Source organism: Mus musculus, chromosome 15, assembly GCF_000001635.26.
Source record: "Mus musculus strain C57BL/6J chromosome 15, GRCm38.p6 C57BL/6J".
NCBI classification, from domain to species: domain Eukaryota; kingdom Metazoa; phylum Chordata; class Mammalia; order Rodentia; family Muridae; genus Mus; species Mus musculus.
In genome coordinates, this window is record NC_000081.6 from 14211047 (window position 1) to 14283135 (window position 72089).

A 72089-nucleotide genomic window follows, 5' to 3' on the forward strand; every position below is an offset into this window, starting at 1 on the left:
AGAGCTTAAGTATAGAATCTCAAAGGCCACTCCAAGAGTGACACATTTCTTCCAACAAAACCACACCTATTCCCAAAAGGACAAACCTCCTAATAGTGTCACTCTCTGTGGACCAAGCATTCAAACACATGAGTTTATAGGGGCCAAACCTACTTATACCACTATACCTACATAGTTTGGGATTAAAGGTATGCACTAAAGGCATATCTATAATCTAGCCAGAGTTGCGCTGTTAGTTTTCCTCTGGCATAGATGAGATTATAATAGAAGAAGTTTGTGTAAAATTTGTTTTTCTATTTTGAAGAATAAAATTTTGCAAATAAAAACATCTGTCTGATCTACACCAACTCCCACCTTACAGAACACACACTGTTATCTTGGTATGAGTCTGTGCACATATTGTGTTATAATTGAGATTCATAAACCTTAAAGTTCCATTAAGAAAGTATATATTAAAAGAAATTAATTGTTTAAGTGCTTCCTAACCATTTGAGATTTCTCAGTTGAGAATTCTTTGTTTAGCTCTATACCCCATTTTTAAACAGGGTATTTTTTTTGTTTTCAGGAGTCTAACTTTTTGAGTTCTTTGTATATTTTAGACATTAGCTCTCTATTGATGTAAGGTTTGTAAAGATCTTTTCCCAAACCGTGGGTTGCACTTTTGTCCTATTGACAGTGTCCTTTGTCTTACAAAATCTTTTCAGTTTTATGAGGTCCCATTTGTAGATTGTTGATCTTAGAGCCTGGGCCATTAGTGCTTTATTCAGGAAATTTTCCTGTGTTGATGTGTTCAAGGCTCTTTTCCAGGTTCTCTTCTATTAGATTCAGCACATCTGGTTTTATTTGGAGTTCATTGATCTACTTGGACTTGAGTGTTGTACAAGGAGATAAGAATGGATAAATTTGCATTCTTCTACATGACAACTGCCAGTTGAACCAGCACCATTTGTTGAAATGTTGTTGTCCTTTTTCCACTGGATGGCTTTGGCTTCTTTGTCAAATATTCAACATCCCTAGTCATCACAGAAATGCAAATCAAAAGACCCTGAGATTCCACCCCACACCAATTAGAATGGCTAAGATAAAAAACACAGGTGACAGCAGATGCTGGTGAGGATGTGGAGACAGAGGAACACTCCTCCATTGCTGGTGGGACAGCAAGCTGGTAAAAGTACTTTGGCAATCAATCTGGCAGTTCCTCAGAAAGTTAGACATAGTATTACCTGAGAACCTAGCTATACCACTCTTGGGCATATACCCAAAAGATGCTCCAACATATAACAAGGATACATGATCCATTATGTTTAAAGAAGCCTTATTTATAATAGCCTGAAGTGGGAAACAACCCAGATTTCCCTCAGCTGAAGAATGGACACAGAAAATGGGATACATTTACACGATGGATGGATAGCTATTTAGCTATTGAAAAGAATGACTTCATAAAATTCGAAGGCAAATGGATGGAACCAGAAAATATCGTCCTGAATGAGGCAATCTAGACACAAAAGAACACAAATGTTATGTACTCACTGATAAGTGGATATTAGCCTAAAAGTTCAGAATACACATGATAATACTCAGAAACCATATGAAGCTTAAGAATAAGGATGACCAAAGTGTTGATGCTTCAATCCTACATAGAAGGGGAAACAAAAAGAAAATCATAGGAGATGCAGTGAAGCAAAGACCTGGGAAGGAGAGAGAAAGGGGAGGAACAAAGGGGGACAAGATCAAGTATTGAAAGGGACAGGAGAGAAGTACAGAGGATCTGTAAATGGAATAGAAATATGTAGCAGTGGGGGATAGGGAACTTGGTAGCCAATAGAAAGTCCAGATGCCAGGTGTACTGGCTAGTTTTGTGTCAACTTGACACAGCTGGAGTTATCACAGAGAAAGGAGCTTCAGTTGAGGAAATGCCTCCATGAGATACAACTATAAGGCATTTTCTCAATTAGTGATCAAGGGGAAAGGCCCCTTGTGGGTGGGACCATCTCTGGGCTGGTAGTCTTGGTTCTATAAGAGAGCAGGCTGAGCAAGCCAGGTGAAGCAAGCCAGTAAAGAACATCCCTCCATGGCCTCTGCATCAGCTCCTGCTCCCTGACCTGCTTGAGTTCCAGTCCTGACTTCCTTTGGTGATGAACAGCAGCATGGAAGTATAAGCCGAATAAACCCTTTCCTCCCCAATTTGCTTCTTGGTCATGATGTTTGTGCAGGAATAGAAACCCTGACTAAGACACCAGGGAAGCAAGAGGTTCCCAGGACCCAACGGAGATGATTAGCCAAAATACTCAAAAAAGGTGACCACCTTTGTTGAGTATTTTGGCTAATACTCACCTGCAGAGACCACTCCAGTAGACAGGCATGGCCAACAGTTATGTAATGGTGCCACTCACCCATCTCAAAGTTTTTAATCCTTAAATGTTCCTGTCCAAAGGAAAGTTGGAGACAAAAAGTAGAACAGAGACTGAAGAAAAGGCTGTCTAGAGACCACTGCACCTAGGAATCCATCCCATTTGGAGACCCCAAACCCCCATTCTATTTATTGATGATACCAAGAAGTGCTTGCTGACAGAAGCCCGGTATGGCTGTTTTCTGAGAGGTTCTATCAACACCTGACCAATACAGATGCAGATACTCACAGTCAACCCTTGAACTGAGCCCTGGGACCCTAATGGAAGAGGTAGGGGAAGGCCTAAAGAAGCTGAAGGTAATTGCAACCCCATAGTCAGAATGATATCAACTGTACCACCCAGAGCTCCCAGGAACTAAATCACCAACCAAAGAGTATATATGGAAGGACCCATGTGTCCAGCTGCTTGTGTAGCAGAAGATGGCCTTATCTGACATCAATGGGAAGGAAGGTGCTTAGTCTTGTGGAGGCTTGATGCCCCAGCATAAGAGAGTGCTAGAGGGGTGAGGCAGGAGTGGGTGAGTGGGTGGAGGAACACCCTCATAGAGGCAAAGGGGAGGGTATACTGGGGGTTGGGAAGGACATTTGTGGAGGGGAAACTGTGGAGGGGAATATCATTTGAAATGTAAAAGAAAAAATGATTCATAATAAAAACTAAATCATTTTGTTTATTTGGCTTACACATGCAGATCAAAGTCCATCATTGGAGGATGTCAGGAGAAGAACTCAAGCAGGAATGGAACTGTAGCCAGGAGATTATGCAAAGGCCATCAGAGATGTGGTTTATTGGCTTGCTTCCCCTGGCTTGTTCAGCCTGCTTTCTTATAGAACCCAGGACTACCATCCTAGGGATGGGACCTCCCACAATGGGGTGGGGCATCCAGCATTCATCACTAATTAAGAAAGTGCCCTGTAGCAGGATCCAATGGAGGCATTTCCTTACCTGAGGCTTCTTTCACTGTGATGACTCTAGCTGTGTCCAGTTGACACTCAGAACTAGCCAGTAAAATTGACTTCTTGTCAACTTGACAGACAAATAAATCACTATTAAGCCAAAACCCTGACTTTCTTCCTCACCCCCAACATTTTACATTAAAATTATAAATAACTTTAAAATTCCCACAGTCTTTATAAATTCACAAACAAATTAAATTTTCAATCCCTTTAAAATACCCAATGTCTTTTAAAATACAAATTCTGCAGCTTTAGCCATGTGCCTCTGGCTTTAGAATAGAAGGGGTTACTGCGACAATTTATGCTGGATAGCTAGTGCTAACTTAATGGTGATTAAGAAGAGACCAGTGCCACTGAGATGAAATCCTCTGTGAAACACCAATACCATGGCATAACCACCAATAATAGCAGTGGCAGTGGAATGCAGTCAACCAGAGCCTAGAATGCTACAGAGAACAGAGGTATAGAAGTGACCCCAGCTCTTTGAAAGAGTTGAGAAGATCATGTGTGGATTCCACAGAAACTGTGATTTTGAGGTTGCCTTGGAGATGCCAAGACATTAGAGATGCCAGAGCTGTGGGATATCTGCCAAGGAAAGCTGCTAATAGGGTGCGGAACTACACAAAGAGAAAGAGTTGTGTAGCAGTCAACAAAACTGAAAGGAGTTGGAGATCTAAAAACCATTTTGACATCAGGCATGGAGATGCAGAGTTTGGAGTTTGCCCAGCTGGTTTTAGTTTTTCTTTGGTTCAATATTCCTCCACTATGACATTTTGAAATGGTAATGCTGTTTCTGTGATGTGGGAAGTATGTGATCTGCTTTTTGATTTTGATTTTATAGGGATTACAGTGAAGAGATTGCAGGAATCTTAGAAGAGACTTTGAACTTTGGACTTTTAACATTGTTGAGACTGTCATAGATCGTGGGTACTTTTGAAACTGGACTATGTGTATGCTATTACTATTAAGCTATGGCTACGTATGGCCACATCAGACTCACACATTTGAACAATCCTATTGGGGCCAGGATGTAGAATGTGGTTATTTGAATATGCTTTGTCTATGGAAATCAGCACAATTAGGAGGTGTGGGCTTATTTGAGTGGGTGTGGCCTTGTTAGAAAAAGTGTGTCACTGTCGAGGCGACGGTTTGAGGTCTCGTACATATGCTCGAGTCTGGCCGGTATGATATAATTTCCTTCTGCATGAAGGCTTCCATGCTTCCTGCCATTATGGCAATTGACAAAACCTCTGAAACTGTAAGCCAGTCCCATTGAAATGTTTTCCTTCATAAAAGCTGCCTTTGGTCATGGTATCTCTTTACAGCAATAAAACACTAAGACAATGCCATACAGCAAATACCCTCAGAGAGCATTACTGTGTTTATTGATATTTTATTTTATTTTATTTTATTTTATTTTATTTTATTTTATTTTATTTTATTTTGGTGTTTCGAGACAGGGTTTCTCTGTACAGTCCTGGCTGTCCTGGAACTCACTCTGTAGACCAGGCTGTCCTGGAACTCAGAAATCTGCCAGCCTCTGCCTCCCAAATGCTGGGATTAAAGGCGTGAGACACCACCGCCCAACTTTTCTTTTTTTTTAATATTTTAAAATAAGTAAATTTGCTTACATATATATATATATATATATATATATATATATATATATTAATTACATACACTTCACAGAGAATTACTGTGAGAAACTGGTAAATATTGCCTTCTTTCCTCTTTTGGCTTCGGTAGAAAGTGATGAGGTTGTACATGCTCTGTGTTACCAGACACTAATAAAGCTCCATGTGGCTCTCTGGAAAGTCAAGTTTTCTTCTTGCAAAATTTCCCTATCTTTTAAGGAAATGGCTTCTCCTCTTAATCACCTCTTATAGAAAGTAATCTTTCTTTGCAAAAGGATTAATTCCACATAGATGTAAAAAAAACAATAAAGAATATATTGATACAAAGAGAACATGTAGAAAGGATCATAGATCCTTTATTCTGTTAGGATATTTTTCATGTATCTACATTGATTTCTAATACTATCATTGCTGATTTTTAATTACCTAACCTTATATCAGCTATTATGGTAAACACAGAACTAAAGAGACTAAGCACAAAAGCACGAGCTTTGATAATAGTATTTAAGGCTGTTGAATTCATACGATTTCCTGCGTTTTGGCTTCTCAATTTAAGATATTTTCCAGTTTAAACAGAGGAATTAATGTTGTGCATTTTCTTTCGAAATAGTATTTACCTAAAGATAATATTTGAATCCCTCACTTGACTGTTTTCAGATCATGAAAGGGCGATGAGACTGATCTCCACAGCTTTTCTTTTCTATGCCTGTCACTCTCGTCCAGTCACTCGCTTAGCTCTCTTATCTTTTCTGCTTCATCATTCCATGGGCTGATGACTTAAAGTGTAACATGTACATGTGTACACACACACACAAACACACACATACACATAATCGTACGAAGACACAAATACACAATATTTTACTAGTACACACAATGTTGGCTTTTGTTGTGGTCATTTCATCATTTTAAATTAATTTTGTTGCTGTTGCTGATACTCCACTCCATCTTTCCACCCCATACCTGAGTCATTAAGTTTTGAAAATGAAGGTAGTTTATATAATAACATGGAAGGCCTCTTCCAGCTTCAATAGGGGTAGAACACAGAGACACATGCAGGCAACACTGAAAGTCTTTATCCACAGCAGCTATATGCTGAGCTTGTCTCTTGAGTTGATTTTACTGTCCTCATAAATGACTCAGTAAGGGTGATTTGTTCTTTATGTTTCCTAAGAACTTATGGAATTCCTACAGGAATGACTCTGGAATCATATAACCAAAGAAAAAGGAAACACTAAAACACATACATGTTAATGGGCACTCCACCAAAGACTAGGAAGGGCAGGGCTCAGATGATAGTAAGTCAGCTTGCTACCTGATTGCCTGACTGACTGATGATGGGGTATTCTATTGTAAGAGTGTTGTAGTAAAATAGGAACACTTTCTAACTGACTTATTCACTCAATGCGCCTTCTTCTAGGTCACACACAATACTTGAAAAGTCCTTCAGTGGCCTAACCCAACGATGTAGCAAACAACATTGGTCAATAAGTCATTGAATTTGGAAAACTAAGTTGAAGTATAATGAAGAAATTAAAAACAGTATCCAATAATTCACATTTCTGTGTATATGATCAACCTAACACACAGAATGTTAACTAATTCCTGTTTCTTATGGCATAAGACTTTATTTTATTAACATAATAGAATCTATTTTAATAATTGGCTAAATGCCTTTAAACAGTCAAAAATGTCAAGAATATGTGTACATGAAGGCAGGGCAAAATGTTAACTGCTATATCTTCATCCAAAATTAATACTGATATTAATAGTTACCAATTCATTTTCAAATAACTAAATTACTATTCCTCTGAATTATATTAAATAATCTACAGTTGTGTCACCTTGATTTCTATTCCTTCATTGAATACACCAGATAGTAAACTCAAAGAAAGAAGAGGCTTGTGTTTTTGCATAATTTTGCTTGTTTCAGCCCAAGGTTATTTGGTCCCATCACTTCTGGGTTTTTGAAAACATGGTAATTAAACTATAGCAATAATGCATAGCCAAACAACTCACTATCTGGCCAAAAGTGAAAGAGTAAGTAAGGAAGAGAGAGATTATCAGTGGAACACTCCCCTTCAAGAGCATGCCTCAACGGGGCCTAGCAAACACAGAAGTGGATGTTCACAGTCAACTATTGGATGGATCACAGGGCCCCCGATGGAGGAGTTAGAGAAAGTATCCAAGGAGCTAAGGAGATCTGCAACCCTGTAGGTGCAACATTATGAACTAACCAGTACCCCGGAGTTCTTGACTCTAGCTGCATATGTATCAAAAGATGGCCTAGTCGGCCATCACTGGAAAGAGATGCCCATTGGACAGGCAAACTTTATATGCCCCAGTACAGGGGAATGCCAGGGCCAAAAAGGGGGAGTGGGTGGGTAGGGTAGTGGGGGGGAGGGTATGGGGGACTTTTGGTATAGCATTGGAAATGTAATGGATAATTGGGGCTGCCTCATATTCAGTGACTCCTGCTTCAGTCAAATTTACAGGAAAAGAACAAGCACAATGCAATATGTATACACACACACACACACACACACACACAGTGTAAATAAACTTGAACACCCAAGTTTAAACCCTATGCACACTTCATCCCACAAGCTTCACACTTAAAATTGCTCCAGCGGCTTTCCCAACTGTAACCACAAAATAATGTCACAACATTAATACATAAGTGAATACATACATGTATTCTCCTATGAAAATTCATGAGGAAATGTTTAAATAATTAAATTAAGCAACCTTCAGACACCGGTTTACTTAGAATGCTATAAAATTGTCTGGTGATGTAAAAATGATTATGTAATTTTTATGAGAATTTTTTAACGCATCAAAATAGCTTCTAGCATATGACTGTAGAAATATTTATCTTTGTAATTATGTAATTCTCTTATAATTTCAGTTTGCACATTTCATTAAGTGGGAGTACTAACAGTTCATTTGACTGTGTTTCCTCTGCTTGCAACTTTGTGCTTGAGATTATTTTCTGCAAGAAACGAATAGCCTTTCTCAGTTCTCGGCTGGTATCTCTTTTATTTTATCACACATCTCATCTTGCTAAGACACCAAATCCATCTTTAAATACTAATGTGATAAAAGTATATTTATCAGGAAAATGATACCCTTTATTGGAATTCAACTTGGTGAAGACATTTCAAATTTCATCTTGTATAAAAAGGGCATCATTTGCCAATATTAAGAAACTCTAGAGCATGCTGCTATGTGCCCAGTGGAGGTTGGATTTAACTAATTAGTGAAATAACCATTCGGTCTAGAAATTTGATATTTCTTCCACTTCATCTTACTGCTTTTGAGAATAAATCCAGAACGTTTGTCTTCCAGGGGCTTAGGCATGCGTGGCCTTGATTGAGCCACAGGGAAGTTTTACCTTCATTTGAAAGTCTAAAGTTGTGTTGGTATAAGTGAATCATTATCTAAGAGGAAGAAACAAAATTAACAGTCTCCTCATGGAAAAGCAGTGCTTACTAATGAGCACAAAACATTAGAGCTAATTTTTCTTTTCTCTTTTTAATCAGACATGACACAATACACAGGCCCACAGTGCTCATCTCAGGGCTAGACCATTTGGGATGGGAGGGGATGGTATTGAGATGGCTCTGAAGAACTGAACAAGAAGCTTTGTGATTTATTTTGAGGCTCCAAAGACAAAGGAATGTATATGATTACCACATGTACAGATTCTCAGCTTTTCAGTAACAATGACAAGATCCCAAATGGTTGGGATATCTAGGAAGTGCTTTGTGCAGTGATTCCATGACACTTGATTATAGGATGTTTCAAAGTCGAAATTCAATGAAGTGCTGCTATGCCAATGCCAATTCTTTTATCTGCATTTATTAAATTTTCATAATTTCTGGTATTTAAGGGAAATAATTAGAAAATGTCTTATGCCAGCATGCTATTTTAAACTATTAGTAGAATGCATGTTAAAATATACAAGATTGCTAGCATATTTTACTGGGTAAAAGTGTTTGTTGAATGTCTCAGAGTTATGATTGTTGTTATAAAACATCATGGCCAAAAGCAATTTGGTTATGAAATAATTTATTTTGTTAACAAATTTACATAATTGTACATCATTACTGTTAACTTTTGAAGTAAATCAGGGCAGGAATACAAATCTGATAGGAACTTGGATGCAGGCGCTGATGCAGAGTCCCCAAAGAAGTGCTTCTTACTGGCTTATTCCCCATAGGTTGTTCAGCCTTCTTTCTTATAGAACCAAGTACTACCAGCTGAGGAGTAACCACATACACAATGGGGTGAGTCGTCCCCAAGCAATCACTAAAAATGCCTTCTAGACTTACCTGTAACACTATCTTATGGAGCATGTTTCTCAACTGAGGGTCTCTCCTCGCCAGGGACTCTAGCTGTGTCAAATTGATAGAAAAGTGGCCAGCAAAGTGAGCAAGCATGGTGACTTGCATTCAACCCCAGAAACTCAAGGTAGAAGGAGAGAAAAGTCTCCAGAAAGTTGACCTATGGCTTGATATACCTGTTCTCTCATGTGTACACACCACATGTATGCACAGAAGTAATAATTATTAAATTTAAAAATCACTTTTAAAGTAACAACAGGAATTCACTGCAGGTGTTTCCCATTTGCTTTCTTTACAGGCTTGCACATAACCATCCCACTGCTCACACCTGATGTTTGTAAGTCTGGTTAGAACACATAGCTACAGTTCCACTGTCATCTGGCCCCTATCCCAGCAAACTGTTGACAGGACATCAACTAGTTATTAGAGAATTATGGGACATTAACTCAGAAAAAAAGATTAAGATTATGGATATTTTTATTTCCAGATGCTCTATTTTTGTACTATACATATAATTTTAGTATTTTTTTTTCTCCCATGGCAGGTTGTGACATGGGTCAATCAATACTAAATTCATCCCAACTTCCTGGCTTGCCAGCAATTTTAGAGCAATTGCTCTGCACTCTATTGATCCATTGATAATGGCAGATTGTTTGACTGACAGTTTTAAGGCTTTGTAAAAATTACAAAATGGGCCCAGTCAAAGATTTCAATGAAACATATCTTACTACAGAGAATATAGCTAACGTTCAATAGGATACTGAAAAAGAAAAGAGCAATATCTAATATATTTATTATCATTAATTAAATCCACAAACCAATATATCATACTGTTGTAACAGACAGACAGTCTTGTTTAAGTACTGCAGGGTTAGAATAAGCAAAACTTATTTTGGAAGCTAATGTTGAGTCAAATGTGACACAGAAAAAAGACTAACTAAAACCCAAGGACTACCATCAGAACAGTATGTTCTGAATTATTAGACATAACAAATAGAAAGTGGTGTGTAAAAAAAGATCATAGGTGATAAAGTACTTACCATTTCAAGTCTAAGAGTTCATTGAAAGAAAATTTAATAATACCTCAGCCATCCATTCCTACTCCACTGAGTAAGAAAATGGCATGTCTCATTACGAATGAGCCTGCCTAATTCCTATAATATTATAGAACAAAGAAACATTTCAGGAGTATGTAACCTGGGATGTATCTGAGGCAGAGAAGAGCAGGATGATCTACAGAGTAATACAAACCAACAGAGACAGAGAGACAAGACTTGCAAGTACCATTTCTCAAAGGGTAATTTTCAAGAACTAATTATTGCAGGTGACTAAGAACTACTCAGTGTCCCTTGTGCTTGTCTAAGTTCATGCCCTGTCACTACTGCACTATTATTGAAGGATCTAAGAAGACCCTTCAATTCTTCCCAGCTCTCATCAGATTATGCACTGAGATTCATCAAAGGCCCATCTTGATGTGAACTGTTGTGAACTCAAATCACAAAAATTTCAGAATTTCATGTACTGACTCTGAAGTGGTCATTAGCTTTTTTCCTCCCATGGGAGTAATATGAATTTTATTTTAACTTTAAAGACATGGCTATAGATTTCCTCTTCCTAGACATGTCTTGGATTGTGTCAATTCAACAAAATACAAGGAACATAAATGATATATGGTATATGCTGAATATTTAATGTGAGTCAGTGTTTTGAACCTAACTCAAATGTAACAATGAAAAAATGTGTGTCTGACCGTGATTAGCAAGTAACATCTTTTTACCAAAAGGTAAAGGCATATTAGTAATCTTCAAGAAAACCAGTAGAAATCAATTGTTACATAGCTCTTTCTGATGAATTTGAAAAGTGAGCTTCTGTTATTTGCATAACTATGTAAATACTCACACGCTGAAAATTTACGCTATGTAAATACACACACACACACACACACACACACACACACACACACACACACACACAAACATTGAAAGTCCTTTTCAGCTAGAGTTTTGTTCTCATAATTGATAGTAATTATTTGATTAAAGTTGGACAAAGCAAATTTTCCATACAAAAGTTGCATATGCCTTTAAATAGATTTTCTGCCTAAAACTTTTCAGATATGTAATACGTTATGAAATCAGAGTGATAGCAGTCAAAGTAATTCATAATATTTTACCCCTTTCTTCCTGTAATTAAATGGAGGAAAAGAGCTCTCCAAAATAAGTCAGTGATTGTGCTAACACTATCACTTTTGTTGTGAAAATTCCTTATTCTCCCATCAATTTTGGAATATAATTTTGTTGAAATAGCTGCATTTTTGGCAGTTAATTTCCTTTTGGGGATGAAAATATTTTCTTCTATATCTTGACTTTTTTTAAACTCAGAATTGACTCAATAATAAATTATAACTTACTATCTTTAATGTGGAAACTTTATATGTTTTATATAGACAATTCTCAGTGCTACATCCACTCTAGTAATGACAAGCGCGACAGGCCCCAAAAACCTGGGTGCTGTCGTGAGGCAAAAAGTTCACAGAAACTTAGTCTCCTGGAATCGTGACATCCTGTATAAAGAATGTTCCAATGCCCTTGCTTTAGTTGGTAAACAGATCTGTGTGCTTTCCCTTAATATTGCTTTATTACAAGTGCTCCTAAGGATTGACATTTTGACATATAGCTAAGTTAGATTCCAGGCAGTCCTTGATCTGACCTTGGGCATGGATAGCTAAGTCACTGCCCTAGAAATTTACCATTATCTAGGAAGAAGGGAGTTTGTGATCTAAGAAGGAACCAGAGTAGATACTTAGAACTATAGATAGCTGAGTTACACCCATACACAAGTATTTATGATGGCCTAGGGGGAAGGTGGACTATAAAATATACTAGAATAGGAACTATGGCAAGGGCACGAAGCCCTTGACCCTGGCTGCTAAGATTAAGAGGACCTTAGGTGGAGCTGTTTTTGATCCCAGTTGTTAACATTGAATTTTATCCCAGTTGGTTCCTTCCAGTCCTTCCGTGTTTGCATTCCTCTGTTTTGTGTAAGAATCCAGTAACCTCTTTGTACTTTGCTGGTGTGTCACCCAACTTCCCTATTTTCTTCTGTATAAAAAGTTTGATGCTCGATTTGACAAATTACATTCAGATTCTACACAATCTCGTGTGTCACTTCTGTTTGTCATTCGCCAACTCCTTGTCCACCTGCAACCAGAGACTCGTTCCACGCAGATAGGAGACCCAAAAAGGGGATAGTCTGAGGCATCTTAGAAATTCCTATCAAACCTTCAAGGCTGGAAAATATTTAGGAAGCAGAAAGTGCAGGAACTCATAAAAGTGCAAGATTCATAAGGCCCCTCTCCTAGGCTTTATCAACAACAACACTCGCTAAGGAGTGGATATTCACTGCAAGCCATGTTGTCTTCCAATTCTTCACTGAGCTGCAGAGATGAAGCTTTCATGAGAATCAGCCTGGTTACGGTGGGCGCCTCAGTGATTCAACTGTCTTTGAGTAACCTAAATTTCAGGAAATAGCCACAATAAACTTATTACTTCATTAACCTAGACTTGCTGAAAGTATTAGTAATATTATTGTATGTATATCATCCTTGCTTCAACTAGAGTAGCTAAAGGAAGATTCCTGTTTTTCTGGAAAAGACACATAACAGCAATTATAAGCAGCAAACTATTTCATTAATTGTATGAGTTTAGGAAGTCCAAGGTCAGAAAATGTGTTGTCTGGTAAGACCTCTGTTCCTCACTGCTACTTTTTTTTTCTTTTTTCTTTTTTCTTTTTTTTTCCGGGATCCCACAAACCTGAAGGAGAGTAAGCTCCCTAGAACCTCTTTTACTATTGTGAGACGCTGGCCACATTCTTGAAAGCTGAGAAAATCGTGCTCTAAGTCTCTCTCCTTTTTTTTTAAAAATTAGGTATTTATTTCATTTACATTTCCAATGCTATCCCAAAAGTCCCCCACACACTCCCCCACCCACTCCCCCACCCTCCCACTCCCACTCCTTGGCCCTGGCATTCCCCTGTACTGAGGCATATAAAGTTTGCCAATGGGCCTCTCTTTCCACTGATGGCCGACTAGCCCATCTTCTGATACATATGCAGCTAGAGACACGAGCTCCAGGGATACTGGTTAGTTCATATTGTTCTTCCACCTATATGGTTGCAGATCCCTTTAGCTCCTTGGGTACTTTTTCTAGCTCCTCCATTGGGGGCCCTGTGATCCATCCAATAGCTGACTGTGAGCATCCACTTCTCTGTTTGCTAGGCCCCAGCATAGTCTCACAAAAGACAGCTATATCTGGGTCTTTTTAGCAAAATCTTGCTAGTGTATGCAATGGTGTCAGCGTTTGGAAGCTGATTATGAGATGGATCCCCAGATATGCCAGTTTCTAGATGGTTCCTCCTTTCGTCTCAGCTCCAAACTGTGTCTCTGTAACTCCTTCCATGGGTGTTTTGTTCCCAATTCTAAGAAGAGGCAAAGTGTCCACACTTTGGTCTTCATTCTTCTTGAGTTTCATGTGTTTTGCAAATTGTATCTTATATCTTGGGTATTCTAAGTTTCTGGGATAATATCCACTTATCAGTGAGTACATATTATGTGAGTTCTTTTGTGATTGGGTTATCTCACTCAGGATGGTGCCCTCTAGGTCCATCCATTTGCCTAGGAATTTCACAAATTCATTCTTTTTAATAGCTGAGTAGTACTCCATTGTGTAAATGTACCACATTTTCTGTAACCCCACTAAAAAATGGGGCTCAGAGCTAAACAAAGAATTCTCACCTGAGGACTACCGAATGGTTGAGAAGCACCTGAAAAAATGTTCAACATTCTTAATCATCAGCGAAATTCAAATCAAAACAACCCTGAGATTCCACCTCACACCAGTCAGAATGGTTAAGATCAAAAATTCAGGTGACAGCAGATGCTGGCAAGGATATGGAGAAAGAGGAACACTCCTCCACTGTTGGTGGCATTGCAAGCTTATACAACCACTCTGGAAATCAGTCTGGCAGTTCCTCAGAAAATTGGACGTAGTGCTACTGGAGGATCCCGCAATACCTCTCCTGGGCATATATCCAGAAGATGTTCCAACCGGTAAGAAGGACACATGCTCCACTATGTTCATAGCAGCCTTATTTATAATAGCCAGAAGCTGGAAAGAACCCAGATGCCCCTCAACAGAGGAATGGATACAGAAAATGTGACATCTAAGTCTCTCTTATCACTCACAGACCTTGGGACACAAAGGAAGATGGCAATTAGGGCCACAGGATTTTGTGGGCTACTGCTAAAGGACAGAGGTGAAGTGACAGAAAAATAAGCATTGCTTAGAATGCTATGTTAACACTCATAAAGACCCAGTGAAGCTTTTAGCAGTAGTTTTGCACTGAGTATCTCACAGAGTGAGGTCATCTTCTATGCCAGCTTACAGATATTGGCCAAGTTGATTAATGAAAGTATGGTGGCCTCTTCGGAGGCAGTGTTTCCCAGGGAAGAAAGAATTTCTCTTTCTTTTGTTCATGGTAGTGGACACTTAATTCATCATGGGAAGTCACGTGGCATGATGGTTGTTATTCTCTCCTCTGGCCATAGCCAAAATGATAAAGAATAGGATGTGGGATATACAAAAGAGAAAAAATTCCACCCCCTGACTTTGTACAGGTGGAAATCTGAAGTTCTCGCCTAGGGATACCATTAACTTTAGTTGTGGTTGACAGGCAAGCTATGGCCTTATAGCCATACAAAATGGTTTCGTAAATAAAGTTCAACTGTCCCTTTAAAAAAACATTCCCAGGAGATCAGATTTCAAAATTTCAAAACTTGGACCATCCAAACAAATCCATGTTAGCAAACATTGGGAGCACTTTTTGATGTGGTATCCACTTTGTCAACTGATTTTATAATAGCAGCAACAAAAATACATAGAAAAACAAATTTTTTTCTTTCTAAAATATAGGATGGAAGGAGGAAGTGAGGCCTCCGCTACGGATTTTAAAGAGCATCATTTTGGTTAACCCACACTTCAGGAAGTGAGACTTCGGCTACTGATTTTAAAGAGTGTCATTTTGGTTAACCCACACTTCATGGCAAAAGGGACAGCAGGTGGGGGAGCTTTTCATTTCCACACTGTGTGCCACAGAATGCCATTATTATAGCAACGATGGATGAGAGACCTGACTTCTTCATGCTTCCAAAGTTGTTAGTACTGCAGCTAAAATTCATTAACACTTCCTAAAATAAATGTGATATTTTAAAAATCTTGGAGTGTATTTATGTTTGAAATGGGAAGTTTCATGGAGAGCTCTTATGGTCCCCGGATAATTAGCAGCCTCTCTCCATTTCAAAATCTATTTCAGCCACCAAACTCTTGTTCTAAACTCGCAGCACAGAGCGCCAGTTCTTGTCAAGAGGAAAATGGATGGAAATCTCTCACATTAATGAGCTCCTCCAAAAGGAACGTAAACAAAAACTTCCTAATCAACGTCAGTATACTAAAACCACCTCTAAAATACATCTTGATTGTAATAAATATTTTCCTTTAGCCAAATATTGTGGATCTAGAACTAATAAAATATCTGGGATAAAATATTTGATAAAAATGTTTTGATTTAGAGTTTAGGAGTCACAGCAACATGGCATTAGTATCAGTGTCTCTCTGATAAAAACATTATGACACTATGGTGGAATAGTCAAGGTTTTTCTCACAATGTTTGTTTGAATAACTAACTCATAGGACTCATGACAACTATTTTAATGTTTCTCTGGGAAAAGTACAGTGATCTAACATTTTCCACTAGCTATTTTCTCTTTGCATCACCAGTGGAGAACCAAGCTTCCGTTAATTCCTGTGGAAAACATCAAATCATTTCTAAGCACATTAAAATTGCATAATTTATTAATGATAATTGGAGGCTACTAAGGGAAGAATAAAAAGTTATTTTAAACTTCATGTACATAAATAACTGGAAATATATATATATATATGTGTGTGTGTATACAAAATTTTAATGTAATAAATAATATTTAAAGAATACTAAGATGAAAAACGTACAATGGACATAACATGGAGAACCCTGATCATAACTATTGAATTTTAATGTAAAAATGACATTGCAATCTTTGGAAGACATGGATGTACAATGTGGCAGAATTCTATGATTCATGTTAGTTTAAATTTCCAATTATGGATTATGAAATGTATAACTTTATCAAAATCTATAATGAAGAATTCTGTTGTACAAAGGAAAGGTAGACACTAGATTATTTGGCATCTTCCAGTAAAGTGTGAGTTGAATTTTACTGAGCATGTGTATGTATTAGGAAGTTGAACTTAAAATATATAAAGATGTACCATGGGTTCTAGTCTGGCAAATAATAGGCCTGACCATTGCAGATAAGTAATATACAAGTTAGTATGGGTGGAATTCCAAAGAACCATTTATGGAACCTGACACTTGAACTTTGCAAAATTTTCATGTGCTGTAAAGAATGATTTTTTTCCATTTGTGTCCCTACCTATTAAAACTTCTAAAAATCACATTTTTTAATACCTGTGCCCTTCTGATCTATCATGGAACACATTATTTGCTAACTTGGACAGAGCTATAATCATCAACATAGTTAAACTCAAACATTATCTTGAGTGTAAAAAGGTTACATAGAGAAGTAAGTGTATCAGTCATCTTTCATTCTGCAATCCTGAGATAATTGCAGCTTGCATCTCAAGGCCATTCCTCATTCCTCATTCATGTGCCATAGTCACCGCTCATAGGGTCAATCTGATGGACTTGCTCCTTCAATCCATAGATCACAGCTGTCTTATGACTAAGGAGGAACACAGTTAGTGTCTTAACATTTCAGCATGGAAATCCTGTGGGCCTGTCTGATTTCTGAAGGGCAGCACTTCAGGTCACATGGAAAGAAAAGTGGATATTCTATTAATAATAGAGAAGTCATTTGGTCCACAGAAATAAGAATGCCATCATCCATGCCAAATAAGGTAGACCTAGCAAACATCTTATCTATCTATGTACTCTTTTAGTGAAACATAAAATATTAAACATAGTGTGATTATTAACATAATATGATGATCTTTAGTTTGGGATCAAAAGTGAATAAGGACAACTTTCAAGAGTCCAAATGGAAATTATTATGTAAAATATTTTAATTAACTTGCATTATTTGTAATAGAGTTCAGAAACATGCATTATATTAAAATGTATCTTTATTTCTTCATCATATTAAGAAGTAATAAAGTGAGGCTGGCTTATATACTAAGAGCACTAGCTTCTCTCACAGAGAACCTGAATACAATTCCAAACTCCCATATTACCTAGTTTATCATGTCACTCCAGAGGTTTCAACGTCTGGCATTCCCATGCACTTATCTGCACTTAGAGACAAAAAGAAGTATAAAATAAAAACAAAATACTTTTAAGTAACAAAAATAACCAATACAAGAAAATGAAAAATAAATACAATAGCACTTGAAAATGAATCACTTTTATACTTGAATATAGTTTCGTAAGAAAACAATTGCTTTGCTTGGCTTCTTCAAAATTTCCCATAAATACTATAGAAAATAATCTACATATGTCAGAAAAATAATTTTAATTTTAACACAATTAAGATGTTACAGAGACAAAATTAGATTCACTACAGTTAAATTATCATTACCCAAACTGAACTAACCAGTATCCCTAGAGCTTGTATCTCTAGCTGCATATGTAGCAGAAGATGGCCTAGTCGGCGATCATTGGGAAGAGAGGCCCCTTGGTCTTGCAAACTTTATATGCCCCAGTACAGGGGAACGCCAGGGCCAACAAGCAGGAGTGGATGGGTAGGGGAGCAGGGTGGAGGGAGGGTATAGGGAACTTTTGGGATAGCATTTGAAATGTAAGTGAAAAGAAAATATCTAAATAAAAAAAACTGGAAAAGTAAAAAAAGGTATCTTTGTCTTAGCATTAACTCAAAAAATAGTTTAAATTTATAATAATGATGGAGATATTCCATTGAAAGTACTACTTGTGATGAGTGTAGTGATTTAACCACTATTAATCTGCATTCTCCTTACATATGATCTTACCTACTATACCATTTATCTTACTGCCCAAAAGGATATGAGTGAACTTTTCCTTATTACCTTGAGACATGTGTAAATAAAAGAGCAGTGTCCTGCCAGTGCTGAATATGCACTTCTCATGTAATAGAAAATTTTAAATTAATGATAAAAGCTTGAAGTCTATTGCCAGCTTTAGTGTCAGCTGAATATTTAAAACATGTGTATATTCCAGCATCCATTTTCATTGTACTTTGTTCTTCAGAGTTCCTTTAGAAAACAGATCTGAAATTGTGTGTGTGTGTGTGTGTGTGTTTGTAACTTGAGAAGTTTCCTCACTGCAGACAAGCCTGAAAATTGTCACTAATGATATTATTTTATTTTCCATCAAGTACCATCTTTCAGTTCTGTAACATGTTTGTATCATTGAATTATAATTAACTTTATGGTAGGGAAGGAAAAGCATAGTTTTCTTCTGCAAAACAAAGTTGTTAGTAAAATTACTGAAAATGCTACCAGAGAACTCCTACAACTGACAATCAATTTCAACAAAGTGGCTGGATATAGAGTTAATCCAAAGATGTCAGTAGCCCTCCTTTATACAAATGATAAATGAGCTGAGAAAGAAATTACAACAACAGCTTTCAGAATAGTCACACATAATAAAATATCATGGTATAACTCTAAGCAAACAAGTGAAAGAGATATATAACGAGAACTTCAAGTACCTGAAGAAATAAATCAAGGAAGACCTCAGAAGATGGAAGGATCTCCCATGGTCATGGATAGGCAGATATAACAAAGGGAAAATGGCTCTCTTACGAAAACCAATCTTTAGACTCGCTGTAATTCCCCTAAAAATTCAAACACATTTTTTACAAATATTGAAACAGCCATTCTTAACTTCATATGGAAAACCAAACCAAACCAAACCAAACCAAACCAAACCAAACCAACCAATCCAAAACAAACCCAGGATAGCCACAGAATTCTGAAAAAAATGAAAGAAATTCTGGAAGAATCATCTTCCCTGACCTCAAGTTTTACTACAGAGAAATAGTGGTAAAAAGCACATGGTATTGGTAGAGAGTCACACAGGCTGATCAATGGAATAGAACTGAAGACCCAGAAATAAATGCACATACCTACAAACACTTGATTTTTGACAAAGAAGCCAAAGCCATACCTTTGAAAAAGAAAGCATCATCAGGAGGAATGAAGTGTCCACACGTTGGTCTTCCGTTTTCTTGATTTTCTTGTGTTTAGCAAATTGTATGTTGGGTATTCTAAGTTTCTGGGCTAATATCCACTTCTTAGTGAGTGCATATTAAGTGAGTTCTTTTGTGATTGTGTTACCTCCCTCAGGATGATATTCTCCAGATACATCATCCATTTGCCCAAGAATTTCATAAATTCATTGTTTTTAATAGCCGAGTAGTAGTACTCCATTGTGTAAATGTACCACATTTTCTGTATCCATTCCTCTGTTGAGGGACATATGGGTTCTTCCCAGCTTCTGGCTATTATAAATAAGGCTGCTATGAACATAGTGGAGCATGTGTCCTTTTTACCAGTTGGAACATCTTCTGGGTATATGCCCAGGAGCGGTATTGCTGGATCTTCCGGTAGTACAGGAGTTACAGACAAAGTCTGGAGCTAAGATGAAAGGATGGACCATCCAGAGACTCTCCCACCCAGGGATACATCCAATAATCAGACACCAAACACAGACACTATTGCATATGCCAGCAAGATTTTGCTGAAAGCACCCTGATATAGCTATCTTGTGTGAGGCTAGGACAGTGACTGGCAAATGCAGAAGTGGATGCTCACAGTCATCTATTGGATGGAACACAGGGTCCCCAATGTAGAAGCTAGAGAAATTACCCAAGGAGCTGAAGGGGTCAGCAACCCTATAGGTGGAACAACAATAGGAACTAACCAGTACCCCCAGAACTCATATCTCTAGCTGCATATGTAGCAGAAGATGGCCTAGTCGGCCATCACTAGGAAGGGAGGCTTGTTGGTGTTGCAAATTTTATATGCCTCAGTACAGGGGAATGCCAGGGCCAAGAAGTGGGAATGGGTGGGTAGGGGATCAGGGTGGGGGAGGGTATAGGGGACTTTCAGTATAGCATTTGAAATGTAAATAAAGAAAATATCTAATAAAAAATTAACAAAGAAAGAAAAAGAAAGCATCATCAGTAAATGGTCCTCTTGTAACTGGCAGTTTGCAGGTAGAAGAATGCAAATTGACCCATATTTTTACCCTGTGCAAAGCACGAGTTAAAGTGGATGAAGAACATCAACATAAAGCCAGATGCAGGGATCCATCCTATAATCAGCTTCCAAATGCTGACACCATTGCATACACTAGCAAGATTTTGCTGAAAGGACCCAGATATAGCTCTCTCTTGTGAGACTATGCCGGGGCCTAGCAAACACATAAGTGGATGATCACAGTCAGCTATTGGATGGGTCACACTGCCCCTAATGGAGGAGCTAGAGAAATTACCCAAGGAGCTATAGGGAACTGCAACCCTATAGGTGGAACAACAATATGAACTAACCAGAACCAGGGAGCTCTTGTCTTTAGCTGCATATGTATCAAAAGATGGCCTAGTCGGCCATCACTGCAAAGAGAGGCCCATTGGACTTGCAAACTTTATATGCCCCAGTACAGGGGAACGCCAGGGCCAAAAAGGGGGAGTGGGTGGGTAGGGGATTGGGGGGTGGGTATGGGGGACCTTTGGGATAGCATTGAAAATGTAAATGAGGAAAATACCTAATTAAAAAAAAAGAAATTGCAGTTCCTATATTATTGATATATTTATTCTGCATTTGAAGTAAATACATATATTTCTTGAAGAATCTATTGCCCATTCCCCTATTGCAATAGAGGCATAAGAGGCCTGAGATGGCTCAGCTTATAATGACTTGCTTTGAAAGCATGAAAAGCTGAGTTTGGTTCTAAGAACCAAAGTTAGAAAATGTGAGATGTGGTAACATATACTTAAAACCCATAGTTGAAGAGGCACAACTCTGTAGATCTACAAGGCTCTGTGTGCAGCAGACTAAATGGCTTGGTGAAGCCAGGCCAGTGAGAGACTTCTGCCAATAAAAATAATAAACAAACAAACAACCAAATAAACAGAGAATATTAGGAGTAATATCTGAGCCTTTTCCTCTGGCCTAAGCCCTCCTAAATCAGTCATGAAAAAACATATTAAACTTTTGCTTTGTTCTAAAGAGCATATTAGCTATTATTTACAAATATGATCATGTTCAAACTTGAAGTAAGTTATTATGCAAATAAATAAGAGAAAGGAGAAAATGACTACAGACTCTAATATGTAGTGTTGTCCAGAGATTAATTTAACTTAGTTCCCTTATTCATTTATCAATTTTAAAATGTTTTTTTCCATTTTTTATTAGGTATTTAGCTCATTTACATTTCCAATGCTATACCAAAAGTCCCCCATACCCACCCACCCCCACTCCCCTACCCACCCACTCCTCCTTTTTGGCCCTGGCGTTCCCCTGTACTGGGGCATATAAAGTTTGCGTGTCCAATGGGCCTCTCTTTCCAGTGATGGCCGACTAGGCCATCTTTTTATACATATGCAGCTAGAGACAAGAGCTCCGGGGTACTGCTTAGTTCATATTGTTGTTCCCCCTATAGGGTTGCAGTTCCCTTTAGTTCCTTAGGTGCTTTCTCTAGTTCCTCCTTTGGGGGCCCTGTGGTCCATTAAATAGCTGACTGTGAGCATCCACTTCTGTGTTTGCTAGGCCCTGGCATAGTCCCACAAGAGACAGCTATATCTGGGTCCTTTCAGCAAAATATTGCTAGTGTATGCAATGGTGGCAGCGTTTGGAAGCTGATTATGGGATGGATCTCTGGATATGGCAATCACTAGATGGTCCATCCTTTCGTCACACTTCCAAATTTTGTCTCTGTAACTTCTTCCATGGGTGTTTTGTTTTCTATTCTAAGAAGGGGCAAAGTGTCCACACTTTGGTCTTCGTTCTCTTCAGTGTTAATGTGTTTAGCAAATTGTATCTTATATCTTGTGTATTCTAAGTTTCTGGGCTAATATCCACTTATCAGTGAGTACATATTGTGAGAGTTTCTTTGTGATTGGGTTACCTCACTCAGGATGATGCCCTCCAGGTCCATCCATTTGGCTAGGAATTTCATAAATTCATTCTTTTTAATAGCTTTAAAAAGATAATATTGGATGAGGTAACCCAGACTCAGAAAACTCTCTCTGTCTCTCTATGTCTCAGTTTTTGTCTTTCTGCCTCTCTGTGTCTCTCTATGCCTCTTTCTGTCTCTTTCTCTCTGTCTATGTCTGTCTCTTTCTCTCTATCTCTCTAGACATACACACACACAAACACACAAATATAAAATGTTGCAATGCTCTCTCTCTCTTAGCTTCAAATTCTCTTAGCTTCAAATCTTCAGATGTAAATACATGAATAGGAAAGTATTAAAGAACCATGAGAGATACTGGTATATGGGAGGAATAGAGTAGAAATCACTGGTTAGAAAGGATCTGATGGGGAAATGAAAAAAAAAATCAAGTATGAGGATCAAAAAGAACACATATGGAGGGGCTTAAATGCAAAGAATAAGGAAGGAAAAGAAACTAATGGAAGAATGCTCTGAAAAAGTCATACAGAATCATACTATCTTCCTAAAAGTACATATAGTACATATAATTTAATATAAATATGCATTGTAGTTTAAATGAAAATATTCATTATCTACTGACAATGGTTTTCCAAGAACCAAAGACCTCCTGTCAAAATCCTCAACAACAAGAATGAGAAGCCCACTTAGTAGTAGTGAGTCAGGGTTCTTCAAATGAATCCTAAAACATACAGGGCACTGCTATTCCAGAATATCCCACAAACAGTAAAATGTAAGTCTCTATTGCTGAAGATACCATGTGCTAGAGACACAACCCAGAGGTTCCTTAAATGAAACTGACCTGAAGGCCTTCATCCTGAGGACTAGTTTTCATGGAGTCAAATGCTGTTTTTCAGTCCTCTAAAGGAAGAGGACAACCATCTGTCTTACCCAATTATCATATCTATGGATCACAGCAAGGACAAACATAGTACTATAAACCTCTTGGTTCAAGTCACATGCATAATTTTGTAGTGGCAAACAACTCTCTATTGGACTCAGGATTCATTCATGGATATGGATGGATATTTTGCCTGGTACTAGAAATGTAGCCAACTCCCCTGAGGTAGTAATGTCATGGATCTGGGAAGAAAACCTACAACCACTTCTTTATTAAACCAGCATAATCCTTAACTACATTCTAAACATTTGTCTTGATACCTAAAGGTAAGTGTAATCCTCACCCTTGTTGATACAACCTCTCTTTGTAGAAAAGTGCAGAGACTGTTTAAAGTGCAGTTATAGATCTCATCTTTAAAGCAGCACCTGGGTAGGGGTAGGGAGTCACTACCCCTCCCTTCCCTGTCCCCTTCTGTACAGCTTGGGTTCATTGTGCAACTGGGAAGAGAAGATTCTGCAATCATTGGAAGAGTGTACGAGCTAGAGGAATAAGCAGATTGCTGTAAGACTTTAAGCTACACTGATAAAGTCTTACCTGAAGAAAGACACCAACAGACATGCTAAAGCAGATCGGGGGGGGTGCGTAGCAGGGGACCATCACAAGGTCTCATTCCTAGGCAAAGAACTACAAGTAAGCCAGGAATTATGACAGCTGGATCAATAGTCTTCCCTTGGGAGGACCACATCTATTGCTTATCTAATACCAATGATCAGCCCTGAAATTATATACATACTACTAACTCTATACAGACTGAGCAGAACGTGTATATATGTGCGTGCATGTGTCTGAGGTTGTATATTGGTATCTATATCTATATCTATATCTATATCTATATCTATATCTATATCTATATCTATATCTATATCTATATCTATATCTATATCTATATCTATATCTATATCTATCTATATGCATGCATGTATGTATGTATGTATATGAAGAGGATATATCTTATTCTTAAACATGTAATATAATACACTTAAGTTTATATATGAATGAAATATTTATTTCATTAGTTTTTAATTAATTAATTAATTTATTTATTTATTCATCTCACACCTCAGTCACTACCCCTCCCTTCCCTGTCTCCTACTAACACAGTCTTTCCCCCAATATCCTGCTCCACTTCTCTTCTGAGAAGATGGAGGCTCCCCTTGGAGTCCAATCATCATAGCACATCAAGTCTCTGCAGGGCTAGGCATGTTATCTCCAACTGAGGCAAGACAAGGCAGTCCAGCCACGGAAATGGATTCCATAAACAGGAAACAGCTTTGGGGCTAGGCCCTTTCTAGTTGCTGGTGGACCCATATGAAGACCAAGCTGTACATTACTACATATGTACAGGGGAGGGGGTTAAGACCTAGCCCATGTATGCTCTTTAGCTAGTGGCTGAGTCACTGAGAACCCCCAAGTGTCCAGGTTACTTGACTCTGTTGGTTTTCCTGTGGAGTTCCTATCCTCTTCAGGGCCCTCAATCATTCCTTCACCTCTTCCATAAGAGTTTCTGAGATCTGTACAATGTGTGATTATTGGTTGTCTATTTCCACAGTCTCTGCTCCATCTTTGTTCCTGAATTTCTTCTAGATAGGACAAGTGTTGGGTTAAAAATATTGTGGGTGGCTTGCTGGTCTTATATCTCAAGTAGGGGTCCTACATGGCAACAGGAGGTGGCTTCTTCAGATTTCATATCTCAAGTGCTATGAATCTCAGTTAAAGTTACCCTATGGATTCCTGGGAGACCCCTCCCATATTTCTGTCAAGTCCTAGAGATGTCTCTCATCTTTTCAACCTGGTCAGACTCAGATCTCCGTTCATTCTCCTGTCCCTCTGCCCCTATCTCCTGTCTCTCCCCATACCTAATGCTGAATGCCCCCATTCTCTTCTCCATCACCTCTCCTACCCAGATTCCTCCTTACAACTGCATCCTATGACTATGTTATTCCCTCTTTTAAGTGAGATCCAAGCATCCTCACTTGGGTCTTCCTTCTTGTTTAGCTTCTTTGAGTTTAGTTAGTATTCTGGAGTGTAGTTAGTATTCTGAGCTTTATGGCTAATATCTCTTATAAGTGAGTTCATACTATGTATGTCCTTCTGGGTCTGGGTTAACCTCACTCAGAATAGAATTAGTCAGTTCCATCAATTTGCAAAATTCATAATGCCCTTGTTTTTAATAGCTGGGTAGTATTCCATTGTTTAGATGAACCAAATTATCAGTATCCATTCTTCAGGTGAGAGACATTTGGGTTCTTTCCAGTTTCTGGCTGAAGCTGCTATGAACATAGTGGAATAGGTATCCTTGTGAGATGGTAGCATCTTTTGTGTATGTGTTCAGGAATGATATAGCTGTGTCTTTTTGTAGAAATATTTCTAAGTTTATAGGAAATCACCAGATTGATTTTCATAATGATTGAACAAGTTTGTATTCTCCCAACAATGGAGGAGTGTTCTTTCTCCACATCCTCAATAGCAATTGCTGTTGCTTGAGTTTTGATCTTAGCCATTCTGATGGGTATAAGATTGAATCCCAGGTTTTTTTTTTTTCACATTCCCTTGATGGCTAGGGAAATAAAACATTTCCTTGATTGCTTTTAGGCCATTTGACATTCCTTTGTTGAGAATTCTGTTCAGTTATGTACCACATTTTTAATTGTGCTATTTGGATTTTGTCTAACTCCTTGCTTTCTTTATATATTTTGGATATTATCCATGTGTCAGATGAGGGTTTGTGAAGATGTTCTCTGTAGGCTGCCATTTTATCCTAATGATAGTATCCTTTGCTTTACAGACCCCTTTCAATTTCATGATGTGCCATTTATTAATTTTTGATCTTAGTGCCTGAGCCATTGGTGTTTGGTTCAGGATTTGGTCTACTATACCAATGATTTAAAGAGTCCTCTTCCTACTTTTTTTTTCCTCTTATATTTAGTATAGGTGGTTTCATGTTGAGGTCATTGATACAGTTGGACTATTTTTGTGCATGGTGCTAAATATGTTGATTTGCATTGTTCTATAGGCAAACAACCAGTTAGGTCAGCACCATTTATTGAAGATGAAAAAAATCAATATTAATGAGGTAAAGAGGGGTATATATGAGGGTTTGGAGGGAGGAAAGGGGAAGGTGAATTATGTAATAATATAGTATAAAAAATTAAGACATAAAAGCTAATCTTGGCATACCAAGATAAAATGTATACTGTTTATAATGAACAGAAACAAGAGCACTGAACTAGGAGTGAGAATCTGATGAATCACTTCTGCCTTTTACAACAGCTGTGCACGCTGAAAGACGTGGTGTAATATTTGGATGGTCTCAGTACATTCTGCTGCGCATATGTAATCTCAATGCTAGAGGGGACACACCACATTTGATTAATTTCAGGTCTGGGTTTGAGCAAGCCCACTAGACATCCATGACATTAATATTACTAAATTTTCCATTTCAAGTTTAGCAACTTAATTAAGATTAACTGTTTTGAGCTTGGACAGAAGCTGAAGTGGAATTGAATGATATTCTTCATACTTTGAGTCCAAGAACAAACTCAGCCATCAGTAAACGTAATGAATCAAAGCAATAGAAATCAAGTCCCAAGAGTTAAGATTGTATACATATTCATTTAGCATATATAATCATTAAGTTTATTATAAAAAGTTTTATTACAAGTTATTATAAAATTGGGCAAAGGAAATAGTTAATAATAATTAATAATGAAAATATGTCAACTTAATATAGATTTATTTTCAGTTTATAATGGATAGCTACATTTTAAACTACTGGTCAAAATAGATTTAAAACATTAGCAATGAAGGTCATGGGAAAACGGCCTTTGTCTGTCTCAAACCTTTTCCAAAGGATTAAATTCACCTCATTTACAAATTCAGCTACACAACTTATTATTACTGAAACTTGTATGGAAATAATTAAAAAAAAAATATTTTGAAGCAGAGTTTCCCTTGGTGGTTTGGAGTATTCTTGAGATCAGTGTGTATAAAAGTTAGCCTTGAACTTGTACCACACCTCTTGCTTCAGTCTATGTGTTCAGATCACAAGTATTTTTCACCACCTCACACACACATACACATGTTTGTCCACGAAGATTTGTTACATTTTAACAATATCCTTTTCACATGCTTCACTTTGGATATGTGTTGTGCTCTATGTTGTCAGCAATGGTAGCATCTCTAGGAGGTGCAAATAAAGGGTGATTAGTAGTTGGTCCATCCAGTTGAGCAAAGGGGACCCTAAGAGCAAACTCTGCTCACAGTTGCATTTCATGATGTTGTGAGAGGAGCTCTGTCCGGCCAGGTCTCATTGGATGTGTTCCACAAAGCCATTGATCAGAGCTTGTACAAACAGTCCATAACTGTTCTCCTAGTAACTTTCTAAACTTTACTTTTTTTTTATTTCAAGCCATCTTAAGCTTGTGCTAAAGTAGATGGATTGGCAGTCTATGATTACATAGGAGATATTTCTTGTCCATTGCACAAAAGAAAAAAATCAACACCTACAGATGAATTATTTTACTTTTCATTTTGTCTTTAAAGAAATTGTCTGGCATATGTTTTTGTTATTGCAAAATATTTTTGTTGCATTTTGATGAGTATGAGTTTTGGAATTTCTGAGCTCTGCCAGTAACAAAGCTTTTGGTGATTTTGTTTTTTCATGCATCTTTGGTTGACTATCTGTAAAATAAGTGTTTTATGTGCTTGTATTTCAGGAAGTTGCATTATATGATTTAAAAATACAAAGCATTCAAAACTGTATCTTGTCTAAGTACTCTGAAAATATTGGCTTATTCATATATAACTTCAATGTGTGCAGTTATCTCTGAACAAATGTATATTGCCTCACTTGTTTCTCAGTGCTCAGGATTTGAACCAGAGTTGTGTGCTTATAATTTAAGCACTGAAACACTGAGCTAAGTTCCAGCTCTACACTTACTTTTCAAATGAGGTAAAGGCATTGATACTATTAACACTTAGAAGAAAGTATTAAACTTCTAATAAAAGGTAAGTACCACTACATAGTCAACAATACTATTTAAGATCCCCACAGCTTCTCCACCTTTTTGTGAGTATATTCCTATTAAAATGAGTTTTAAAATGTAAAAAAAGTAGTACTTTTCCACTTGATATTTCACTCTTTTGTAAATGAAGAAAATAAATAATATCTTTGATAATTGATTTATTATATTTAGAAAATATTAAACATTTAAAATATAACCTTTAATTTTTGACCTCCCAGGTAAAACAAAACATAATATAGTTTTGGGTTTTTTGTTTGTTTGTTTGTTTTTGTTTTTTTTTGTAAAGGAAATATAGAAAGATTCTTTTGGAATTGTGAAACAAAGTCGATGAGAATTTAACATGCAACTATCATAAAAATATCACGAAGAATATCTAACACATCCAATTTATTCCTTGTGCCAGTCTAACATTTTTTTTTTCTATTCAGGGAAACTAAACAAAATACAAAGATGTCAAAGATTTAAAGATTAAAGAATAGTATTTTTTTTCTTTCAGGGAAACTGAGTAAAACACAAAGTTGTTGAAGATTAAAAGTTTAAAGAATAGTCATATTTTTACCCTCAAACCCAAAATGAGGTGTAGAATTGAATAAAACATTTCTGAAATATTTTTTTATAGAAAATGTATGCTTTCAAAATTATCACTGGCAGTTAAAGAACTTTCCCATATGTCAGCAAGACAATACATACAGTCTTAATATAATTTAGTTTAGTATCTAGTCCTAGTAGATATAACTCTACTTGATTATAAGCTATTCTTAAATTTAGAGGGAGGACAATCATGCTGATAGTATGCCCAATGTGAAACAGTAATTTTTTTGAAGACTCTATATCTCAATAATGTATTATTACACATACCAAATTATTACACTCCCATGCAGTATCAATGTTAACTTGGGCACTCTGAGATATTTTCATTCAGCATCCTAGAATGTATACATTGTACAGTTAAATAATCCCAATCTTAACATTTCATTCTTTTTTTTAATTAGATGTTTTCATCATTTACATTTTAAATGCTATCCCCTTTCCTAGTTTCCTGTCCGAAAATCCCCTATACGCCCTGCCCTCCAACATTTCATTCTTATGATAGGCAGGTCTGCCTACTGCCGAGACTGTATACAAACTGTTGGTAAAGTACTACTTCTTATGTTAACACCTCTGTAATTCACTGAATACTGAGAAGATGAGCCTGGTGCCTAACTAGAATTCATCCAGATGGATTGATGATACTGGAAGGTATTCTGCATGCTATCAAAAGACAAAAGTAAAATCAAACCCAGTTACAAACACTTCAATCCACAATGGTTACCGATCTGTATAATATGCTGTTATAATAGAAGCACAAATCTTATGGGGTAAGCTATGATTATCTAATTGGACTTAAGACCCACTCCATGAGATGAAACCCAGTCTGTTATTGCTCCAGTAACCTGGAACCGGAGATTAGATAGGTCATAGACCTAGCAGAAAACAAAATATTATTGTTCTGTTAAGGAACATAGCAATGAAATGGCCTCTAAAGGGCGTTCTGCTAAACTTATAGATCAATGTCTTGGTCATCAGGAATCAGAAAAGCTTCCTCCTGCAACACATGAGAATTAATACAAGACCAACAACAGGACCAGATGCAGAGGGAAAAATCTGGGAGCACTGTGCTCCTAAATGGGATATGTCCATTAAACTTTGTCCTTAGACATCAAGAAAGGCATCTGCAAAAGAGGAGATGGAGTAATTATAAGAGCCAATGTTGATGGAAGGGACCAAGGGAATAGTATCATACATATACAACTGGACTGATACACTCAGAGATTTTAGCGGCAAACACAGGACCACCTTAGGTCTGTGAGGAAATCCTGCCAATTAAGATCACAGTCTACCATGACTGGATATCAAGCTCTATTCAAAACGAAGGACTCTATATACCAGCAGGTGTTCCCATCTCTGACCTTGTCTGGGAAGCCCAACCTTTCACATCCTCTATCCGCAGAAGGTCAAGTAGTCCTTGGCTGACCTACAAGTTTAACTTTCTCTATTTTGGCTCCATAAGGACCTCACAGCAAGTACCTAGAATTCCTGAAAAGCCTCTCCATGCAAATGAGGCATTCACAGAACTTTTAACTCTAGCCAATGATTTTCATTTACCCTGAAAACTCCTTCCCACTCGCCAAGATTTATCTATATCTATGTCTATGTCTATGTCTATGTCTATGTCTATGTCTATGTCTATGTCTATGTCTATGTCTATGTCTATGTCTATATCTATATCTATATATATCCATAGTTCACCCTGAATAAAGTGTATGCTTACCAGCCCACCTCATAAGCTAAGATTTCACTGAAGACTCTCTAAGGACTTCATCTAAAAGACACCCATCCCTGCCTCCCTCCCTCCCAGCAGGACTGAGATCCTGCAGACCACACACATATGGAATCCATTTACAGGAAGGTGTGTAGTGGTGTCTGGACTCCCTGAGAGGGAGGAAGTAGAGTACACAGAACTGGAACCAGGGCTACATGTACCACACAGGTCCAAGTCAGATGAGGTCCCAGCACTGAGATTGGACATGGAAATGAAGCCCCATTTCTAACCTAGAACCTATCTCATATTGACAACTGCTCACAAAGGAAACAATGGTTCTCTCCAATGGAGCCTCACTGGATATATAAAACACACTTAAGGGAGGCACCCTATCTAGCAATATATATTCAATGCAAAATAACCCAGGGGAGTTTGTGGACAAGCTTTGTCTCATCATGATATGTTTGAGCCTATTTGTAAAGTTTTCTTATCTTTTGTGTACCTACTATAGTTTCAAATTTTGGGTTTTAATTTGATTGCTTGTTTCCAAAGAAGGAGAAAGGGTCATGAAATTAGATGGATGGGAAGGTAGGAAAAAGATGAGAGAGAGGAAACCATTATCAAAATATAATATATGAAAAAAAACATTATCTTCAATATAAATCAAGTATTATTGGTGGTCTAATTCATCATTTAATCGATATGAAATAAATGTTTAGTCCTTCCAATTAACTAAATCATAATCTGTAAAGATGTGACATAATACTGCCTACAATGTCCTGCCAAAAGGAAGAGAGAAAACGTATATGACCAACTTAGGCCCATGCCTGGCAGTATCTGGTTAGTAAGTGAATGGACACATGACTCCTCAGGCTGACAAATGAGGTAACAACACAGGGAGAACTTGTCTCACATGCTCTGTTCAATGTTTCTTTATAATATCTGGCAGATTCCTGGCTTTCAGTTTCTAGCTGGAGCAGCTTGGCATCTATTGTCCATGCCTGGGGCTTGACTTCCAGAGTTTCTGTTTTGTCACCTGCTGTGAAGGAATTTCTCTTCTAGTGTTAAGCATTCATTCATTTTAGCTTGAGCTGGTTTTCAACTAGTTTGACCAAACTGTAGTTTGAGAGTATTCTTATTCTTAAAATATTTATTTATTTATTTATTTATTTATTTATTTATTTGCCATTTATTCTCCCCTGTTAAATATTGCTATTCAAATTACTTGAAACTGAAAGTGTTTCATTTGCATTTTGGAAGGTTTTTATTTACATAGTTAAGAACCATAGGGGATAGAACCCAAATGAAAACACTAAATTCACTTGGGTTTTTTGTAATATGTATAGATCCTTAAAGGAGATTTCAGAGAATGCTTTTTATTGTGTCCGTGTTGTATAACTTCTTACTTAAGGAAAGTGTTTTGGATCGTTTCGGATTACTGATTTAGAGATGTCTAGAATCTAGCTGGGAATGACCTGGAAGTTTTAGCCTGATTATCAAGATTGGATTTCATGGTATTAGAAGTTAGAATGTGTTTCATCCAATAGATGACTGTGAGCATTCACTTCTGTATTTGCCAGACATTGGCATAGCCTCACAAGAGAGAGAGAGCTATGTCAGGGTCCTGTCAGCAAAATCTTTCTGGCATATGCAATAGTGTCTGGGTTTGGTGGTTGTATATGGGAAGGATCCCTGGGTGGGGCAGTCTGTGGATGGCCTTTCCTTCCAAAGGGGTTTGAAACCTTATAGGAGGAACAACAATATGAACTAACCAGTACCCCACAGAGCTGTGTCTCTAGTTGCATATGTAGCAGAGGATGGCCTAGTTGGCCATCAATGGGAGGAGAGACCCTTGGTATTATGAAGATCATATGCTCCAGTACAGGGGAATGCCAGGGCCAAGAAGCAGGAGTGGGTGGGCTGGGGAGCAGGGCTGGGGGAGGGTATAGGGGGCTTTGGGGATAGCATTTGAAATGTACATGAAGAAAATATCTAATAAAATATGCCTTAAAAAAAGAAGTTAGAATGCAATCTGCCAAAAGTGTAAGTGTAATTGTAGTCCTACACAGCTATAACACCCATAAACCATTAGTGACTGGCTAAGCAACATACCCCCATCGGTGCAATACTGACACTTCTATCTTGGGTGTAATTAGTGTTTTCTGTCCCAAGTTTAAGCACTCTGAATGGGAGCAAACCATGTCTGATACTGTAAGCCTAGACAACTCTCTCTGACTCGAGATGTCATGGATTCTAAAAGACAGCCTAGCACTCCTCTTTTCTAAACTAACACAAATTTTAACTTTAATCTAAATAATTTTTATTCCAAAAAGAAATTATAAATCTTACCCCTCGTCAAAGTATCTTTTGGTAATTGAAGGAAACCAGCACTGAAATCCACATCAGGTAAAAATGTAAAAAATATGGGGCTGCAGGGTTCCCAACTCCACTGAGACATTTGCAACATAGCCTTTATGTATCCAGCTCAGGAGAAATTATTGTATATGTGTTGGAAAGATTATAAGAGCTGGAGTACTCCTATGTCTTAATATAGGAAGTATCTTATAAATAAGACAGGGCAATATACCCATGCATTCTTAAAAATAAGGTTGCCTGAATAGGCGTATGCTATTGGTAAGTAATGAAGAGAAAATTCTAAAATGTTCTAAGATGACTTAAATATTTTTAATGAGGTGATAAACACATTTCACCACTTAATAATTATGTTGTGATCAACTCCATAAAGATTAGTACAGTAAAATATTCATTAGAGATATTCACAAAATAGTTTTAAAGCCTCTATCATTTTCCCTCATTATTTGTGATAAAAATAAAATTACTGTGTTCCCACCCATTTACTTTCTTCCTTCCTAAACCACTCATACAATATATATATATATATATATATATATATATATATATATATGATGGAAACTATATATGTGGAAACTGCTCATTCTATGATGTAATATTACTCTTGTGCATGTTCTCAGATGTGACCATCTCTTAGTGGATAACCAGTCCGTGTGTTTTTCCTTGGAGAAGACTATGCCTCCCATTCTCAACATTCCTTAGTTGCTTGCTGATTTTAGAGGAGGTTTGAAGCCTCGAGGTCTTCAACCCATTCATTTTGATATTTCTTTTTTTTTATTCATTATTTTACTTATTTACATTTCAAATGTTATCTTCCTTCCAAGTTTTCCCTCCACAAGCCCCTATCTCCTCCTCAATCTCCCTGTCTCTTTGAGGGAGAGCCCCCACCGGCCCACTCACCGCTGCCTCAGCACCCTAGTACTCTCATATCTTGGGTTATCAAGCCTCCACAGGACCAAGGGGCTCCCCTCCCAGTGATGCCAGATAGGTCAGTCCTCTGCTACATATCCAGCTGGAGCCATGGGTACCCCTTATGTATTGTTGATTGGTGGTTTAGTCACTGGGAGCTTTTGGGGGGGGCGGTGATTGATTGATGCTCTTCCTACGAGGTTGTAAATCCCTTCAGCTCTAACACTCCTTGCCCTAATTTCCCTATTGGGGTCCCTGAGCTCAGTCCGATGTTTGGCTGTGAACATCTGCATCTGTATTGGTTTGGCTCTGGCAGAACTTCTCAAGGGACAAAAACACTGGGATCCTGTCAGTAAGCATTTCTTGGCATCAGCAATAGTGTCTAGGTTTGGTGTCAGCAGATGAGTTAGATCCTTGGGTGGAGCAATCTCTGGCTGGCCTTTCCTTCCGTTTCTGCTCCACACTTTGTCCCCGAATTTCCTTTTGACCTGAAGAATTCTGGACTAATATTTTTGAGGTGAATGGGTGTCCCCATCCCTCGACTGGGGGCTGTGCCTATCCACTTGGTCTCATCTCTACAGGTTCTATCTGCCCTTTATCGGTTATTTTGGCTAAAGTCCTCCCTGTTGGGTTCTGGGATCCTTTTGAGTCCCTGACATCTGGGACTTTCTAGTGACTACACGCACTGTTCCCTCTCCCCCACTGCTACACATTTACTTTCAAATTCTTGATCCTCTGTATTTCTCCTTCATTTCCTCTCATATCTGAATTGGCCCCCTTCCTCCTCTCTCCCTCCAAGATCTGTTCCTGTTAGGTTCAACTCTTAACACACACACACACACACACACACACAGAAATAAACCAACCAACAAAACAACTACAATACATGTAAGTCTGTATAGACATCTGTGTAAATGCACTTTTTAAATGTGTATTGACAATATCCTTTCCTGTCCAAATACTCAAAGACTACCTATAAAAACCTTAAACACCAGGCATCAGGAACCCTACTTTTAGTTGTTGTTCAAGGCTGTCCAATCACAGTAGATTGTTTACTACTGTCTTTGGGTGACTTTCAGAAAGGAAGCATAAGTTTATGTTGTTGAAGACACCATGCAGTTCAATCATAGAGCCCAGAGTCCCCTGAACGAAAATAGATATTAATATCTGATTCTTGCAAATGGTACCAGAGGGTATCATATGAGCTTGTAAAATAGGGAAAAAAGCAACAGTCCTACTTAGCTATAATATCTATGATACACAGGAATTATCTTCATGGCAGTAGGGGTATGCATACCTTGGCAGTAACGCACAGCTAATTTGACATAATGCCCATTCAAAAAGAAAAAAAAAACTAAATCATTTTATTAGAAATATCGCAATAGTTCCCGGACTAATGAAGTTATGGACCTTGGAGATCTTCTACCATCTTTTGTAAAACAAAAACATGCCTCACATATAATTCACATATAAAAAAGAGATAATTAAGATTCTCTATTATTTCAAAGTATGTGGAGAACCATCTGTATGCTTACAGTAATAATAATAATAATAATAATAATAATAATAATAATAATAAAATTATTATGTATGTACAGGAAATGCAATGACATATCCAATAAGATATTACTAAAAAACTTATTTTGTTCACTTCTGAGTCATATTTTACCATCTATACAGTCCTTAAAAATTGCTGAGACTCACAGGTCTATTGTAGACATTGTAAACAAGTGCTTGGTGAATTCTTCTTTCCTTTGTTCTCTTTTATATAAGCAAATCACATTTTACTTATACCTACTGGTACTAAAAACAAATCTGTTCTTTGAATTTGTAAGAGTACTGCTTATTCAAAGTGCTTATTATTGTTTGAAGGTGTCTAAGTGCCACACCAGTATTTGAATATCAAGTCTTATAATTTTATAATTAGAATGCATTCAAGCTATGCTTTTCAGTTTTCCTAATGCCCTAAACACTAAATTGGAATGCTTTCTGAAATTATACATTAAAGAAAAAAAGGGTCTGAATTAGTAACTTAAAGTTTAGCTTTATACACCAAGGAGTTTTGCTCATTAACAGGTAATTTAAATTCTTTCTTCTATCCACCCCTTTACTACTGGGAATGTTAAGTTTGATTTTCCAACCATATTTGAGATGAACAAAAATATCACAGAAATTTATGTTTTCAGGACACACAGAGATCATTTAGCCATGGTGATTCCTCCCTTTCTGGATCTTTTTATCATTTCCTGTATTGAGAACATGAGGACCATGTTGTCACTTGCATGGCAGAAGAGGAGTCTTACACAACATATCCATAAAGACAAACTTGCACATTTTGTTGCCTTTGACATTAATATTCAAGTGTGAAAGATTAATCTATCAAAGTCATTGTCCTAAAGACCTGAAATCCATTACAGAAGTAGTGGGTGGGGAACCCCTTGGTCCTGTGGAAGCTTGATGCCCCAGTGTAGGAGGATGCTAGAGGGTGAGACAGGAATGGGTGAGTAGAGGAGCACCGTCATTGAGGTAAAGGGGAGGGAGGGAATGGAGGCGGGATGGGGGGTTGGTAGACGGGGAACCAGTTAGGAAGATATCACTTGAAATATAAATGATATCAGCGTTTGGAGGCTGATTATGGGATGGATCCCCAGATATGGCAGTCTCTGGATGGTCCATCCTTTTGTCTCAGCTCCAAACATTGTCTCTGTAACTCCATCCATGGGTGTTTTGTTCCCAAGTCTAAGAAGGGGCAAAGTGTCCACACTTTGGTCTTTGTTCTTCTTGAGTTTCATGTGTTTAGCAAATTGTATCTTATATCTTGGGTATTCTAAGTTTCTGGGCTAATATCCACTTATCAGTGAGTACACATCATGTGAGTTCTTTTGTGATTGGGTTACCTCACTCAGGATGATGCCCTCCAGGTCCATCCATTTGCCTAGGAATTTCATAAATTTATTTTTTAATAGCTGAGTAGTACTCCATTGTGCAAATGTACCACATTTTCTGTATCCATTCCTCTGTTGAGGTGCATCTGGGTTCTGTCCAGCTTCTGGCTATTATAAATTAAGTCTGCTATGAGCATAGTGGAGCATGTGTCCTGGATCACAGGGCCCCCAATGGAGGAGCTAGAGAAAGTACCCAAGGAGCTAAAGGGATCTGCAACCCTATAGGTGGAACAACAATATGAACTAACCAGTACCCCCCCGGAGCTTGTGTCTCTAGCTGCATATGTATCAGAAGATGGCCTAGTTGGCCATCAGTGGAAAGAGAGGCCCATTGGTCTTGCAAACTTTATATGCCTCAGTACAGGGGAATGCCAGGGCCAAGAAGTGGGAGTGGGTAGGTAGAGGAGTAGGGGGTGGGGCATGGGGGACTTTTGGGATAGCATTGGAAATGTAAATGAAGAAAATACCTAATAAAAATAAAAGAAATATAAATGGATAAAATGATTAATTTTAAAAAGTTACTGAGTGGTCACTTTCATTTTATATATTCTCTCCTTGGCATGTATATGGATACTTTCCACTGTGTTGTGCAATTGAATATTAATATCATCTTGTGATCACACCACAGACAGGAATAATCTACACCCTGACCTGATTTCAAATTAATTATCTGCTTAAAAGGTTTACTTTTTAGTAAAAGAATATGTAGGATCAAAATTAATCCTATACTATCTCCCAATTGAAAGGAGACATAGAGAGATAACTAAAATTAAGGGTCATTTAAGGAGTAGTATAGAAACTTAATATACCAGATACTTCATAAAATATCTCTCTATATAAAGGTAATATGAATAGAATTATAAAAATTAAGACCTAAATAATAGAGGCTTTACCCTTATGTTGTGGCATATTTGGTACAGAAAGGTATTCTGCATAATACCAAAACAGAGATGTAAATATCAAGCCAGTCTCAAACTCTTTGATCTATAGTGCCTCCTTTCATGAAACATATGTTAAGGCAATGGTGGCCCCAAAACTGTGAAAGTAAACAACCAATATCTGATTGACTTAAGGCCTACTACACAAGATGGAACCCATACCCAATACTGCTTGGGTGACCATGAACCAGAGCCTAGATAGCTCAGAGGTTTAGAGAAAAACCAAATATTACTGTTGTTTAAAATAAGAAAGAAAGGAAGAAAGGAAGGAAGGAAGGAAGGGAGGGAGGGAGGGAGGGGAGGGAGGGAGGGAGGGGAGGGAGGGAAGAAGGAAGGAAGAAAGAGAGAAAGAAAGAAAGAAAGAAAGAAAGAAAGAAAGAAAGAAAGAAAGAAAGAAAGAAAGAAAGAAAGAAAGAAAACAATAAAATGACTCTTAGTGGCATTCTGATTTGCTCATAAAGCAGCACCTTACTCAGTCATCACGGGAGAATCCTCCTCATTCAGCAGATGGAAGCAAATAAAGAGACGCAACACTATGCAGACAGTAAGAGACTTTAGAACACTCAGCCCTACGTGGGATGTCTTTATAAAATCACACCCCTCGAGGATCAGGAACCCCGTGGAAGAGATGTCAAAAAGAATATAAGAGCTATAAGGGATGGAAGACAGCAAGCCAATGAAGCCCTCTAGAATGACATGAGCAAAGCTCAGATATACTCACTTAGACTAACACAGAATGCACATCACCTGCAGACGTCTGCATAAGGTCCTCTTTTGTATGTATTATGGCTTTCAGATTTTATAGAATTTCTAAGTATGCAAACAAGTGCGTCTCTGATTTTTGTCCCTTCTCTTTGGCTATTTTCCTTCTGTTTGTTTTGTCTTATTTAACTTCAATGTGATAGGTTTATTATGCCATATTATTTTATATTCACTTATAAGCCTATTTGTTTCCTAATGAGAGACATGAAGAGAGTGGATTGGATGGGAGTGGAGTTAGAGAGGAACTGAAAGTAGAGAAAGTTAAAAACAGTAATCAGGATATAATATGTGAGAAAAAATTATTTCAAATAAAAATGAGGAGAATGAAGCAGTTATGTAGATAGATATAGAGTATGAAATCTAGTAAAGAGAAAAAATAGCAAAATACCAACTCTGGCAGATCTGATGATCAGCAGGACCAAAGCTCACATAGTTCTCTGGTACTTTTGTCAGTTTTAGAATTCTCATTATCTTATAATCTCAGGATAATGGTGACCACACTCTTCATACAGCACTCAGGAAACAGCTCTGCAGGTAAAGGCACCTGCTGCTAAATCTGAAGATATGAGTTTTATACACATAAACCAAAAATGACAGAAAAGAACTGATTTCTAAAAGTTGGCACTGTAGTTCTCATGCAGCCCTAGGTATACCTGCCTACGCACAGACAAACAAAAAATAAGTAAATAATTAATAAATTCTGCATATATTATAATATTATCTGGTTGTGACCAGACTCTTAACCTTAAATGTCCTTTACAGCATCTTTGTCTGATAACTCTTCTTTGTGACATAATTGCATGATTCAGATATGGTAATGTTTTGAACAAATTCAAGAAGAATGTTTTTGCTACATGGATGTTTTCTCCATAGATGATATAGGATAAAAGTGAAGATTAAATTTGTCTTGTGAACTATACATAGTGTTTACTATCAAGGACAAAGATATACAGTAGAGTGCTTTTCAAATTGGTGCTAAGTCATATAGCTGTAGAATTCTGAGTGTTTTCACTGATCCATGAATGCTATGAGTTTTGTGGACAGAATGGCACATTTGGACAACTAAAGTTCTCATACAAAAACAAACAATTTACAATCACTCTCTACTGCATTTTCCCACCTACTTACTCATTTCACTCACCCTGTAAGTATCTCCATGTGCTTTTTTTTTTTTGCTCTAATTTATGTATGTTGGCTGTAGATATTAAGTTGTAGAGTTGTACATTATTCCAAAATTTAAATTTCAAAGCCTAAAAATAAGCCACGATAAAATTCTAAAAGTGTTCAAAGTAGAATCTCTGAGATGTCTCTATGCCTCTGTTTAACATTTCCTCAGGAAATTCTTTCAGGTGAGGAAATTCCTTTTGGATAAGCAAAAGGAAACATGTTCTTGTGTTTGAACAGTATCGGTCACCTTTCTTCTTCTACATACTTACTCTATGGATGATTTAGACATGGTGAGTTCGTCACATTCTCTCATTTAAACATGATTCGCAAATTCCACACGATAGTAATAATAGAAAGAAACAAATATTTGTCTCTAAAATACCAATGGGCAGGATGAGGCAGTAGTAATCAAACCCTAACTATTTCAAATAAATTATTTTAGCTTCATGAAAAATAGTTGTCCTTTAATATTAGAATCACATTACATTATCTAACTCTATGAGCAATCTGTGTTCTACCAGGGTCTTTGCCAACTGAATTTTTATCAAGCCATATGATCATCTTGGGGAATTAAAGCATCAATTGAGATTGTCATTAGGTTATGTAGTTTTACTCTAGAAATAATGCCTTCAAGTTATAAGCAAAATAAAATAAAACATGCTCTTAACAAAATTAAATTAAAATTCTTATCAGTCTTCCACCCATACACCTCACTTCCAAACCAACACTGAAAACCTTTCTGACTCAAAATTGGTGTTCAACACTTTGGCTCTTCCAAATCCCTTATAAATAAACTTACTAGCATTCCTTTGACAGAAAATTAATTATGCTTTAGAATTATTTTTCTTGTAACTCCCTCTTCAGCTAGAAGACCCAGTGCAGATCTCAGCTTTGGCAGTTCTCAAACTGGGGCTGATCTCATGATTTCCCTTTTCAGCCATTAGACCTAGACCCTGCCCCTCATGAAAGTGATTGCCTATCTTCTTAGCTCTGACAATCTTCTTTCCTTTTTTACTGTGCGGTTGCTCTAGACTTTTATGACTTTGCACAGCACATCTGATTCATTCTTGTGAATCATTTCCTTCTTTCTTATGGAGACTCTTGTTTTTGATTCACAGAGAAACTGAAAACCTCGGGTGAGAACCCTATGATGCTCTCACCCTATAAAAAAACCTTGTTGCTATCTAGTCCATGTTTAATGCTGCTGTGTTTAGTGTTAATCAAAGTCCAATAGTGTCTGTGTTCAGGAATCTTTCGATTCAAAAAAATGTTCTCTCTTTTCTCTCTTCTTCTCTCTTCTCTCTTCTCTCCTCTCTCCTCTCCTCTGTCCTCTCTTCTCTTGTTAATATGACCTTTGATTTCAATCTGACCCAAAAAACACATAGTAGCAAAGACTAGCCTTAAACACAGGATCCTTCAGTAAGCTCAGGCTCCCAGTTACAGGTGGTATAAACCTTCAGCGCTAGAGTCAGTTACATTTTGGATTCATGAGCCATAGTAGTTTGGAGGATAAAAGTGTAAGGATTTTGAAGTTTCCTGAGTCAATGGGGCCTTCTAGTTTTGCTTAATTACTTAAAAGATAAGAGTACCGTGCCTTTTGTCTTAGTCCTCAGGTAGCTTGGACCATAGCTTCAAGAATTTATTCTGGTGCATTGGCACTCCTTCTACAAACCAAATTTGGGGGACTTTTGGGATAGCATTGGAAATGTAATTGAGGAAAATACGTAATAAAAATATATTAAAAAAAAAGAGTTCCTGAATTGTCAGAGGCGGCATAATTGAATGGTGAGTCGAGCTTTGAAAAGTGGGGAGTTTTCAGTATTTGTGAAAATGTTCACAGATCTGAGAACACTTTTTAATTTTGCAAACTGATACTCTGCCTTGATCTGGAAATCTGATTGCATTGTTGATGGGAGTAGTGTACTGCTAAGAGTGGCGGGGGCAGAGGCAGCAATGAGTAGATGTTCAATTATTACTGCTTTGGCTGTTTTGATAGAATTGCCTAATCATGGAAGGTTTTATTCCATATCTGTAAGCTAATATTAAGGAAAAGACAAACAAACCAATATACTTCTCAGAAGATCAAATAAGAAATACAAGGTACAACATGCAATATCACATGTCAGAATCTGATCTGTAATAAAACTTTCTTAATTCTACTTTTCTTTCTACTGAAAATAGTACATTTCTTTTTCTATTCTGGAAGACAAGATAAAATTTCTTTGTAAAATAAATAAATAAGCCACCCACATATTTATTCACCTACTTAATATTAAATCATTTTATGTTCAGTTACTATAAACAGTCCTACTTGATATCTAATAACCTCAGAAATATCAAGCAAATTATGGATGTCTAAATCTTATGAGCCCAATTCTTTAATATAAGGACTTATAGTTGTTGAATACTAATAGAAAATAGTTTAAGGAGTCATCAAACATATTAGTCTTATTGTCACAAACTTTAGTACATGCAAATTTCTAATTAAGTGTTACAAATTCCACAAGACCTTTAAAGTAGAAAGTAATACACACACACACACACACACACACACACACACACACACACACACACACACAAACATTATAACCTGGGCATTGAAAGGGAGAGGTAAAACCAAAAGAGATCTGTGTTTGCTGCTAAGTAGCAATGATTTAATCAAGGGGACTTTTTTTTTTTCCAGATCTTATGCTTGTGGCAACTGTGTACATTTTCTTGTATTATAAAAGCAGCTAAATATCCTTCTTTTAAGCTTCCCTCTATTCCCGGAGACAACATTGGCAGTGGATATGGTTCTCTGCGCACAGATGCATGCAGAGCTTTTAAAAGATGGAGTATGAAATGGGGAATCTGGATGACTCTGTAGCAGCTTTCAGGAAATCAAAAATGGAGAGTTAAGTATATGCAGACTCCTCTAAGTATTATTGTCTTTATTCCCTCCAGACTTACAAAATATCAAGTTTATCTGGAGCTATCCAAGTCTTTTTTTTTTTTTTTTTTTTTAATCCTGCTAGTCTTTTTGCAAACACTCTAATGTCATGCTGGAATCAAACTCAGGACAGATCCTTATCTCAGAGTCATGGCCACACTGGAAAAGTTCTTCCCCCAGCCCCCTTCCCTTGCCCCAGTTTACCCTCTCTTTTATGTGCCATGTGGTGCATAATCTTTATTCCCTCAACAAATCTGCTCACACACACACACAAAAAAGATTTTATTTTCTCATGAATTTATATCCAAATGTTATCTCTCTAAAGTTTATTTGCATTTTAAACCTTATCTCAGACTGTGGAAGCAAAGAATTTAACACCCTGTTAAGGGGATTTTAAGCCTCACTTGGCAGGCAGGGGGATGTTTTCTACGAGTAAATCCTTTTTCTGCTTCTCAGAAATTGTATTTTCTGTACTGGCTTCTCCAGGTGGGATGGGGAAAGGGCTTAGAAAGAAAATCACTAAGGTTTGGGGACAGGCAGACATGATGTTGGATGTCTGCCTTAGCTGCTTCTTGAGTGATCTGGAGAGATTTATTCAACCTCTCATTTCCCTTTCCCTATGAGTGATGTTTGTGAACTAAGCCACCTTTCGAGGCTGCTGTGAGAACTGAATATGTTATTGACTATGTACATGGGTTAGAGAGGCCACTTTTATGATAGGGTCTGTTCAGTTTAGATGGTGGAACGTGAGTATCCAGTTTGACTTCAGTGTTTGTGTGCATGGCTTTTCCATGCTAACATGAAGGGCTTGTGAGTCATAAAACTCGCATCAGCTTGTGTGGCCACTTGTGTGCAGCATTCCCACAGCAGCAGCTGCCTGCTGCACCACGGCGTTATCATCATCCCTCTTGTATTGCTAGGATCAATCGTCTAAGGCTGCTTGGCTTGCCTCTGACAACAGATAATATCTAAGGGCAGAAATGCTCAACCTGACAAAGAATGAAACAAGAAAGTGGTGCAGAGAGCAAGGAGCATTATCTATGACTCACAGACTAACCCAGCATCATAGAGAGGCATTCAAATCACACACTTTCTCAAACTGAGGTCACAGATCCATTCTAAGAAGTCTCTTAGCCAGCTTTGGGGAATGACAGGCTTGTGATAGCCACTGATAATTTCAAAACTTTTACACGATAGTAACATCTGGCTATCTACTATCTACGTACTAAATCTATGCTCTGACTTTTAGCCATTAAACATTTGAATTCATTCAGTAAATATTTCTTAGATTCACAACAATATGCCTATCATTAATGAGAAGAAGAGAATATATTCACAAGGTTCATGTGATAATTTTAATGACCTAGTCTAGCCTGGTCTAACCTGACCAGAATTACCTTTTTCAGTGCCTGTTTCCCACCCAATTGCTTTTCTTTTGCTTTCTTTTGTCACTTCATGTTCCATTCCTCTATTATCCCAACTTTGTTATCTTGCGTGGACAAATTTTACTCAGTACAAAGAGCAATGGGTTCTTCTTTCATTATGGATTGATTATTATTATGTTATGATTTTGCACATGTGCAACTTGCCTGATGACTCCTCTCCCTTCTCACATGCCTGCAACCACACTCCACCTTCCACAAAGCCCAGAGTTTTTTTCTTTTCTGTTTATGTTTATGCATTTTGCTTCGTTACCGACCCACTCGGAGTAAACAAGGGCCATGTAGCTCAGTATTCACTGGAGCCTGGTGGGCCCAGAATGGGAGAAGCAACTAAAGACAGTGACTCTTTCTCTACTAAAATCTCATGGCTGCCTGTAGTTCAGAAATAATTTAGAGGGCTCCATTAGTCTTGCTCACTTCCTTGGCTGGTGGCTGATGGCGCCTGCACTATGTGTGATCACCACATAAAAGTGCAGCTAATGCAAGTTAATGATTACTGGTATCACGTCGAGGGGATGATATTTTTCATATTCCTTTACACTGTCTACTATACTTTGTATACTTCCCTTCCCTGCTTGTATTGATTTCCTGAGCCTTAGAGGTAATGGTATAAATTTGTTTAGGACTGGGCCCATATCAGTCTCAAAATCACTCTTTTCTAAGTGTTGAGCACCATTGGTTCTCTATATTCACCACCATTCACTCTTTGAAGACGATTTTCTGTGTAAAGCCGAGAGTCATGTATGTCTATGGGTATAGGCTTAGGTACTGTGTCAACTTAGTAACCACCAGAAATGGTCTTATAGCATTGGCCTACTACCTTCTCAGACCTGGGCTGATAACCTCTCTTAATGTATCAGCCACTGTTCTCCCTGTCTTCGCAGAATGAGCCTGGAATCCATTCAGCAGGCAGTTGTTTTCCTTCTCTTAACAATGAAGTCACTTTTGTACAGATGGGCACATCTCATGTTCCAAATAGTCAATAATTTTTTAAATTATAAATGAGAATCCTAGCATTTTATTTTGATATAATCACTAGTTCACTTCTATTTTAAATGCAAAATTATTTACTTATTTATATTAAAGTGTATTTCATGTTCTTTCCATGCCCATTCATAAAAAAGAATAATAGACATGAAGATGCATGTCTTCCTCTTCAAAGGACAGCAAATTTTATTAATTGTATGATTAGATTTTGTTTGTGATTCAGGAATGGTGACAGCCTTCACTGCACAGAATAAAATGAGAGTTCTCACTAGGTTAGAGTAGAATAGCTGCTTTTTTAATGATGACCCCAAGAAACAGATTGAGAGAACCAGGCTACCTGAGCTGCTTTTCTAATTAGAATTACTGTACATGAGAGTTCATTGTGTTTGGTTTTGATGCTTGACATGGGACTCAGGGTGCTGCTCTTCTGTCCTCTAAGTCAAAACTGCTTACCTATTTCTGAGCTTTTTCATTGTTTTGGTTTAGGCTGATTATAACATCTTGTTCCAGGAAAAAGAACATAAGCAAAATCAAAATCAAAAGTTGTCTGCTTGAAGATTTATTTGCTTCCTTAAAGTTTGTTTTTGATTACGTATCAGTTCTCATGAGTGACTTTTTAATTTTATTTTTATTTTTTTTTTATTTGCCTGAAGCTAACTTGCTTAGGTTCCAGTGGGAAAAGCACTTCAACAACACTAGTGTCTCCTAACAACACAAACATTAATTACTGGAGGAATGAGTTTGAGAGTTGGAAAGGAGACAACTAACAGTGTCAATAAAAACTCCAAGGGCTGTGTTTCTAGGGCCTGCTTTAGAAAATAATTTAATCAGAATATAAAATGGAAATGATTGGGTCGTTTCAGGAAAAGTAATTGGACTGCAATAATCAAAGCATTTACTCAGTAAGGCCCATGTAAGTGGATGCCAGACAATGAGAAAATGTATGGATGTTTCCACAGGGTTCACAGAGTGTTAGATTTTCAGGGAATCAGCAAATATAGACTTTAATGCAAGGAATGGGATTCCATTTCACACTGTCATGTGGTTAAAAAGTGAGGACACCTAAAATTGGTTGTTGTGTTTATAGAAACTCTTGTATTGCTAGAGCAAACACATTAATTAATGAGGACAAGAGAAGTAGGTGTGTGTGTGTGTGTGTGTGTGTATTCATGCATTTGTTAGAAGGCAATGAAGAATGTATTTAAAAATGGAGTTCAAATAGAGAATGAAGATGTGCATGCATGACATGGAGAGAAAAAGAAAAACATACATTTATGAGGCCATCAGTTTTGTCAACAATGTAATCTAGTAAGTGTTTATTGTGATACTGTTAAATGTCAGGCAATAATTAGACTCTTCCTCTAATAGGATACTGTAAAATTGTCAGGGAATGAACACTAAAATATTTCTAGTGTATTATTTATCAGACTCTCATTTTTGCTTGTTCACAAATCTGTATATTTATAAAATATTGTTATATCGATAAAAATCTATGCAATATTTTCTTTTATAATCTTGAAGTAGGGGATTGTCTCACATTTTCTTTGCCTGTAGTTTTTTCACAAAGTATTATCTAAAATCTACCTCTGAAAAATTACTTTCATTCAATCTATTAATGCATACATCTTAATTCAACATGAATGTTTTGACTTACATCTTAAACCTGAACAATACAGGAATCAAAAAGAAAACATCAACCTTAAAACACTTATTCTATGCTTTAGTTTGCTTTTGTAGAAAAATATATAAAGTAGTAGCTGCTAAGAAGTAGCTACAAATATAAGTGAGAATTTTCTATAAAACTATAGGAACATAAAGAAATGTGTTTTTTTTTTTTGATACGGATATGAATATAGACAAATTTTGCAAATGATGGTTCCTAAAGTGGAATACAAAATGAAATTGGGTGTTGTAATATTTACTTTCTGTAGTTGTGATAAAACACCTCACTCAAAGCAACTAATGGTAGAACTGATTTTGACATGTGGGTGCAGAGAGATAACTCTATTCTGATTTGGAGGCATCAGAGTCGTCAACCAGAACATGGAGCTAAGAGCAAGTCTTTAACTGCAAACATAAGAAGGACAGCACATAAACTGGAAACAGAGCAAAGCCTACCCCTAGTAAAGTACTTCCTCCAACAAGACTTCACCATCTAAAACTTCCCTGTGAGTGCCACAAATGGCCAAGTACATCTTAGGATATCCATGTTCTTAGGGGACATTTATAACTCATAGCACCACACTGGCAAACATGGAACACAAAAAAGACTAGGCAAGGAAGGTGACTCTTGTTATTGATACGTTTTGTTATGCATATTTACTGTTTTTAGAGAGAAAAAGTCTTTTGTTACCTCCATTTTTACTTCAATTCACAATCAGTTGTTGCTGCAGCTAAGGAAGAAGAAAAGGAGGACAAAGGACGAAAAGTCTGCAAGCAGGAGGAGCCAACAAATAGAAACATAGTGGAGGTGGGGGTGGGGCAGGGAGAGAAGAAAAAGGAAACAGTTAAGAGAAAATGTGTGAAATACAAAGGCAGTTTTGGAACTCTCAGTGTGTCTTCATCAGCTAATTGCTGTAATTACTTTATAGGAGGCTTGCTAATATATCAAGTTGCTAATTACTTTTTCCATGTCTTTTTCCTAATATTCTTTTACGTATATTTGATTGTAATTTTAAGAATGCAAAAGAAGCAGATACTGGTCCTTAGTTCACATGCTAGCAGTACAAAAATATTATGCAATATAAATTAAATAAAAATAGATTAAATTATTCCAGATTAATTTTTGCTTCTGTTCCAAGAAAGTCTCTGTAATGTTCTGACACAAAAACTCTACAATGCCCACTAATTACTCAGCTGAAGCATCATTAATGGGGCAGTATTTATTTCTAATGGCTTTCTAAGGCCAGATTTAGAAGGAGAATTTTAATCAACAAAAGTATGGCAAAGGTTACTCCAGTCCAAATAATTATATTTTGTCAAAAATGTAAGCAGTGAGAAGTTTACTTTTGAAAAAAGTTTCTATACTGTAGGATCTTATAGGACCAGTTCTAACTGATGCAAGTGATTTTAATGACAATAAATTCAAAATAGAAATTATTTTAATAGAATAAACATTTTCCTTTTTAAGTGTGTACTCAAACTTTCTTGATTTTCAATCTTAACAAATATTCTGAAATAATTTTTCTTGATGTCTGACTACACCCTACACTACGTGGAAAGGAGATAATGTTCTATGTGTTCCATGGCCATTGGGAATGAGTCATTCAAGTTTTTTATATTACCTGCTCTTTATCTATTATTAAAGATTTTCAATTTGGGTGGAATTGAGGAATAGTGATGCTTATACCAATTTGGCCAAGAAGGTGATTTGAATTTCCAACAAATGTTTTCACTGTATTATTACCAGGAATGAAAGAAGAAATACTTTGTTATTACCTTCTTCCTGGTAGCTTGGGACCACTTATAAGTTGTACAGGTTTACAAATTCTAATTAAAAACTCTTTTATAATTAATTGGAAAAAACAATTAAATTTGTACAACATCATAATAGAATTTTTAGATTTCTATAGATAACTGCTAACTAAATATTTCACCTCCTTAAGATGATTTAATATGTTTTATTATAATATATTTGTATTACAATATTTTAAAGGTATCGTTAATTTTTTTTAATTAATTGTAATTTTCAGTGGCTGTGATGAGATTGCAAGAAAAAAGATAGTGAGCAAGGTTTGTAATGTTGCTGTCTTTCTCTTGTCCAATATATTATCTGAAGCCAACACAGGAAAACGATCAAGAGGAAAAGCAGATTGTGAATCTCCTCTCTCCAAGACTCCAGAGAAACCAGTCTACTTTTATTTAGAGGAGAGGAGAGGAATGAAGTAGATGTAAGACTGAGATTTTACTATAACTCCAAACAATACTAAGTGCTTGTTAAAGGGTGATGTCTAAGGTGAGCTCCTCTGACGCAAAGGGGAGGGTGGAGACCTGAGTTTCACAGTGCGGGCAGTCACAGCCAACATAGAAACTCATGCCGATCCTTAGTGACCTCCTACTTCAGTAAAGGTTACAAGTGCATATCAAATTAGCACCTGTACGTGGATTAAACATGGACTTTAGAACGCATTGTGTTCATTTTTCAAGGTACTAAAATCTGCATATTTCTGCCATTTTCAAAAATGTTTGAATATTTTGCTCTGACCGGGAATGTACTTTCCAGACAGTAATACAGTAAGAAAGAAGCATTATTTGGAGAAATTATATTTATATACACCATTTTCACTCTAAGCCACACTTTATAAAAGGTTTCATATGGCTCTTGCACAGAGCATAAACAAGTATCCCTTTTTGTCTCACACACAAGCACTGTATCTTTCATTGCCATAGCAGTTCAATGGGCACAGCTTTTGCTAAAAGTCTGTCTTCTTCCTCTAACAGATACATGTTATATTCATCCTCTCTGTTCTAGACATTTTGACATAGAGTCCTACTTGGTACTATTAGTTTACAAATAGATGACAATCTTGATATTAAAGCCTAAAAGCTCAGTAGAGATGGATACAGTATCCCAAAAAAAGAAGTGTAAAGTCTTCATATTCAAAGAGTACTGTAGCAAAAGAGTAAGCCACACTTACTTGCTTTTAATATTTTATATTTTATGTTTTTAAGTGGAACAGCATTTCATTACTTTCTCCCCTATCCCTTCCTGGAAACCTTACAACAAACCCTATGGCCATTTCCCCTCCCACCTGTTCATTGATGACCCTTTATCTTTGATTTTTGTTATTACTGTAGTTGTGATTGTGTGTGTGTGTGTGTGTGTGTGTGTGTGTGTATGTGTATGCCCAAAAATATAAATAAAACCTTTTGAGTTTTCTTTGCTGTTAGCATGTATATGTGGTTTTAGGGCTAACCACACTGCAATCAATAAGGGGGCTCAACCCTGGGGTACGCTAATTCTCCTCTCATCAATCTCAGCTGCCTTTAGTACTTTGTCTGGGGTGGGCCTCTGAAAAATGATTCCCTTTCCAGGCTAACATGACCAGCGATATTGCCATTGTTTCAGACTTGTTTGTGCAGCCAGTTTTTGGAGAGAACATCTATTTTTATATTTGTATGCCTGCAAGCATACTATAGTTATACATACTCATAAATAAACATATAATATATAGTATAACAGATGATACAGACGTTAAAATTTGAAAGGTGGTGAAAAGATGAATAAAATATAACATTTTTCCATAACAGTCTAATAAAATTTTATTTTCAAGAAATATGACAAATATTTATTTTATGCTTGTCTCTATGAAAATCAGAGTGAGCATAATACTGGTTGACAGAGATATAGATTCTAATTGCTGTGAAGATCTCTGATGGGCAAGAATAAAGTGCACTGTTAGAGTGGAACACAAAATGTTAAATGAAGAAAAACAAAAATGTGTAAAATGGAGACATTATTCTGTGTTTTTGTTCGTTTTGTGCTATATTAACATGCTAGCTAGAATTGGAAGGATATAAACCATGAAAATTTATTTGACTTTTCTGGAGAGAGGGAAGTCTAAACAAGGGGATTACATCTAACTTTCCTTAGGTGAGACACAAGAAATTTAGGAAGAAATAGACAGCATTTTTCCATCCATGTAGTAGTTTTTCCTCCCAAACATCCTACTTCTTAATCTTTATCCATGGCTATTAAATTTCAATGAACTTTAGAAGAAATATTCAAAGCAGTGCTATGCAACAAGCTGTTCCAGAGCTGTACCACTTGCCACGTGTGGTCTGTGCCTCGATAGGACAGCAACACCTTAACTGTGGCCAATGGGTTGATGGTTCTATTCTATGCTTCTCTTCCTCATACGTTTCATTGTTAGACCATCACACAGTCCTAGGTACATGTTGTTGACAGTAGGAACACACATAATATAAGAAGCCTGAGTCGTTGGACAGGAACAACATTCTTACTGACTTTTTTACTAAACAAAAGTAATTATACTGGCTGAGCAGAAAGAGACAAATACCTGAAAATAAAATAACATAAAAACTATGACTTAATCTTTTTTTGTGTGGAAAATCACATGGCAAAGTATAAAACATTTGATGGCCCAAATTGAACACCATGCAAATGTATTGATAATGGGGAGTTATATTTTAATTAGGCAATTAACTTGCATCATAATGCCTAGAATTTTAGAAAAAAAAAAGTGAATTAAAATCATGAAAGAAGGCCCAACTATTACGAAAGCTTTCAGTCTATAAAGCCTAAAGCACAGAAAGTAGTATGAGGTTGTTTGATTACTTATAATGTGAGAAGTCTTCTTGTAAAGGATGAGTAAGGATGTTGCCTAACATTGTGTTCAAAGAAAGATAATCACTTTTCCCTGAGAAGGGATCATTCTGATACTAAAAGAAGGAACACAATAGGGGATTGTAAACCACAAGAAAGTGAGTCACATTTTGCTGTTTCTTCTTTTGTCTTTATCCAGTTAGGATCTTGCATATGTGTTCTCATGTATATGTATGTGTGCATGTGTGAATGTGTGTGTGTGTGTATATACACATATATATTCTTATAGAGAACCCAGGTTCAAGTTTCAGCACTCACAGTGTGATTCCCATCATCTGAAACTCCAGTTCTAGGGAAGCTGATGATTTCTTCTGGCTTCCATGGGAAGTAAGCATGCAATTGATACAGAGGTAAACATGCATATAAAAAATAACAACATTGCATAAATTTAAACACATTTCATCATTAAGCCTGAAGATATTCATTGCATATCAATAGAAAGTATAGTTCTATTTTATTCAAAAGCATGCTATTTTTAATTGCATATTGACTTTCTGATTCCACTTTTCTGCTTCTTCCAAATATTGAATATTAAAAATGTAAGAGTTATTTATTTTCTTAATTTCACAGCTGGAATGCATCACTTTTCACAAACCAAAGGAACAATGTCATTATTACTTGATGCCCTTAAACAATTGTGTTTGTTTAAAGGACATTCTCATTGACAATCAATAAAGACACACAAAAAAATAGCTAAAGCAAGTGATGAGGTCAGAGACTCTGTCTAGTTAAACAAACGCTCACCTAACAGATCAAGATTAATAGTGATTGATTTCAAGTACACCTTACAGAGCATATTTGTCAAACTATCCCTCTCTGTTTCCATTCACTTCCCCCCATTCTCTTAGTGTGTGGATTACTGATGTCTCACATATTAAGAGAAATTAATTATAATTCTCTATTGTTTTCAGCATGAAACACAACTTCTAACTATCTTAATTCCACTGATTTGTTAGTATTGACAACTTATAAGAATAATTATACAATATTGAATACTTGCCTGTGTTTAAAATGTTATTCTATAAACACTTTCACTGTAAACACTCTCTACACTCTCTAGCTAGAAAAAGAGCAACCCAGTCTTGTCAGAATTGAAGTAATGTTTTTATCAAACAAACATGAGAATCTTCTCGATGATTGCTACCATCTTTTCACTGAACTACAACATTTGCCCCTAAAAATGAGAGAATAATGTAGAATGATACATTTTACTAACTTTAACAAGGTGCAGTTTATATACACAGTGTGCATTTGTTCTTTGAACAAAATATTTACATTGTTTGGTATGTGGTATATAACTATTGAATGAAAATATTATTTCTCCACTTTTATTATTAAAGTCTACTGCATAAAGAAGGCTAAAAGAAAAAATGAATTGCTAATCGTTTGAACTTTCATGAGATATCATATTTAATGACACACAACTCACAGATATTAGGTAAGAAGAAATGGCAAAAATAGTACCCCAATTGGTAAGGCATTTGTTCTCAGAAATTAGAAAATATATTGAAAAAAAGTCAGTGGAAAAACCATAAGAAGTTGAGTCTGTGGGAGTTTATTGGTTAAAAAATGTTTTCTTGGTATATATTGATGCTCAGATTAATCTCTATTACTCCTGGGAAGGAGAGAAGGAGGGAGGGAGGGAGGGAGGGAGGGAGGGAGGGAGGGAGAGAGGGAGGGAGGGAGGGAGGGAGGGAGGGAGGGAGGGAGGGAGAGAGATAGAGAGAGAGAGAGAGAGAGAGAGAGAGAGAGAACAAAAGAGACAGAAAGAACTCAGTTTAATGAAAACATCTAGTGGACCACTTCAAGACTAAAATCTTTGATATTGTACCACAATAAACAAAATGAGTTCATATAAAAAATGCCCAAGTTAGCAATTATACATGGGTTCAGTATAGTGGACTTATACTAACCACAGATGATTTGTATATAACAATAATGTCTTCAAACTTCCAGTACAGGAGTCAATTACTGGTCTTCAAAATGGTACCATTTTCTTGGAGATCATCTAGTTTTGTGTCTAGTGGACCATATGGAACAATTGTCAAGGTACATGGTAGAAGTTTATGTTCTTGATAAAATAGGTACTCTGGGTATACATCTGCCCTACTTATATGGAATGCTTCTCTCAGAACTGCTATTCATGGATGTATTCAATGTCTATCAATTGACTCATGGCATTCTCCATAGCAATGGTTGTAAGGCTGAAATTCATGATGCATCAAATTAGATATGGTAGTTGATCATGATAATGGAACTCACTGTTCTTACTCTACCATCCTGAAACAATTGTCCCAATAGAATAGTAGAATGTCCTCTTGAATACTCATAAAGAACACTTGAAGAGTAGAAAGACCCTATAAACTGAGATATGTTTCCTCAGGATTTTCTTTAGTTCCTCTAAATCCTTTTACATCATAAAAATATTGTGATTTCTTTGAAAGATCAATTTTCTTCCTCCCTGGGTCCATTAATCCAGGGATACATTTAGAATAGACACCACCAAATACTTCTCACATTGAACCACTCTAAATATTTTTAATCTTTGTCCCTGAGACCTTGTGTTTGTATTGGCCTAGATATTATATATTCAAGTGGAAGAATGTTTCTACCTACATACACACTAATTCTTTTGAACTGAATAGTAAGTCCAGTACTGGCTTACTTTGGCTTCTCACATACCTGCCATGACAGGCAATCAAAAGTGTTGCTGTATTTTGATCCAGAGCACTAACGTTGTATGAGACTGATACCACACATCACAGAGGAAGAGAAGTTATAGAACAATGGAGGCTCCCCAAGTTATCCTGCAGCATTATACACTCCTATAATGAAAGTCAATGAAAACAAGGAAAAGGAAACAAAACAAAACAAACAAAAGCCCACACGGAACTTAAAAATGGCTCCTTTGTCTAAAATGAAGGCAGTGGTGTGTGCCTCACACACTGACCCTTGCCCTGAGGTAAATGTCCACATCCAGCTCTAGCTCCTTCTTAGCCCCATGTGGATGCTGGGCACATGGATGCTACAAAAGTAATGGCACTGGTTAGTTCATAATGTTGCTCCTCTTATGAGGCTTCAGACCCCTTCAGCTCCTTGGGTCCTTTCTCTAGCTCCTTCATTGGGGACCCTGTGCTCTGTCCAATGGATGGCTGTGAGCATCCATTTCTGTAGTGGCACTTTAGTTCCAATGACTAGAAAAATGATTTGCATGCCTACTATTTTATTAATAATTTGTATACATTTTGTATACATTTGTATATATTTTGTATACATTTGTATATATTTTGTATATACTTTGTTTATGTATATAAAATCCTCATTTTTGTTTAATAATAATAATAAGATATGCTGTCTTATATCATATTAAAATGTTACTGTGGACTACATTCTGTTAATAACTTACCAAATATAAAAGTGAGAAGTAAACACCCTGGAGAAATTTGAGTGCTTTTTTTTTTTTTTTTGGAAAAGTTAGTGTATGTGGGGGATAATATAGATATGTTAGATGGCATTATGACATTGTTCTTTTCTTCTTAAAGATTAAACATATTTAGATTTTGTGATATGAAGACAATTATATATAGGTTTGACAAGTGATGACTTGTGATAGTTAATTTTAGATATCAACTACTTTAATTCCAATGACTTAGAAGCAGTGGAAATGTGAGGTGAGGTTCCTCAAATTGTGACATGTGTGGGGAAGACTGCAGATTGATTGACAAGTGGTCTGTGGAGAGTTTGCAAGATGTGGATCCAAAGCCAAAATTATCATGGACTCTTTTAGTAGTCATTTATCAATACTTTCCTTATCTGTCTGATATAATCTTTATGATTAGGACTTAAAACATTTAGCATACAGACCATTAGCTTCCACCAACATAAAATTTATGAATGTCTTTTGGATACAAAAGCAGAGATTTTCTGTTTTGTTGTAACTTGCCTATGTGCTTTCCACACTTTTGTACTTGGTAAATGTGTTAATACATGTCCTTTGTTTTGTGCCTATAAAAGGTCATGTACCATTTCCATTGTAGATCATGTCATTCAGGGACTGCACCCACCCTTTTATGTCATAAATAATCCCATTTGTTTTAGTTTAAATTGTCTCATATAAGGTTTGTAGAAAGAGTGTTGTTTTGTGTTTAAAGTACTAAAACTTGTGGTTCATGATTATTCTGTTTTCAGAGAAGGCATTCTTGTGAGGTTACCATTTAAATGACTACATCAAGTTCTCCAATAATGAATGGGCTTCAATATATCAATGGGAAGCTTCGATGGTTAACCTAGCATTGACTAAGTTTAATTTAAAATCACTGTGAAAACACAACTCTGGGTGTAGCTTTGAGGATGTTTCTGGTAAGGTTCAATTGAGGACAAAATACTTTTGCTGAATGTGGGAGGCACTGTAGGATGAGGGAGTTTTTTTCAATAATGAAAAGAAAGGAGAAAGTAAGCTCACCAACAACACATACATTATGTCTGTCTGTCAGTCAGTATGTCTCTGTCTCTCTGTCTGTCTATCTCTCTGTCTCTCTCTGTATCTCTCTCTCTCTTTCTCTCTCTCTTTGATCTCATGTTCAATTCAGGGGATCCTGCTTCCATGTCTTTTCTTCAATGCACCCTCAATCTTTGAGCCAACATGAACCATTCCATTCTAAACAGATGTGAGCAGAAATTTTGTCACAGAAATGAGAAAAGGAACTAATGTAGTGGCTTTACTACAAAACAGCCTGTTTCCCTGGGAAAACATAAAATTGATATAGGTGACATGCAAAGGGATTAATGACAACTGTTTCTCAAATCTCTACCCTGCTGTACTGCTCTCAGAGTTTGTCTTGAAGAACTGTTGAATCATTCTTTAAATAAATTCAAAAGCCAATTTGAGAAATAGCTACAAAACTAGCTTAACATAAAGAAAGGTTTTTTTTTTTTTTTTTTTTTTTTTTGGCTTCTACTTTCAAAAGTTATTTTTCTGTGATCAGCTGTCTAGGCTGCATGGAATCTAAGGGGGTTTTCCTAGTCAGGGTTTCCATTCCTGCATAAACCAACATTGCATAAACACTTCCACATTGCTGTTTGTCACCAAAGGAAGTCAGGACTGGAACTCAAGCAGGTCTGGAAGCAGGAGCTGTTGCAGAGGCCAGGGAAGGATAATACTTACTGGTGTGCTTCCCCTGGCTTGCTCAGCACACTTTCTTATAGAACCCAAGACTACCAGCCCAGGGATGGTACCACCCACAAGGGGCCCTCCTATCCTTGATCACTAATTGAGAAAATGACTTACAGCTGGATCTCATGGAGGCATTTCTTCAAGGGAGGTTCCTTTCTCTGTGATAACTGCAGCTTGTATCAATATGACACACAAAACCAGCCAGTACAATTGATTCTTTGTCAACTTGACGCCCAAAAACATCATTAGTAAGCCTCAACTCTTACTTTCTTATTCATCCCCAAGATCTAAATAACTAAAAGTCCCACAGTCTTTACACATTCTTACATATTACAATTTCAATCCCTTTAAAATATCCAATCTCCTTTAAAATTCAAAGTCTTTTTACAATTCAAAGTCTCTTAGCTGTGGGTTCCACTAAAATACTTTCTTCCTTCAAGAGGGAAAAATATCAGGGCATAGTCACAATCAAAAGCAAAATCAAACTCTAACCATCCCATGTATGGTATACACTCACTCATGATCTTCTGGGCTCCTCCAAGGTCTTAGGTCACTTCTTCCGTTCTGTTCTTTGTAGCACACACCTTGTTTTCTAGGCTCCAGCTGCCTGCTCCACAGCTGTTGCTGTTCTTGATGATCATTGTACTGAGATGTCCAAAACACTCTGTCTTCTACTGCAACTAGGCTTCACCAATAGCCTCCCATGACCTCTCACAGTGCTAAGACTCAGCTGCTCTTCATAAGCAGTACCACCTGGGTAACTCATACACAGTACCAAGTCCAGCTGCAGCACAGTGCACAACCTTGGCTATCCCTAGAGCACAACCTCTTTGTGCTCTCAGAAAACACTTCCCAGAAGATGTCACCTCAATGATGCTGGTAATTTCTTAGTTCCAGCTAACCAGCATTAATAGTCTTAGTAATGCAAAGGTTTCACTTTAGTGATTCTTCAGCTGTGATTAACCACAACCATAGACTCTTCACAATCAAAACAACAACTGGTCTGGAAAGAGTATTCAATCTTCCCTCTGAAATTTCACAAGCCAGACCTCCATTGTTTTCATTGTTCTCAATATTATCTTCCAAGCTCCCACAGAACATGGCACAGAGCTCTTAGCATTCCAACGGTTCTTCTAGCCCAAAGTTCCAAAATCCTTCCACAGTCCTTCCTAGAACATGGTGAGGTTGTCACAGGAGTACCCCACTATGCTTGTACCAATTTGTCTTTTTTAGGTTTTTTATTCCTACACAGAACATCATGATCAAGAAGCAAGTTGGGGAGGAAAGGGTTTATTCAGCTTACACATGCACATTGCTGTTCATCACCGAAGGAAGTCAGGACAGAAAATCAAGCAGGTCAGGTAGCAGGAACAGATACAGAGACATGGAGGGGACTTACTTACTAGCTTGCTTACCCTGGCTTGCTCAGCTTGCCTTCTTATAGAACCCAAGGATACCAAAACAGGGATGGCACTACCCACAATGGGTCCTCCCACCCTTGGTCACTAATTGAGAAAATGCCTTACAGCTGGATCTCATGGAGGCATTTCCTGAAGGGAGGCTCCTTTCTCTGTGATAACTCCAGCTTGTGTCAAGTTGGCACAGAAAACCAGCCAGTACAGAGATACTTAACATCATGGTATGCATGTGTGTATGTATATATGTATGTATGTATGTATGTATGTATGTATGTATGTATGTATGTATGTATGTATGTTAGGAAGTCACGTAATAGCTAAATGCATCTCATCTCAAGGTAATATATGTTGGTATATAGAGAGAATATGTTGTACCTATCTGCCAATCTAGTGTTTTGGGGTACACTTTTGAGTCACCAGGTCTCACATGTTGATCATTCCTCAAGTATAGTAAGTACTTTCACAAAACAAACAGACAAACACCAAAATGTCATGCAAAGAGGAAGGAGGGGGGTTGACATAAATCAGGTGATCAACAGGAGCGTGAGTAAGAGAAAACAATAGAAAGGAATATGGTTAATACACATTGTATATGTATGTAAAGTTTTAAAATGAACACATTGACAAAAAATAGCACTTCAATAGTAGAGTGAGCAAATGTTATACTATTCAATGTAGACAGTTATGATATATTAAAATAAATCCTTTATGTCTCCCTGACTTGACTGACATAGATATATTCCTTGAATCGTAGCATATTCCATGAAGGGGTAGAGCTATAACTGCTTCCTTTATTTAGGTCTCATGTCCACAGAAAAACAATATACCTTTTCTCAGGACACTGCTAATTAGAATAGTAAAACTAATAGAAAGTGCAATGAACTGCTTTAATTATTAAACTGCACTCTCTGCAAACTTTCTTCACAAATCTTACTGGCTTAAGCATATCAAAATGTCAAGTCTGATTTCATAGACATGGGAAACTACAATCAGCAATTCAATGTAAAGCAACTATATCCACTTTTAATGCATTCATGTCACAAAAGTATCACTTTTAATTACTGAGGGAATAGCATTATGAACAAAGTCAGCTGATAAAGATACACACATAAAAGGGCGTTATATTCAAATGACAAATAATTGTTGTATCTGCCTGCTGCATACCCAGACTTCTACTTGTATGTGTTAGAAGAAAACCAGTCGCAACCATATCATTCTCCTCAAAATACTGTCATCTCATAAGTCAACACTCCTTCCTTAACTACCAATAATGCCCGCACTTACAGTGTTCCCAGTATTTCTGTAACATCCATATATAAAGGTTCCGCTTGAGATCCAAGGGAAGTTTCTAGCTATATTCTGTTATAAATTAAAAAAAAAATAAGTGGCAAAAATTTGAAGGGAAGAGAAGAGTGGCACAGAAGGAAAAATAAAAACAAAGTAAAACAAAAGACATTAGGCCAAAGATTAAACTCTGGAGCTCAGTACCTCCTGTGTGAGGATTGTTTCAGAGTAAGATGAGATCCAAAAAGTTCTGAGCATCTTGCATCTATAGTTTTAGCAACTGTGGTCACATTCTTGTTCAATTGTCTACATTCTTTAGCTCTCTGTAACTTTCAATAGCAGATAGCAGACTTCACGACTTCTTTCTCTGGGTTCCATAGCTCTGTACTGAAACCTCAGCTTTGCTTTCACAGTCCCATGTACCACCCTTTCAGGGGCATCCTCAAGACTATTTGACCACATTCTCTACTGTCTGTCATCTCCACAGTTCCACTGAAAGCCATAGTTTCTTTTCTTTCTGTCTGAAACTAAATTATCATACAAACTAGTACTGAGGTATGCTGTCATGGAGAGTGGTAGCAATGGCACATTGGTGCATGGCTACCATGATCTTCAAGTTGTAGAAGATAAACCCTATGAACTGTTGGTATTAAATTGCTTAGGCAATTTTCCATGGGCATGCTTTCTTGATAGTCTTCTCCTTTTAGGGTGCTGTTTACCACATAAGTTTTCACTTTTTGATTTTGAGCCTGGATGGATGTGGTCTTGCTGATTCCTTAGATATCCTGTCAGCATCTCTCTTATCCCATCAGAGTGTAGTACACAGCTTATAGACTTTCTACTAATCTCTTAAATAACCAAACCCTTATTTTATACTTGGACAAACTGAACTTTTTCAATCTTTCTGATTTACATTTACTTTACAGTACTCACAATAAACATGAGTGCAAACTTTCAGAACTATCAGGTCCAGATCTAAATCCTTGGCTTCAAATTAAACATTCTTCTGTGACGTTATTAGTTCCAGACCATAAATACAGCTTTTTGCAAAGTCACAGGGAATAGATACAACCTAGGCAAGTTGTTTTTTACAATCAAGTATGAAAGTATCCTAGTTACTGATAGTAGATTTGTCCCTGCACAAGCCATCATGATCACAGGCTTTACAAACTGCATTGCTGATATAATTCTCATCATTTGAGGTTACCCCACAGGTCATCATTAAGCGTTCTTTGCAGAATTCTAGCTTTTCTCTCTCCTCCTTTAATAAACGTTTTCAAATTCCTATCAGTTCAAAAGACTTGTCCTAGGTATACATCATCAGGCAGTTTCAGAAAACATATATATTTGGTTTCATTAGTTTCTGGTCAATTTCTGTTCCTGTTACATATGCCTGCTTCTCTCTCTCTCTCTCTCTCTCTCTCTCTCTCTCTCTCTCTCTCTCTCTCATTAGATATTTTATTTATTTACATTTCAAATGTTATCCCCTTTCCTGGTTTCCCCTCCAAAAACCCCCTATCCCATCCCCCCCCCCCCCTTGCTCACAAACCCACCCACTCTGCTTCCCTCTCCTGGCATTCCCCTACACTGGTGCATCAAGCCTTCCTAGGACCAAGGGCCTGTCCTCTCATTGATGTCCTACACAGCCATCATCTGCTACATATGTGGCTGGAGCCATGGGTTCTACCATGTGTACCTTTGATTGGTGGTTTAGAGAGAAATGATTCCGGTTCATTCTGTTCAAAAGTTTCAAATAATCTTTGGTTGGTTCAATTGTTTCAATGTTAAACATGAAGTCAAAATGTGTAGATCACATCTGAGTAGCCAGGAAACAGAAAGATGAACAGAAACAGGCATGTGTAAAAGTTTATTCCTAAAAGCCATAGCCCAATGACTTGAGTTCTTAACAACAAGTTCTTAAGTTTTGCTGTAATTTCTAAAACTTTGTTAGAAATAATATCATGAAATCAGGACCCATCTGTGGGTTAATCCATGTTCATAGCCCATGTGTCCCAATTATCCCTTAATCCATTAACTGGGTTCCAGCCCTTCTATTTGTGACCCTCTATAGGAAACCCTTCATCTTCAAATCATAACACTTCTATTAATGTTTGAGAAACCATTTTCTAAAGTGATAAGAAGTTTAAATTGACTAGAACTATAGTTTTAGTACTATAAGAAATTCTTTGTAGTTTTTTTTTCATGAAAATAAGAGTAGAGCAAAGGAGAATACAAATCAGTATATTTTAAGTTCCTTATGAAAGGCAGAAAAAAATAAGAGGAGAAGTGGGGTGGGAATCAAGCCATAAAGGAAAACAAAACAAAAGCAAAAAACATTAAAAAGGAGGACTGAAAATCAGAACATATTCAGTATTAAACCAAAGTAAAAGAAAACATACTTCAAGAGAAAAGAGAGAAATTACTTTGATATTTAATGGAAAAGAGAAGAAAAAAGTCAAATTGTAAACTGGGATCTGAAGAAACTTATTTCAATTTACTGACTTCAATATTGCAGGGTGTTACTTAGAAACCAAATATCTCAGTGGTATAATGTTATTTGGTTATAACTCTTTAAAAAGTGGATATCAATAATAATAATAATAATATACATATATATGTATAATTGTGTTTCTTTGACATATAGCTTTAACATTGTGGGTGACAGTTAACTTGGAGAAGAAACTATGTAACTGAGGAAAGATATCTCTGACATAACAATGAAAATTTGTATTTTTATTTATATATCAGTCTGTTTATATTTTATAGCATTCTAAGTATGACTTAATTTCTTACATGATTATATATATATATATACATACATATATATATATATATATATATATATATATATATATGAAAGGGAGAAGGAAAGAAAGAAAACAAGAAAGTATATGTTGGCATGCTTAGGGTAACTCTCATGTAACAAGGGGAGATTTCATACTATGGAGCCATCTGCAGATGGAATGAAGTAAGTGCCTTTATTTGAAAATGAGAGCTATATCCTCATCCATGAAATGAACTCATATTTGACTGAACAGAATGGATCCCATGGTGCCAATAAATGTAACATTGTGTAAAAATGTAATTTTTAAAAAGTTAAAATGCTTTCATGGCTGTAATACTTATCAGCAAACCATAAGAATAGATAGAGAAATAGATAATAGACTCTGATAGATAGCTAGATGCCAGCTACAGAAAATACACACCTTACATATTTGTAAAAACAAAACATAATGATATCTTTGAAAGAATAAGAGATTGAAGAATTCCATCTTCTGCTCAATTTTTTTCTGTTAATCTGAAACTTCTAAAAAATACATTCTCTTGAAAGGCAAAATAAAAGAATGAGAGGACCTAGCTAGGCTGACTCCATGACAGACTTCAAACTGGCAGCTCAGGAAGCTAGGCCTAACTTTCTATTTCCCAGAACTGCTAAGTCCTGACAAGTCAGTTACTGGAAAAGCCATATCCCACAGGCAGCCAATCAGAAGCTACCCACCACCTGGCCTGAGGCAAGAGCAATGAGTCAGCAACAGTTTTCAGGCCCCTCAACACTGGTTCTGGACAGTCCCCAGAGCACTAGCCAATCTCAGAGACACCCAAACCCCTAGAGATAGAGCCAACCAATCAAGATAAAGGTCACCTAACCCTCCCTGGAATTCCTCTAAACTATTTTAAATGATGCCTGTGAAACATATACACTTGTTTCTGTCCTGATGGTTTATGGACCCCTGCATGCTGGATTTCTGCAGAGTAAAATGCTCTTTGCTTTTGCATACTATTTGGGTCTGGGGGAACATTCTTTGAGGAATCACAGACACAGGAATACATACCTACATAGCCAGTTATATGACTTATATATATATATGAAGCTTAGGCTTTCTATATTAAAACATTTTCCCAACTTTCCTTGTTAATATGTATCAGAAAATATAAATCAAGTAATATAAATATATTACATAAATTAATTCTATCTTATTTATTTTGTTTTCTACAATTCCTGCTGCACAAAGTGATTTCTACATAAATAAGTAGCTGAAAGAAAAAAACTGATATACAAAATAGTCTCTCAACATTTCGAACATCCTCCTTTATTCTAGCTGATCCCTCTTTTGGGTGACATTACAGAACAAGCCAATTTCTGCTGTGACAAGGACAAAATAAATAAAGACTAAAATGTTTTCATGTGGATAAAAAGCAAATTGAAACAAAAAAATTAAACTTTACTGTTTCCACAAAGCAAACTGTAATAGTGACCAAGCTGTGTATAGAAAGAATGTTTGCCCTTCTTTCTTCCTTATTATACGGGGGAAATCATAAAAGAGGAGACAAAAAAGGATATGGAGACACAGTACTGCTAATGGCTTCTTCTGTGACCTTAAGCAAGTCACTTAACCTCCTAGTGACTCAGCTTTTCCATCTGTAACGTTGAGTCGTAATTGCCTCATCTATTCTGAGCTCAATAGGTTGCCATTTGTATAAGCCTCGTTCAGCACCAAGGACAAGTCTTCAAGGCTTCCTCCTTTTCAGAAACAGATGCTTATTTTTCACAATTTAAATAATGATAAATGCCATCACCTTAACTAATTCCAGGAAAAAGAATAACAGGGGATGGTAGGGCTGTAACAACATACACCTGGCATGTTTTCCTTCCTCTCCAAGAGAGGACTGATGAAAGGAAAGACAAAGAACAAAAAGAAACTGTTTAATCAGATATTACCTATCAGCCATTTCTCTTGTTGGGCTCTGCTTTTTACCTCGGCTCCTAAAGTAGTTACAAATTCTGCAATTAGAATCAAAGCCGTCAATGGCTACCACACCATCTGTCGGAAGCCCATTTTTATTGAATCTGTTCTTAGAGTTTACTCATGAGGTCAAGTGCTTACCTCACTTTTATCCCCCAGAAACACGTGAACAGATGTTCTGCTTTTCTCCCACGTACCGCTGGGTCTGACTAATGATGCTAAAGTTCAACTTGGTAAATCTTCCCTGCCCTGTGTTATATCTCTCAAATAACTTTGCCTCTCTAGTTCCTTGACACTACTTTTATCATTCAGTAAACACATTGATTACTTGACAAAGAAGATTTCAGGTAAATTGAACATTCTGAAGATCAATTTAGCCACTGTCTCACAATGTGAAGGACTAATACAATTTTAAGCACATTTATTTTTCTCACATCTGGAATATTGGCGTAAAAATGCAGTTTACAGCCAGGGCCTACAAAAATCCTTCAAAGAATCTTACTACCCCAACTCTATAATTATCTTATAATTAACACCTATGACTATTCACTGGAGAAGTGTTAAAGAATATATTTATTGAACATAATTCATTATTATGCTGTTAGATACTAATGGCTATTCCTTTGTATATCCTTAATGACTTAATGAAGTGTTGTAGATAGAAAGTGATTTATAAAAAGAATTTCAAAATAAGATGAATTTCAAATTATAAAATTAGTATTATCCAATAATGAAAGACATGGAACCTATACATTGGACTAATAAAATGTCATCATGATACATCTTCCAAAAAAGTGTAGAGGAATTTTAATCCCACTACAAGGTTGCTCTGGCTGGAATGCAGGCATGCCCTTACTACATACTTTAATCCCAAACAATGTAAGTAACGTTGGTTTATAGAAGGAAGTGGCCATGTTTGAATGATGTGTCTAATTGAGCAGTAGACAAGGTTAAAAAAATATCAGAGAAACATTTGACAGAATGATTCAGAGATAGGATATGCCTAACTCTCATGAGAATAGGCAGGAGAAAATGAATTGAGTTGAGTTCAGGCAATGTAGTATAGTTAGTTGAATTCAGCAGCTGAGTTCTTTTGTGAGTTGGTGCAGTTCAGTGCAGATCAACAGAGGCAGTTGAAGCCAGAGAATAATAAGGAGTCAGAGAATGTGAACAAATTGCTAGAATTAGCTTAAGGTCAAGCAGAGAATTTCAGTGAGAAGCTGAGTGAAGTCAGATTGAATCAGTCAGCTTGGGAGGGAGCTTGGGTCAGAACAGCTGGGTTGAACCAGTCAGCCAAAGTTCAGAAAGAACTAGAAAGGGTGATTTTATTCAGCACTAAGCCTCCAAGATGACAATTACATCAGGCCAATAAAAAATACTTTTACAAGAAATACAACAGAGCACAATAGTTGTTCTTACTGTATCTTATCTTTGTTATGTTTAAGCAATGGAAATGAAGGTCTAGTATAGGGCGTTATTGATACCCAGATGTATATTATTGTAATAGAGGTATTGGCAAGCTTTTGTACATAGAGCAGAGGACAATGTTTTTTCTCCAAGAACTCATAAGTCATTACATTGACTTTGAAACACTGTTGTCATTCTGAGTCATTTGTTTGTTTGTTTGTTTGTTTGTTTATTTATTTAACTGTGTGTCTCTGTGTGGCCATTGTTGCTTGTATCCTCTGTTCCATTTTCCAAAACCATTGGTTTTGGCTCATAGAGAATAATCTCATCTGTAAGTGTTGTGTTAACTGTACATGATACCTGGTTTAAGTATAAACTTAAATGATGTTTAATTACTTTTGTGGTCACGTACTTTTGGTAAAGCATAGCTGTTTAGTTTTTCCCACATAGAGAAATACAATAAAATAAAGCTGTGATGTTCATCTGACTAAAGTGCTTAACTGGAAAGTATGTGATGTCTTTCTAACATAGACAGGAGCTGAAAGAGTGACTCCTCTGGGTCACATAGAAGCCCCTGCATATGTGCAATGAGAAGGAGCAGTGAACTGAATCTCTTATACTGCAGTAATCAACTCATATTCTGTGTGTGTGTGTCTGTGTGTGTGTATGTATGTGTGTGTTTATGTGTGTGTTTATATCTATTCCCATGCCCATACCCATAACCTATATATGTATATATATGTATATATTCATATTATATATGTACATGTATACATATTATACTAATAATATTACAAAATAACAGAAGCTATTCCGTGTGACAATGTCCATAATAAACAAATATTTAGATAATCCTTATGAGCATGATAAGAAATTCAATAAAATGAAATAATTTAAAATCTTAGTAACTATATAGAGCAAAGAACTAGGAAGGGATACATCACTATTAGGGTGGTGTACGATGTGGAGGTATGCCAAAAAACTGGGAGGACTAATCCAAGAACAGTAATAATTATCATCAAACATTTTCTCATATCAGTGTTATAGTTCCATGGAGATGCATTTAAAGGTAGTTAGTTCTGCCTCAGTGTCAGGAAGAGTTAAATTTGATTCAATAGTGGAGTCCTCAGGGTACCAGTGGGGAAAGAACTTGCATACAGATATTAAGATGATTCAAGGACAGTTTAATCCAGGGACTGTTTACAAAGAACTTTGAGAGTCTGAGAAATCATGAGAGGAAGTAAAATAACCTATGATTAGTAAGTGTGAAGCTGCAATTACCTTTTAGCCCCAGAAGAAAAGAAGAGTAACTATAAGGAGAGATCTGTTGATACAGACATCCTCTGTGAGTAAAGTCTTGGCCTCAAGGGGCACAGAAGGACAAATGTAGGTATAACCATGAAAATACAAAACATAACTTAATTCCTTCCTTGTGTCCTATGAGACCTTTTGATTCCATCACTGCAAGTTAAAAACAGAAAGAAAAAAAAACCACAGACATAACTCTTGCTCTTATTTTAAAAAAAATTAAAAACTAGAGAAATTCAATTTATAATCATTCTACAAAATATCTATCTACTATCACTCAAAACATGAAAGCTCTAAGAGACAACGAAAGAAGCTTGACCAATAACTTGTGAATGAAGTTGTGGAACAGAAAAGAGCATTAAGTAAATTAAAACACAAAGTGTGTCTTTGCTTTATAATGCATCAACAGGAATCTGTTAATTTCAAATATATGGCATATTACTAAATATATTAGTGACATGAAATGTGCAGGAGATGGGCTGGAGAGGAAGCTCTGTGCTTAGGAGAAGGTGATGCTTCTCAAAAGGAAACATTTACTTCCCAGCACCTGTGTCAGATGGCTCACCCCTGCCTGCAACTACAGTTCTAGGGAATCTGAAAGCCCTCTTTCCTTTAAGGGTACCTACGTACACATGGTATTTAACTTATGCTACCCAAAACTCATGCAGGCAAAACACATGCCCATAAATATAAAATGAACAAGTGACTTTAAAAGACAAGTCAGATGGTTATATACTAATAACCTGAACTTCTTGTTAATATTCTAAAATTTATATACTCTAAAATATGTACACAATTTTTGCTTTAGTCATTTTGATATTATTTTCACCCAGTTTCAAGTTCCACTTGAAGCACATAAAAAGCAAGACTGTAAAAGAAATCTAGGCTTAATGGCATATTCCTGTAACTCCTGTGCTGGGAGGTAGATTCCAGGGCTCATAGCCAGGACAACCTTATTCCAGGCTCAGTGAAAAGGTGTTTCTCAAAAAAAGACAATAGACAGCAAATAATTGATGAAGACACTCATCTATACTCTACATGCCCCCAAACAGGCAATCAAACCTCTGTACATAAAGCACAATTTCCCCCTTCACAATCATAAATTTAGACTCAAAATTTGAACAAAAAATTCTCTTTAATTTTGTAACGTGGTGGTGAGTATTATTTTCAGGTCTATGCTCCTCAAAGAGTAAAATAACTAACATTGTGACCTTGGACTTACTTGCTCTTCTTCTCATAACTGCTCTGTAATCAAAGATAATCTTGACATTCTAATCCTTTTGTTTCTATCTCCTGAGTTCTGAAACTACAGGGTGTGTGTGTGTGTGTGTGTGTGTGTGTGTGTGTGTGTGGTGTGTGTGTGTGTGTGTGTGTATACATACACACACCACCACAAGTTTACAAATTATTGTGGTTCAAACATAGGGAATTGTGTGTGCACACATGACAAACTCAGGGCTAACTGAACAATCCCCAACCTTACTAAAAGGTTTACACTCCTATTCCTGTATAAATATCAAGAATAAATACAAAGTTTGAAAGAAAGATTTTTTTAGAAATAGATAGCAAACTTCATTTCTTTCTTTTTTCATACATTTATTTTTTTTCACTTATTTAATTTACCTCCCCTCACTGCTCTCCCACAATCCTTTCCCCACCCCTCCCCTTCTCCTCTAATTGGATGGGCATCCTCTGGGAATACCTGATACAGGCACTAGTCTCTGCTAGTCTAGCCATTTTCTCTCCCACTGAGTCTAGACAAGAAAGCCCAGCTAGAAGAACATAACCCAAATTCAGGTAACTGCTTTTGGGGTAGCCCCTGCTCCAGTTGTTCTTGACCCACATAAGACCAAGCTGCACATTTATTCATATTAACATGGAGACCTAGGTCCAGCCTGTGTATGTTCTTTGGTTGGTGGTTCCATCTCTGAGAGCCCCAAGGATCCCTTTCACTTGATTCTGTTTGTCTTCCTGTCGAGTTTCTATCCCCTAAGAGGCTCCAATATTTCCTCCTATTCTTCTAAAATAGTCCCCAAGCTTCATCCAATGTTTGTCTGTAAGTATATGCCCCTGTCTGAACAAGTTGACAGCCAAGTTAGGCTCCTATCTGCAAGTGTAACAGAGTATGATGAATTGTGTCAAGGATTGGATTATTTCAGTTGTTGGTTATTTGGGTCTTGAGTTCATTATAAATTTGAATACTACCCCTCTGTCAGATATAGGGTTGGAAAAGATCCATTCTCAGACTGTTGGATGCCAATTTTTCCTATTGACAGTGTCCTTTGCTTTACAGAAGCTTTGTAGTTTCATGAGGTTACATTTATCAATTGTTGGTCTTAGAGCCTGAGCCACTTGATGCAAACTTGATTTCTTTAGACTTACAAATCGATTTTCGGCTAATCAGTCATCTGTCCATGTGACCAATACCTGGTATAAAAAGGAAAACTTTCTAATTTTCGCTTAGTATTTCAAGATCTTTGATATAGCATGGTTTGATTCCATTGATTCTATTGATTTCAAACCCAGAATATATCTGTCAACAAATTGGGCTTGGAAGTACAGTCATGAGTATAAACTACAGCAGGAAAACTGAAATTGATGTAACTCTACATGACTTAAATAGTATAAACAACATATTCATAGACAGGTACAATATGCAATATATCCATTATAAATCATCTAACTACATTTTACAAGTTTGTTTTCTTGAAAATTGACATATATTAAATATTATATTCCATTTCACAATTTAATGATTTCACTAACTTAAAATATAATGTCTAATGATTCTTTCAATTAGAGTATATTAACTCAGTTGTCATAACTTTGAATCTTAAACTAATTATAAGAGCTGAGAAAATATTAATATGTTTACAGTATATGTAAACACATGCTCATTTATTATTTGTTTATGTATGCATTATATATAACCACATGTTTGTTTATTATTTATGCATGTGTGAGTGTAAAAAGACAACACAAGATGATTCAATTTGACACACCACAACCCTCTAAACAATGTCCTTACTATCTTTGAATTTTCCTGTAACATTGACTGGCATCTCTTATATTTTATTATGACACTGTTCATTCTCTTGTTGGGACATTGACACTAGAAATAATTAGCAGGTATCCTGAGTTTTATAAGCTATTTCTCAGCAGTTACACACAGGCATCCCTGCCACACACATAATAGTTCTGCACCTTCCATAAATGCCTAGCATTAAGTAAATTGGATGTCAAGTATGCCAATGTGTTCTGACTGCCTGTGACGTTGTCATGTGGGCTCTTGAGAGAAAAGACTCAGTTTATAGATTCAGAATAGCAATGGTAGAATGCAAACTAAAATTCTTTTACTTTTAGGTTTCATACATTACGATATTTCTATGCATTAGCACATTGCAACAATTGCTCTAAGCTTCCACTTAAATACAAAATTGGGAGTAATCATTTGGTCATAGAGTCACAGAGCCCTAAGTAACACTGTAACTTAAAACTGTGTCAAGAACCATAAAGGGCCTCCTTTCCCACCAGCCTATGTGGCTACAGGAATTTATATTTACAGTGTATCTAACTATTAATACTAGTATAAAATGCTTTCCCCCTCATTTTGAACTTCCTAAATATTGGCCATGGTTTCTAATCACAAGCATGGTAAAATATCAAGTCGACTAATGTGTCAAGCACTGTCCATAACTTCTCAAATAAATCTCTTAAGGAAATACTGGAAAATACAATCAAACAGGTGAAGGTAGTGAGAAAAACTGTTTACAACCTAAAAATGGAAATAGAGACAATAAAGAAATCACAAATGGAGGTAACCCTGGAGAAGGAAAATAGGAAAAAACATGGGAACTACAGATGCAAGCATTACTAACAGAATACAAGAGATGGAAGAGAGGAACTCAGGGGTAGAAGATACAAAACAAGATAATGACTTATCACTCAAAGAAAATGCCAAGTATAAAAAATTCCTAAAGCAAAAAAAATACAGGAAATTTGGGGCACTATGAAAATACCAAACCAAAGAATAATAAGGATAGAAGAGGGTGAAGATTCCCTATTCAAAGGGTCAGAAAAAATCTTCAACAAATTCATAGACCTTCCCTAACCTAAAGAAAGAAATGGTCAAAACTGTACAAGAAGCCTACAGAACACCAAATAGATTAGACCAGAGAAGAAAATCCACCCACCACAAACAAAGAAAGAATATGAAAAGTTGTAAGGGGAAAATGCCAACTAACATAAATGCAGACCTATCAGAATTATACCTGACTTCTCAACAGAGACTCTAAAAGCCAGATGATCCTGGACAGATGTCTTGCTGACCATAAGAGATCACAGATACCATCCCAGACTAGTATACCCAGCAAAGCTATCAATCACCATAGATATAGAAACCAAGGTATTACCTGACAAAACCAAATTTAAACTTCTTTCTACTTGTCCAGACCTACAGAAGATACTAGAAGGAAAACTCCAAATCAAGGTAGGTAACTATACACAATAAAACATAAGAAATTAATCATGTCACAGCAACCCCAAAAGAAAGGAATCATGTACAATCGTACCACCTCCAACAATAAAACAAGAGAAACTGAAAATCACTGGTCTCTAATATGTGTCAACATTAATTCCCCAAGTAAAAAGATACAGGCTAAGAGACTTGATATGTAAACAGCATCAATCATTTTTCTACATAAAAGGAAAACACTTAGCAACAAACACATATACTACATCAGAGGAAAACTCTAGGAAAAAACTTTTCCAATCACACAGTCCCAAGAAACAAACTGGAGTAGCCAACCATTCTAATATCCAATAAAATAGACTTTCAACCAAAAGCAATCGAAAGCAATGGGGAAGGACACTTCATATTTATCAAAGGAAAAATCCGAGAAGATGAACTCTGAACATCTATGCATCAAATGCAAGAGCACCCACATTTGCAAAAGAAACTTTATTAAAGTTTAAAATGCACGTTGAACCCCACAAAATAAGAGTGGGAGACTTGAACACCCTAATCTCAATAAAAGACAGGTCATTGAAACAGAAACTAAACAGAGACACAGTGAAACTAACAGAAGTTATGAACCAAGTGGATTTAACTTCTATCTACAGAACA